The sequence below is a fragment of the Calliopsis andreniformis genome, unplaced genomic scaffold (assembly GCF_051401765.1).
Source record: "Calliopsis andreniformis isolate RMS-2024a unplaced genomic scaffold, iyCalAndr_principal scaffold0086, whole genome shotgun sequence".
NCBI classification, from domain to species: domain Eukaryota; kingdom Metazoa; phylum Arthropoda; class Insecta; order Hymenoptera; family Andrenidae; genus Calliopsis; species Calliopsis andreniformis.
The window spans coordinates 668,389-740,477 of NW_027480495.1; positions in this window are offsets into that span (position 1 = coordinate 668,389).

Genomic DNA, 72,089 nt, shown 5'->3' on the forward strand with positions numbered 1-72,089 from the left:
AACCTCAATCCTGAATCCTCAATCCTGAATCCTCAACCTTCAGAAATCAGACCTCAACAATCAGTTGTCAATCCTCAATCCTCAATAGAATATCATCAATTCACACCTTTCAATACTCAAAACTCAACCTGCAATCTTCAAATCTCTATCCACAAACATCAATTGTCATCACTCAACCCTCAACACTCAGTCCCCAATCCTCAATCTTCAATCCTCAATCATCAATCCTCAATCCTCAATTCTCAATCTTTAATCCCCAATACTCAATCTTCAATCCTCAATCCTCAATCCTCAATCCTCAATCCTCAATCCTCAATCCTCAATCCTCAATCCTCAATCCTCAATCCTCAATCCTCAATCCTCAATTCTCAATCCTCAATCCTCAGCCCTCAGTCCTCAAACCTCAATCCTCAACCCTCAGCCCTCATCCTCAATCTTCAATCCTCAATCCTCAATCCTCAATCCCCAATCCTCAATCTTCAATCCTCAATACTCTTTCTTCGATCCTCAATCCTCAATCCTCAATCCTCTATCCTCATTCTTCAATCCTCAATACCCAATCCTCAATCTTCAGTCCTCAATCCTCAATCCTCAATTCTCAATCCTCAATCCTCAATCCACAGACCTCAAACATCAATACTCAGCCCTCAGTCCTCGTCCTCAATCCACAACCCTCAATCCTCAATCCTCAATCTTCAATCATCAATATTCAATCTTCAATCCTCAATCCTCAATCCTCAATCATCAGTCGTCAAATTTCAATCCTCAATCCTCAATCCTCAATCCTCAATCTTCAATCTTCAATCCTCAATCCTGAATCCTCAATCGTCAGTCTTCAATCCTCAATACTCAATCTTCAATCTTCAATCCTCAATCCTCAATCGTCAACCCTCAATTCTCAATCCTCGATCCTTAGTCTTCAGTCCTCAAACCTCAATCCTCAACCCTCAGCCCTCATCCTCAATCCTCAATCCTCAATCTTCAATCCTCAGTCCTCAATCCTCAATCCTCAATCCTCAATCCTCAATCCTCAGTCCTCAAACCTCAATCCTGAACCTCAATCCTGAATCCTCAATCTTCAGACCTCAGACATCAACAATCAGTTGTCAATCCTCAATCCTCAACAGAATATCATCAGTTCACACCTTTCAATACACAAAACTCAACCTGCAATCTTCAAATCTCTATCCACAAACATCAATTCTCATCACTCAACCCTGAACACTCAGTCCACAATGCTCAATCTTCAATCCTCAATCATCAACCCTCAATCCTCAATCCTCAATCCTCAATCCTCAATCCGCAATCCTCAGTCCTCAATTCTCAATCCTCAATCCTCAGCCCTCAGTCCTCCAACCTCAATCCTCAACCCTCAGCCCTCATCCTCAATCCTCAATCCTCAATCCTCAATCCTCAACCCTCAGACCTCATCGTCAATCCTCAATCCTCAATCCTCAATCCTCAATCTTCAATCCTCAATACTGAATCCTAAATCTTCAATCCTCAATCCTCAATCCTCAATTCTCAATCCTCATTCCTCAGCCCTCAGTCCTCAAACCTCAATCCTCAACCCTCAGCCCTCGTCCTCAAACTTCAATCCTCAATCCTCAATCCTCAATCCTCAATATTCAATCCTCGATACTCAATCTTCAATCCTCAGTCCTCAATCCTCAATCCTCAATCCTCAATCCTCAATCCTCAGTCCTCAAACCTCAATCCTGAATCCTTAATCCTGAATCCCCAATCTTCAGAAATCAGACCTCAACAATCAGTTGTCAGTCCTCAATCCTCAATAGAATATCATCAATTCACACCTTTCAATACTCAAAACTCAACCTGCAATCTTCAAATCTCTATCCACAAACATCAATTCTCATCACTCAACCCTCAACACTCAGTCCCCAATCCTCAACCTTCAATCCTCAATCATCAATCCTCAATCCTCAATTCTCAATCTTTAATCCCCAATTCTCAATCTTCAATCCTCAATCCTCAATCCTCAATCCTCAATCCTCAATCCTCAATCCTCAATCCTCAATCCTCAATCCTCAATCCTCAATCCTCAATTCTCAATCCTCAATCCTCAGCCCTCAGTCCTCAAACCTCAATCCTCAACCCTCAGCCCTCATCCTCAATCTTCAATCCTCAATCCTCAATCCTCAATCCCCAATCCTCATTCTTCAATACTCAATACTCTTTCTTCGATCCTCAATCCTCAATCCTCAATCCTCTATCCTCATTCTTCAATCCTCAATACTCAATCCTCAATCTTCAATCCTCAATCCTCAATCCTCAATTCTCAATCCTCAATCCTCAATGTTCAATCCTCAATACCCAATCCTCAATCTTCAATCCTCAATCTTCAATCCTCAATCCTCAATCCTCAATCCTCAATCCTCAATCCTCAATCCTCAACCTTCATTCCTCAATCCACAATCCTCACTCCTCAATCCTCATTCCTCAATCCTCAATACCCAATCCTCAATCTTCAATCCTCAATCCTCAATCCTCAATTCTCAATCCTCAATCCTCAATCTTCAATCCACAATACACAATCCTCAATCTTCAATCCTCAATCCTCAATCCTCAATTCTCAATCCTCAATCCTCAGCCCTCAGTCCTCAAGCCTCAATCCTCAACCCTCAGCCCTCATCCTCAAACTTCAATCCTCAATCCTCAATCCTCAATCCTCAATCCTCATTCTTCAATCCGCAATACCCAATCCTCAATCTTCAATCCTCAATCCTCAATCCGCAATTCTCAATCCTCAATCCTCAATCCTCAGACCTCAAACATCAATACTCAGCCCTCAGTCCTCGTCCTCAATCCACAACCCTCAATGCTCAATCCTCAATCTTCAATCATCAATATTCAATCTTCAATCCTCAGTCCTCAATCCTCAATCCTCAATCCTCAATACTCAATCCTCAATGTTCAATCCTCAATACCCAATCCTCAATCTTCAATCCTCAATCCTCAATCCTCAATTCTCAATCCTCAATCCTCAGTCCTCAGTCCTCAAACCTCAATCCTCAACCCTCAGCCCTCATCCTCAATCCTCAATCCTCAATCCTCAATCCTCAATCTTCAATCCTCAATACTCAATCCTCAATCTTCAATCCTCAATCCTCAATCCTCAATTCTCAATCCTCAATCCTCAGCCCTCAGCCCTCAAACGTCAATCCTCAACCCTCAGCCCTCATCCTCAAACTTCAATCCTCAATCCTCAATCCTCAAACCTCAATCCTCAATCTTCATTCCTCAATACTCAATCTTCAATCCTCAATCCTCAATTCTCAATCCTCAATCCTCAATCCTAAATCGTCAGTCTACAATCCTCAATACTCAATCTTCAATCCTCAATCCTCAATCCTCAATCGTCAATCCTCAATTCTCAATCCTCGATCCTCAGTCTTCAGTCCTCAAACCTCAATCCTCAACCCTCAGCCCTCATCCTCAATCCTCAATCCTCAATCTTCAATCCTCAGTCCTCAATCCTCAATCCTCAATCCTCAATCCTCAATCCTCAGTCCTCAAACCTCAATCCTGAATCCTCAATCCTGAATCCTCAATCTTCAGACCTCAGACATCAACAATCAGTTGTCAATCCTCAATCCTCAACAGAATATCATCAATTCACACCTTTCAATACTCAAAACTCAACCTGCAATCTTCAAATCTCTATCCACAAACATCAATTCTCATCACTCAACCCTCAACACAAAGTCCCCAATACTCAATCTTCAATCCTCAATCATCAATCCTCAATCCTCAATTCTCAATCTTTAATCCCCAATACTCAATCTTCAATTCTCAATCCTCAATCCTCAATCCTCAATCCTCAATCCTCAATCCTCAATCCTCAATCCTCAGTCCTCAATTCTCAATCCTCAATCCTCAGCCCTCAGTCCTCAAACCTCAATCCTCAACCCTCAGCCCTCATCCTCAATCTTGAATCCTCAATCCTCAATCCTCAATCCCCAATCCTCAATCTTCAATCCTCAATACTCTTTCTTCCATCCTCAATCCTCAATCCTCAATCCTCAATCTTCATTCTTCAATCCTCAATACCCAATCCTCAATCTTCAATCCTCAATCCTCAATCCTCAATTCTCAATCCTCAATCCTCAATCCTCAGACCTCAAACATCAATACTCAGCCCTCAGTCCTCGTCCTCAATCCCCAACCCTCAATGCTCAATCCTCAATCTTCAATCATCAATATTCAATCTTCAATCCTCAATCCTCAATCCTCAATCCTCAATCCTCAATCCTCAATGTTCAATCCTCAATCCCCAATCCTCAATCTTCAATCCACAATACTCTTTCTTCCATCCTCAATCCTCAATCCTCAATCATCAATCCTCATTCTTCAATCCTCAATACCCAATCTTCAATCTTCAGTCCTCAATCCTCAATCCTCAATTCTCAATCCTCAATCCTCAATCCACAGACCTCAAACATCAATACTCAGCCCTCAGTCCTCGTCCTCAATCCACAACCATCAATCCTCAATCCTCAATCTTCAATCATCAATTTTCAATCTTCAATCCTCAATCCTCAATCCTCAATCCTCAATCCTCAATCGTCAATGTTCAATCGTCAATACCCAAGCCTCAATCTTCAATCCTCAATCCTCAATCCTCTATTCTCAATGCTCAATCCTCAGTCCTCAAACCACAATCCTGAATCCTCAATCCTGAACCCTCAATCTTCAGCACTCAGTCCTCAACAATCAGTTGTCAATCCTCAATCCTCAATAGAATATCCTCAGTTCAGAGTTTTCAATACGCAATACTCAGTCTTCAACCTTCAAATCTCTATCCACAAACATCAATTCTCATCACTCAACCCTCAACACTCAGTCCCCAATCCTCAATCTTCAATCCTCAATCCTCAATCCTCAATCCCCAATCGTCAATCCTCAATACTCAATCTTCAATCCTCAATTCTCAATCCTCAATCCTCAATCTTCATTCCTCAATTCTCAATCCCCAATCCTCAATACTAAATCCTCAATTCTCAATCCTCAATCCTCAATCCTCAGTCCTCAAACCTCAATCCTGAATCCTCAATCCTCAATCCTCAACCTTCAGACCTCAGTCCTCAAACCTCAATCCTCAACCCTCAGCCCTCATCCTCAATCTTCAATCCTCAATCCTCAATCCTCAATACCCAATCCTCAATCTTCAATCCTCAATACTCTTTCTTCAATCCTCAATTCTCAATCCTCAATCCTCAATCCTCATTCTTCAATCCTCAATACCCAATCCTCAATCTTCAGTCCTCAATCCTCAATCCTCAATTCTCAATCCTCAATCCACAATCCTCAGACCTCAAACATCAATACTCAGCCCTCAGTCCTCGTCCTCATTCCTCAACCCTCAGTCCTCAATCCTCAATCGTCAATCCTCAAATCTCAATCCTCGATCCTCAGGCTTCAGTCCTCAAACCTCAATCCTCAACCCTCAGCCCTCATCCTCAAACTTGAATCCTCAATCCTCAATCCTCATTCCTCGAACCTCAATCTTCAATCCTCAATCCTCAATCCTCAGTCCTCAAACCTCAATCCTGAATCCTTAATCCTGAATCCTCAATCTTCAGAAATCAGACCTCAACAATCAGTTGTCAATCCTCAATCCTCAATAGAATATCATCAATTCTCACCTTTCAATACTCAAAACTCAACCTGCAATCTTCAAATCTCTATCCACAAACATCAATTCTCATCACTCAACCCTCAACACTCAGTCCCCAATCCTCAATCTTCAATCCTCAATCATCAATCCTCAATCCTCAATTCTCAATCTTTAATCCCCAATTCTCAATCTTCAATCCTCAATCCTCAATCCTCAATCCTCAATCCTCAATCCTCAATCCTCAATCCTCAATCCTCAATCCTCAATCCTCAATTCTCAATCCTCAAGGCTCAGCCCTCAGTCCTCAAACCTCAATCCTCAACCCTCAGCCCTCATCCTCAAACTTCAATCCTCAATCCTCAATCCTCAATCTTCGAACCTCAATCTTCAATCCTCAATACTCAATCTTCAATCCTCAATACTCAATCCTCAATCCTCAATCCTCAATCCTCAATCCTCGATCCTCAATCCTCAATCCTCAATCTTCAATCCTCAATACTCAGTCTTCAATCCTCTATCCTCATTCCTCGAACCTCAATTCTGAATCCGCATTCCTGAATACTCAATCTTCAGCCCTAAGTCATCAACAAGCAGTTGTCAATCCTCAATCCTCAATAGAATATCCTCAATTCACAGTTTTCAATACCCAATACTCAATCTGCAATCTTCAAGCCTGTATACACAATCATCAATTCTCATCACTCACCACTCAACACTCAGTTCTCAATGCTCAATCCTCAATCCTCAATTCTCAATCTTCAATCCTCAATACTGAATTTTCAATCCTCAATCCTCAATACACAATACTCAATCCTCAATCCTCAATCCTCAATTCTCAGTCCTCAATCCTCAGCCCTCAGCCCTCAAACCTCAATCCTCAACCCTCAGCCCTCATCCTCAATCTTCAATCCTCAATCCTCAATCCTCAATCCCCAATCCTCAATCTTCAATCCTCAATACTCTTTCTTCAATCCTCAATCCTCAATCCTCAATCCTCAATCCTCATTCTTCAATCCGCAATACCCAATCCTCAATCTTCAATCCTCAATCCTCAATCCGCAATTCTCAATCCTCAATCCTCAATCCTCAGACCTCAAACATCAATACTCAGCCCTCAGTCCTCGTCCTCAATCCACAACCCTCAATGCTCAATCCTCAATCTTCAATCATCAATATTCAATCTTCAATCCTCAATCCTCAATCCTCAATCCTCAATCCTCAATACTCAATCCTCAATGTTCAATCCTCAATACCCAATCCTCAATCTTCAATCCTCAATCCTCAATCCTCAATTCTCAATCCTCAATCCTCAGTCCTCAGTCCTCAAACCTCAATCCTCAACCCTCAGCCCTCATCCTCAATCCTCAATCCTCAATCCTCAATCCTCAATCTTCAATCCTCAATACTCAATCCTCAATCTTCAATCCTCAATCCTCAATCCTCAATTCTCAATCCTCAATCCTCAGCCCTCAGCCCTCAAACGTCAATCCTCAACCCTCAGCCCTCATCCTCAAACTTCAATCCTCAATCCTCAATCCTCAAACCTCAATCCTCAATCTTCATTCCTCAATACTCAATCTTCAATCCTCAATCCTCAATTCTCAATCCTCAATCCTCAATCCTAAATCGTCAGTCTACAATCCTCAATACTCAATCTTCAATCCTCAATCCTCAATCCTCAATCGTCAATCCTCAATTCTCAATCCTCGATCCTCAGTCTTCAGTCCTCAAACCTCAATCCTCAACCCTCAGCCCTCATCCTCAATCCTCAATCCTCAATCTTCAATCCTCAGTCCTCAATCCTCAATCCTCAATCCTCAATCCTCAATCCTCAGTCCTCAAACCTCAATCCTGAATCCTCAATCCTGAATCCTCAATCTTCAGACCTCAGACATCAACAATCAGTTGTCAATCCTCAATCCTCAACAGAATATCATCAATTCACACCTTTCAATACTCAAAACTCAACCTGCAATCTTCAAATCTCTATCCACAAACATCAATTCTCATCACTCAACCCTCAACACAAAGTCCCCAATACTCAATCTTCAATCCTCAATCATCAATCCTCAATCCTCAATTCTCAATCTTTAATCCCCAATACTCAATCTTCAATTCTCAATCCTCAATCCTCAATCCTCAATCCTCAATCCTCAATCCTCAATCCTCAATCCTCAGTCCTCAATTCTCAATCCTCAATCCTCAGCCCTCAGTCCTCAAACCTCAATCCTCAACCCTCAGCCCTCATCCTCAATCTTGAATCCTCAATCCTCAATCCTCAATCCCCAATCCTCAATCTTCAATCCTCAATACTCTTTCTTCCATCCTCAATCCTCAATCCTCAATCCTCAATCTTCATTCTTCAATCCTCAATACCCAATCCTCAATCTTCAATCCTCAATCCTCAATCCTCAATTCTCAATCCTCAATCCTCAATCCTCAGACCTCAAACATCAATACTCAGCCCTCAGTCCTCGTCCTCAATCCCCAACCCTCAATGCTCAATCCTCAATCTTCAATCATCAATATTCAATCTTCAATCCTCAATCCTCAATCCTCAATCCTCAATCCTCAATCCTCAATGTTCAATCCTCAATCCCCAATCCTCAATCTTCAATCCACAATACTCTTTCTTCCATCCTCAATCCTCAATCCTCAATCATCAATCCTCATTCTTCAATCCTCAATACCCAATCTTCAATCTTCAGTCCTCAATCCTCAATCCTCAATTCTCAATCCTCAATCCTCAATCCACAGACCTCAAACATCAATACTCAGCCCTCAGTCCTCGTCCTCAATCCACAACCATCAATCCTCAATCCTCAATCTTCAATCATCAATTTTCAATCTTCAATCCTCAATCCTCAATCCTCAATCCTCAATCCTCAATCGTCAATGTTCAATCGTCAATACCCAAGCCTCAATCTTCAATCCTCAATCCTCAATCCTCTATTCTCAATGCTCAATCCTCAGTCCTCAAACCACAATCCTGAATCCTCAATCCTGAACCCTCAATCTTCAGCACTCAGTCCTCAACAATCAGTTGTCAATCCTCAATCCTCAATAGAATATCCTCAGTTCAGAGTTTTCAATACGCAATACTCAGTCTTCAACCTTCAAATCTCTATCCACAAACATCAATTCTCATCACTCAACCCTCAACACTCAGTCCCCAATCCTCAATCTTCAATCCTCAATCCTCAATCCTCAATCCCCAATCGTCAATCCTCAATACTCAATCTTCAATCCTCAATTCTCAATCCTCAATCCTCAATCTTCATTCCTCAATTCTCAATCCCCAATCCTCAATACTAAATCCTCAATTCTCAATCCTCAATCCTCAATCCTCAGTCCTCAAACCTCAATCCTGAATCCTCAATCCTCAATCCTCAACCTTCAGACCTCAGTCCTCAAACCTCAATCCTCAACCCTCAGCCCTCATCCTCAATCTTCAATCCTCAATCCTCAATCCTCAATACCCAATCCTCAATCTTCAATCCTCAATACTCTTTCTTCAATCCTCAATTCTCAATCCTCAATCCTCAATCCTCATTCTTCAATCCTCAATACCCAATCCTCAATCTTCAGTCCTCAATCCTCAATCCTCAATTCTCAATCCTCAATCCACAATCCTCAGACCTCAAACATCAATACTCAGCCCTCAGTCCTCGTCCTCATTCCTCAACCCTCAATCCTCAATCCTCAATCTTCAATCATCAATATTCAATCTTCAATCCTCAATCCTCAGTCCTCAATCCTCGACCCTCAATCGTCAATGGTCAATCCTCAATACCCAATCCTCAATCTTCAATCCTCAGTCCTCAATCCTCAATCGTCAATCCTCAAATCTCAATCCTCAACCCTCAGCCCTCATCCTCAAACTTGAATCCTCAATCCTCAATCCTCATTCCTCGAACCTCAATCTTCAATCCTCAATCCTCAATCCTCAGTCCTCAAACCTCAATCCTGAATCCTTAATCCTGAATCCTCAATCTTCAGAAATCAGACCTCAACAATCAGTTGTCAATCCTCAATCCTCAATAGAATATCATCAATTCTCACCTTTCAATACTCAAAACTCAACCTGCAATCTTCAAATCTCTATCCACAAACATCAATTCTCATCACTCAACCCTCAACACTCAGTCCCCAATCCTCAATCTTCAATCCTCAATCATCAATCCTCAATCCTCAATTCTCAATCTTTAATCCCCAATTCTCAATCTTCAATCCTCAATCCTCAATCCTCAATCCTCAATCCTCAATCCTCAATCCTCAATCCTCAATCCTCAATCCTCAATCCTCAATTCTCAATCCTCAAGGCTCAGCCCTCAGTCCTCAAACCTCAATCCTCAACCCTCAGCCCTCATCCTCAATCTTCAATCCTCAATCCTCAATCCTCAATCCCCAATCTTCAATCCTCAATCCTCAATCCTCAATCCTCAATCCTCAATCCTCAATCGTCAGTCTTCAATCCTCAATACTCAATCTTCAATCCTCAATCCTCAATCCTCAATCGTCAATCCTCAATTCTCAACCCTCGATCCTCAGTCTTCAGACCTCAAACCTCGATCCTCAACCCTCAGCCCTCATCCTCAATCCTCAATCCTCAATCTTCAATCCTCAGTCCTCAATCCTCAATCCTCAATCCTCAATCCTCAATCCTCAGTCCTCAAACCTCGATCCTGAATCCTCAATCCTGAATCCTCAATCTTCAGAAATCAGACCTCAACAATCAGTTGTCAATCCTCAATCCTCAATAGAATATCATCAATTCACACATTTCAATACTCAAAACTCAACCTGCAATCTTCAAATCTCTATCCACAAACATCAATTCTCATCACTCAACCCTCAACACTCAGTCCCCAATCCTCAATCTTCAATCCTCAATCATCAATCCTCAATCCTCAATTCTCAATCTTTAATCCCCAATTCTCAATCTTCAATCCTCAATCCTCAATCCTCAATCCTCAATCCTCAATCCTCAATCCTCAATCCTCAATCCTCAATCCTCAATCCTCAATCCTCAATCCTCAATTCTCAATCCTCAAGGCTCAGCCCTCAGTCCTCAAACCTCAATCCTCAACCCTCAGCCCTCATCCTCAATCTTCAATCCTCAATCCTCAATCCCCAATCCCCAATCCTCAATCCTCAATCCTCAATCGTCAGTCTTCAATCCTCAATACTCAATCTTCAATCCTCTATCCTCAATCCTCAATCATCAATCCTCAATTCTCAATCCTCGATCCTCAGTCTTCAGTCTTCAAACTTCAATCCTCAACCCTCAGCCCTCATCCTCAATCCTCAATCCTGAATTTTCAATCCTCAGTCCTCCATCCTCAATCCTCAATCCTCAATCCTCAATCCTCAGTCCTCAAACCTCAATCCTGAATCCTCAATCCTGCATCCTCAATCTTCAGACCTCAGTCATCAACAATCAGTTGTCAATCCTCAATCCTCAATAGAATATCCTCAATTCACAGTTTTCAATACTCAATACTCAATCTGCAATCTTCAAATCTCTACCCACAAACATCAATTCTCATCACTCAACCCTGAAAACTCAGTCCCCAATCCTCAATCTTCAATCCTCAATCATCAATCCTCAATCCTCCATCCTCAATCCTCAATCCTCAATCCTCAATAGAATATCATCAATTCACAGCTTTCAATACTCAAAACTCAACCTATAATCAACAAATCTCTATCCACAAACATCAATTCTGATCACTCAACCCTGAACACTCGGTCCACAATGCTCAATCTTCAATCCTCAATCATCAATCCTCAATCCTCAATCCTCAATCCTCAATCCTCAATCCGCAATCCTCAGTCCTCAATTCTCAATCCTCAATCCTCAGCCCTCAGTCCTCCAACCTCAATCCTCAACCCTCAGCCCTCATCCTCAATCCTCAATCCTCAATCCTCAATCCTCAACCCTCAGACCTCATCGTCAATCCTCAATCCTCAATCCTCAATCCTCAATCTTCAATCCTCAATACTGAATCCTCAATCTTCAATCCTCAATCCTCAATCCTCAATTCTCAATCCTCAATCCTCAGCCCTCAGTCCTCAAACCTCAATCCTCAACCCTCAGCCCTCGTCCTCAAACTTCAATCCTCAATCCTCAATCCTCAATCCTCAATCCTCAATATTCAATCCTCGATACTCAATCTTCAATCCTCAGTCCTCAATCCTCAATCCTCAATCCTCAATCCTCAATCCTCAGTCCTCAAACCTCAATCCTGAATCCTTAATCCTGAATCCTCAATCTTCAGAAATCAGACCTCAACAATCAGTTGTCAATCCTCAATCCTCAATAGAATATCATCAATTCACACCTTTCAATACTCAAAACTCAACCTGCAATCTTCAAGTCTCTATCCACAAACATCAATTCTCATCACTCAACCCTCAACACTCAGTCCCCAATCCTCAATCTTCAATCCTCAATCATCAATCCTCAATCCTCAATTCTCAATCTTTAATCCCCAATTCTCAATCTTCAATCCTCAATCCTCAATCCTCAATCCTCAATCCTCAGTCCTCAATCCCCAATCCTCAATCCTCAATCCTCAATCCTCAATTCTCAATCCTCAAGGCTCAGCCCTCAGTCCTCAAACCTCAATCCTCTACCCTCAGCCCTCATCCTCAATCTTCAATCCTCAATCCTCAATCCTCAATCCCCAATCTTCAATCCTCAATCCTCAATCCTCAATCCTCAATCCTCAATCCTCAATCGTCAGTCTTCAATCCTCAATACTCAATCTTCAATCCTCAATCCTCAATCCTCAATCGTCAATCCTCAATTCTCAACCCTCGATCCTCAGTCTTCAGACCTCAAACCTCGATCCTCAACCCTCAGCCCTCATCCTCAATCCTCAATCCTCAATCTTCAATCCTCAGTCCTCAATCCTCAATCCTCAATCCTCAATCCTCAATCCTCAGTCCTCAAACCTCAATCCTGAATCCTCAATCCTGAATCCTCAATCTTCAGAAATCAGACCTCAACAATCAGTTGTCAATCCTCAATCCTCAATAGAATATCATCAATTCACACATTTCAATACTCAAAACTCAACCTGCAATCTTCAAATCTCTATCCACAAACATCAATTCTCATCACTCAACCCTCAACACTCAGTCCCCAATCCTCAATCTTCAATCCTCAATCATCAATCCTCAATCCTCAATTCTCAATCTTTAATCCCCAATTCTCAATCTTCAATCCTCAATCCTCAATCCTCAATCCTCAATCCTCAATCCTCAATCCTCAATCCTCAATCCTCAATCCTCAATCCTCAATCCTCAATCCTCAATCCTCAATCCGCAATTCTCAATCCTCAAGGCTCAGCCCTCAGTCCTCAAACCTCAATCCTCAACCCTCAGCCCTCATCCTCAATCTTCAATCCTCAATCCTCAATCCCCAATCCCCAATCCTCAATCCTCAATCCTCAATCGTCAGTCTTCAACCCTCAATACTCAATCTTCAATCCTCTATCCTCAATCCTCAATCGTCAATCCTCAATTCTCAATCCTCGATCCTCAGTCTTCAGTCTTCAAACTTCAATCCTCAACCCTCAGCCCTCATCCTCAATCCTCAATCCTCAATTTTCAATCCTCAGTCCTCCATCCTCAATCCTCAATCCTCAATCCTCAATCCTCAGTCCTCAAACCTCAATCCTGAATCCTCAATCCTGCATCCTCAATCTTCAGACCTCAGTCATCAACAATCAGTTGTCAATCCTCAATCCTCAATAGAATATCCTCAATTCACAGTTTTCAGTACTCAATACTCAATCTGCAATCTTCAAATCTCTACCCACAAACATCAATTCTCATCACTCAACCCTGAACACTCAGTCCCCAATCCTCAATCTTCAATCCTCAATCATCAATCCTCAATCCTCCATCCTCAATCCTCAATCCTCAATCCTCAATAGAATATCATCAATTCACAGCTTTCAATACTCAAAACTCAACCTACAATCAACAAATCTCTATCCACAAACATCAATTCTGATCACTCAACCCTGAACACTCGGTCCACAATGCTCAATCTTCAATCCTCAATCATCATCAATCCTCAATCCTCAATCCTCAATCCTCAATCCTCAATCCGCAATCCTCAGTCCTCAATTCTCAATCCTCAATCCTCAGCCCTCAGTCCTCCAACCTCAATCCTCAACCCTCAGCCCTCATCCTCAATCCTCAATCCTCAATCCTCAATCCTCAACCCTCAGACCTCATCGTCAATCCTCAATCCTCAATCCTCAATCCTCAATCTTCAATCCTCAATACTGAATCCTCAATCTTCAATCCTCAATCCTCAATCCTCAATTCTCAATCCTCAATCCTCAGCCCTCAGTCCTCAAACCTCAATCCTCAACCCTCAGCCCTCGTCCTCAAACTTCAATCCTCAATCCTCAATCCTCAATCCTCAATCCTCAATATTCAATCCTCGATACTCAATCTTCAATCCTCAGTCCTCAATCCTCAATCCTCAATCCTCAATCCTCAATCCTCAGTCCTCAAACCTCAATCCTGAATCCTTAATCCTGAATCCTCAATCTTCAGATATCAGACCTCAACAATCAGTTGTCAATCCTCAATCCTCAATAGAATATCATCAATTCACACCTTTCAATACTCAAAACTCAACCTGCAATCTTCAAATCTCTATCCACAAACATCAATTCTCATCACTCAACCCTCAACACTCAGTCCCCAATCCTCAATCTTCAATCCTCAATCATCAATCCTCAATCCTCAATTCTCAATCTTTAATCCCCAATTCTCAATCTTCAATCCTCAATCCTCAATCCTCAATCCTCAATCCTCAGTCCTCAATCCTCAATCCTCAATCCTCAATCCTCAATCCTCGATTCTCAATCCTCAAGGCTCAGCCCTCAGTCCTCGAACCTCAATCCTCTACCCTCAGCCCTCATCCTCAATCTTCAATCCTCAATCCTCAATCCTCAATCCCCAATCTTCAATCCTCAATCCTCAATCCTCAATCCTCAATCCTCAATCCTCAATCGTCAGTCTTCAATCCTCAATACTCAATCTTCAATCCTCAATCCTCAATCCTCAATCGTCAATCCTCAATTCTCAATCCTCGATCCTCAGCCTTCAGACCTCAAACCTCGATCCTCAACCCTCAGCCCTCATCCTCAATCCTCAATCCTCAATCTTCAATCCTCAGTCCTCAATCCTCAATCCTCAATCCTCAATCCTCAATCCTCAATCCTCAATTCTCAATCCTCAAGGCTCAGCCCTCAGTCCTCAAACCTCAATCCTCAACCCTCAGCCCTCATCCTCAATCTTCAATCCTCAATCCTCTATCCCCAATCCCCAATCCTCAATACTCAATCCTCAATCGTCAGTCTTCAATCCTCAATACTCAAACTTCAATCCTCAATCCTCAATCCTCAATCGTCAATCCTCAATTCTCAATCCTCGATCCTCAGTCTTCAGACCTCAAACCTCGATCCTCAAACCTCAGCCCTCATCCTCAATCCTCAATCCTCAATCTTCAATCCTCAGTCCTCAATCCTCAATCCTCAATCCTCAATCCTCAATCCTCAGTCCTCAAACCTCAATCCTGAATCCTCAATCCTGAATCCTCAATCTTCATAAATCAGACCTCAACAATCAGTTGTCAATCCTCAATCCTCAATAGAATATCATCAATTCACACAGTTCAATACTCAAAACTCAACCTGCAATCTTCAAATCTCTATCCACAAACATCAATTCTCATCACTCAACCCTCAACACTCAGTCCCCAATCCTCAATCTTCAATCCTCAATCATCAATCCTCAATCCTCAATTCTCAATCTTTAATCCCCAATTCTCAATCTTCAATCCTCAATCCTCAATCCTCAATCCTCAATCCTCAATCCTCAATCCTCAATCCTCAATCCTCAATCCTCAATCCTCAATCCTCAATTCTCAATCCTCAAGGCTCAGCCCTCGGTCCTCAAACCTCAATCCTCAACCCTCAGCCCTCATCCTCAATCTTCAATCCTCAATCCTCAATCCCCAATCCCCAATCCTCAATCCTCAATCCTCAATCGTCAGTCTTCAATCCTCAATACTCAATCTTCAATCCTCTATCCTCAATCCTCAATCGTCAATCCTCAATTCTCAATCCTCGATCCTCAGTCTTCAGTCCTCAAACTTCAATCCTCAACCCTCAGCCCTCATCCTCAATCCTCAATCCTCAATTTTCAATCCTCAGTCCTCCATCCTCAATCCTCAATCCTCAATCCTCAATCCTCAGTCCTCAAACCTCAATCCTGAATCCTCAATCCTGAATCCTCAATCTTCAGACCTCAGACATCAACAATCAGTTGTCAATCCTCAATCCTCAATAGAATATCATCAATTCACACATTTCAATACTCAAAACTCAACCTGCAATCTTCAAATCTCTATCCACAAACATCAATTCTCATCACTCAACCCTCAACACTCAGTCCCCAATCCTCAGCCCTCATCCTCAATCTTCAATCCTCAATCCTCAATTCCCAATCCCCAATCCTCAATCCTCAATCCTCAATCGTCAGTCTTCAATCCTCAATACTCAATCTTCAATCCTCTATCCTCAATCCTCAATCGTCAATCCTCAATTCTCAATCCTCGATCCTCAGTCTTCAGTCTTCAAACTTCAATCCTCAACCCTCAGCCCTCATCCTCAATCCTCAATCCTCAATTTTCAATCCTCAGTCCTCCATCCTCAATCCTCAATCCTCAATCCTCAATCCTCAGTCCTCAAACCTCAATCCTGAATCCTCAATCCTGCATCCTCAATCTTCAGACCTCAGACATCAACAATCAGTTGTCAATCCTCAATCCTCAATAGAGTATCACCAATTCACAGCTTTCAATACTCAAAACTCAACCTGCAATCTTCAAATCTCTATCCACAAACATCAATTCTCATCACTCAACCCTGAACACTCAGTCCCCAATCCTCAAACTTCAATCCTCAATCATCAATCCTCAATCCTCAATCCTCAATCCTCAATCATCAATCCTCAATCCTCAGTCCTCAATTCTCAATCCTCAATCCTCAGCCCTCAGTCCTCAATCCTCAATCCTCAACCCTCAGCCCTCATCCTCAATCCTCAATCCTCAATCCTCAATCCTCAATCCTCAACCATCAGACCTCATCGTCAATCCTCAATCCTCAATCCTCAGTCCTCAATCTTCAATCCTCAATACTGAATCCTCAATCTTCAATCCTCAATCCTCAATCCTCAACTCTCAATCCTCAATCCTCAGCCCTCAGTCCTCAAACCTCAATCCTCAACCCTCAGCCCTCGTCCTCAAATTTCAATCCTCAATCCTCAATCCTCAATCCTCAATCCTCAACCTTCAATCCTCGATACTCAATCTTCAATCCTCAATCCTCAATCCTCAATCCTCAATCCTCAATCCTCAATCCTCAATCGTCAATCTTCCATCCTCAATCATCAATCCTCAATCCTCAATTCTCAATCTTTAATCCCCAATACTCAATCTTCAATCCACAATCCTCAATTCTCAACCCTCAATCCTCAATCCTCAATCGTCAGTTTTCAATCCTCAATCTTCAACCCTCAATCCTCAGTCCTCGAACCTTAATTCTGAATCCTCATTCCTGAATCCTCAATCTTCAGCCCTCAGTCATCAACAATCAGTTGTCAATCCTCAATCCTCAATAGAATATCCTCAATTCACAGTTTTCAATACTCAATACTCAATCTGCAATCTTCAAATCTCTACCCACAAACATCAATTCTCATCACTCAACCCTGAACACTCAGTCCCCAATCCTCAATCTTCAATCCTCAATCATCAATCCTCAATCCTCCATCCTCAATCCTCAATCCTCAATCCTCAATAGAATATCATCAATTCACAGCTTTCAATACTCAAAACTCAACCTATAATCAACAAATCTCTATCCACAAACATCAATTCTGATCACTCAACCCTGAACACTCGGTCCACAATGCTCAATCTTCAATCCTCAATCATCAATCCTCAATCCTCAATCCTCAATCCTCAATCCTCAATCCGCAATCCTCAGTCCTCAATTCTCAATCCTCAATCCTCAGCCCTCAGTCCTCCAACCTCAATCCTCAACCCTCAGCCCTCATCCTCAATCCTCAATCCTCAATCCTCAATCCTCAACCCTCAGACCTCATCGTCAATCCTCAATCCTCAATCCTCAATCCTCAATCTTCAATCCTCAATACTGAATCCTCAATCTTCAATCCTCAATCCTCAATCCTCAATTCTCAATCCTCAATCCTCAGCCCTCAGTCCTCAAACCTCAATCCTCAACCCTCAGCCCTCGTCCTCAAACTTCAATCCTCAATCCTCAATCCTCAATCCTCAATCCTCAATATTCAATCCTCGATACTCAATCTTCAATCCTCAGTCCTCAATCCTCAATCCTCAATCCTCAATCCTCAATCCTCAGTCCTCAAACCTCAATCCTGAATCCTTAATCCTGAATCCTCAATCTTCAGAAATCAGACCTCAACAATCAGTTGTCAATCCTCAATCCTCAATAGAATATCATCAATTCACACCTTTCAATACTCAAAACTCAACCTGCAATCTTCAAATCTCTATCCACAAACATCAATTCTCATCACTCAACCCTCAGCACTCAGTCCCCAATCCTCAATCTTCAATCCTCAATCATCAATCCTCAATCCTCAATTCTCAATCTTTAATCCCCAATTCTCAATCTTCAATCCTCAATCCTCAATCCTCAATCCTCAATCCTCAGTCCTCAATCCTCAATCCTCAATCCTCAATCCTCAATCCTCAATTCTCAATCCTCAAGCCTCAGCCCTCAGTCCTCAAACCTCAATCCTCTACCCTCAGCCCTCATCCTCAATCTTCAATCCTCAATCCTCAATCCTCAATCCCCAATCTTCAATCCTCAATCCTCAATCCTCAATCCTCAATCCTCAATCCTCAATCGTCAGTCTTCAATCCTCAATACTCAATCTTCAATCCTCAATCCTCAATCCTCAATCGTCAATCCTCAATTCTCAATCCTCGATCCTCAGCCTTCAGACCTCAAACCTCGATCCTCAACCCTCAGCCCTCATCCTCAATCCTCAATCCTCAATCTTCAATCCTCAGTCCTCAATCCTCAATCCTCAATCCTCAATCCTCAATCCTCAATCCTCAATTCTCAATCCTCAAGGCTCAGCCCTCAGTCCTCAAACCTCAATCCTCAACCCTCAGCCCTCATCCTCAATCTTCAATCCTCAATCCTCTATCCCCAATCCCCAATCCTCAATCCTCAATCCTCAATCGTCAGTCTTCAATCCTCAATACTCAAACATCAATCCTCAATCCTCAATCCTCAATCGTCAATCCTCAATTCTCAATCCTCGATCCTCAGTCTTCAGACCTCAAACCTCGATCCTCAAACCTCAGCCCTCATCCTCAATCCTCAATCCTCAATCTTCAATCCTCAGTCCTCAATCCTCAATCCTCAATCCTCAATCCTCAATCCTCAGTCCTCAAACCTCAATCCTGAATCCTCAATCCTGAATCCTCAATCTTCAGAAATCAGACCTCAACAATCAGTTGTCAATCCTCAATCCTCAATAGAATATCATCAATTCACACATTTCAATACTCAAAACTCAACCTGCAATCTTCAAATCTCTATCCACAAACATCAATTCTCATCACTCAACCCTCAACACTCAGTCCCCAATCCTCAATCTTCAATCCTCAATCATCAATCCTCAATCCTCAATTCTCAATCTTTAATCCCCAATTCTCAATCTTCAATCCTCAATCCTCAATCCTCAATCCTCAATCCTCAATCCTCAATTCTCAATCCTCAAGGCTCAGCCCTCAGTCCTCAAACCTCAATCCTCAACCCTCAGCCCTCATCCTCAGTCTTCAATCCTCAATCCTCTATCCCCAATCCCCAATCCTCAATCCTCAATCCTCAATCGTCAGTCTTCAATCCTCAATACTCAAACTTCAATCCTCAATCCTCAATCCTCAATCGTCAATCCTCAATTCTCAATCCTCGATCCTCAGTCTTCAGACCTCAAACCTCGATCCTCAAACCTCAGCCCTCATCCTCAATCCTCAATCCTCAATCTTCAATCCTCAGTCCTCAATCCTCAATCCTCAATCCTCAATCCTCAGTCCTCAAACCTCAATCCTGAATCCTCAATCCTGAATCCTCAATCTTCAGAAATCAGACCTCAACAATCAGTTGTCAATCCTCAATCCTCAATAGAATATCATCAATTCACACATTTCAATACTCAAAACTCAACCTGCAATCTTCAAATCTCTATCCACAAACATCAATTCTCATCACTCAACCCTCAGCACTCAGTCCCCAATCCTCAATCTTCAATCCTCAATCATCAATCCTCAATCCTCAATTCTCAATCTTTAATCCCCAATTCTCAATCTTCAATCCTCAATTCTCAATCCTCAATCCTCAATCCTCAGTCCTCAATCCTCAATCCTCAATCCTCAATCCTCAATCCTCAATTCTCAATCCTCAAGCCTCAGCCCTCAGTCCTCAAACCTCAATCCTCTACCCTCAGCCCTCATCCTCAATCTTCAATCCTCAATCCTCAATCCTCAATCCCCAATCTTCAATCCTCAATCCTCAATCCTCAATCCTCAATCGTCAGTCTTCAATCCTCAATACTCAATCTTCAATCCTCAATCCTCAATCCTCAATCGTCAATCCTCAATTCTCAATCCTCGATCCTCAGCCTTCAGACCTCAAACCTCGATCCTCAACCCTCAGCCCTCATCCTCAATCCTCAATCCTCAATCTTCAATCCTCAGTCCTCAATCCTCAATCCTCAATCCTCAATCCTCAATCCTCAATCCTCAATTCTCAATCCTCAAGGCTCAGCCCTCAGTCCTCAAACCTCAATCCTCAACCCTCAGCCCTCATCCTCAATCTTCAATCCTCAATCCTCTATCCCCAATCCCCAATCCTCAATCCTCAATCCTCAATCGTCAGTCTTCAATCCTCAATACTCAAACTTCAATCCTCAATCCTCAATCCTCAATCGTCAATCCTCAATTCTCAATCCTCGATCCTCAGTCTTCAGACCTCAAACCTCGATCCTCAAACCTCAGCCCTCATCCTCAATCCTCAATCCTCAATCTTCAATCCTCAGTCCTCAATCCTCAATCCTCAATCCTCAATCCTCAATCCTCAGTCCTCAAACCTCAATCCTGAATCCTCAATCCTGAATCCTCAATCTTCAGAAATCAGACCTCAACAATCAGTTGTCAATCCTCAATCCTCAATAGAATATCATCAATTCACACATTTCAATACTCAAAACTCAACCTGCAATCTTCAAATCTCTATCCACAAACATCAATTCTCATCACTCAACCCTCAACACTCAGTCCCCAATCCTCAATCTTCAATCCTCAATCATCAATCCTCAATCCTCAATTCTCAATCTTTAATCCCCAATTCTCAATCTTCAATCCTCAATCCTCAATCCTCAATCCTCAATCCTCAATCCTCAATTCTCAATCCTCAAGGCTCAGCCCTCAGTCCTCAAACCTCAATCCTCAACCCTCAGCCCTCATCCTCAATCTTCAATCCTCAATCCTCTATCCCCAATCCCCAATCCTCAATCCTCAATCCTCAATCGTCAGTCTTCAATCCTCAATACTCAAACTTCAATCCTCAATCCTCAATCCTCAATCGTCAATCCTCAATTCTCAATCCTCGATCCTCAGTCTTCAGACCTCAAACCTCGATCCTCAAACCTCAGCCCTCATCCTCAATCCTCAATCCTCAATCTTCAATCCTCAGTCCTCAATCCTCAATCCTCAATCCTCAATCCTCAATCCTCAGTCCTCAAACCTCAATCCTGAATCCTCAATCCTGAATCCTCAATCTTCAGAAATCAGACCTCAACAATCAGTTGTCAATCCTCAATCCTCAATAGAATATCATCAATTCACACATTTCAATACTCAAAACTCAACCTGCAATCTTCAAATCTCTATCCACAAACATCAATTCGCATCACTCAACCCTCAACACTCAGTCCCCAATCCTCAATCTTCAATCCTCAATCATCAATCCTCAATCCTCAATTCTCAATCTTTAATCCCCAATTCTCAATCTTCAATCCTCAATCCTCAATCCTCAATCCTCAATCCTCAATCCTCAATTCTCAATCCTCAAGGCTCAGCCCTCAGTCCTCAAACCTCAATCCTCAACCCTCAGCCCTCATCCTCAGTCTTCAATCCTCAATCCTCTATCCCCAATCCCCAATCCTCAATCCTCAATCCTCAATCGTCAGTCTTCAATCCTCAATACTCAAACTTCAATCCTCAATCCTCAATCCTCAATCGTCAATCCTCAATTCTCAATCCTCGATCCTCAGTCTTCAGACCTCAAACCTCGATCCTCAAACCTCAGCCCTCATCCTCAATCCTCAATCCTCAATCTTCAATCCTCAGTCCTCAATCCTCAATCCTCAATCCTCAATCCTCAGTCCTCAAACCTCAATCCTGAATCCTCAATCCTGAATCCTCAATCTTCAGAAATCAGACCTCAACAATCAGTTGTCAATCCTCAATCCTCAATAGAATATCATCAATTCACACATTTCAATACTCAAAACTCAACCTGCAATCTTCAAATCTCTATCCACAAACATCAATTCTCATCACTCAACCCTCAACACTCAGTCCCCAATCCTCAATCTTCAATCCTCAATCATCAATCCTCAATCCTCAATTCTCAATCTTTAATCCCCAATTCTCAATCTTCAATCCTCAATCCTCAATCCTCAATCCTCAATCCTCAATCCTCAATCCTCAATCCTCAATCCTCAATCCTCAATCCTCAATCCTCAATCCTCAATCCTCAATCCGCAATTCTCAATCCTCAAGGCTCAGCCCTCAGTCCTCAAACCTCAATCCTCAACCCTCAGCCCTCATCCTCAATCTTCAATCCTCAATCCTCAATCCCCAATCCCCAATCCTCAATCCTCAATCCTCAATCGTCAGTCTTCAACCCTCAATACTCAATCTTCAATCCTCTATCCTCAATCCTCAATCGTCAATCCTCAATTCTCAATCCTCGATCCTCAGTCTTCAGTCTTCAAACTTCAATCCTCAACCCTCAGCCCTCATCCTCAATCCTCAATCCTCAATTTTCAATCCTCAGTCCTCCATCCTCAATCCTCAATCCTCAATCCTCAATCCTCAGTCCTCAAACCTCAATCCTGAATCCTCAATCCTGCATCCTCAATCTTCAGACCTCAGTCATCAACAATCAGTTGTCAATCCTCAATCCTCAATAGAATATCCTCAATTCACAGTTTTCAGTACTCAATACTCAATCTGCAATCTTCAAATCTCTACCCACAAACATCAATTCTCATCACTCAACCCTGAACACTCAGTCCCCAATCCTCAATCTTCAATCCTCAATCATCAATCCTCAATCCTCCATCCTCAATCCTCAATCCTCAATCCTCAATAGAATATCATCAATTCACAGCTTTCAATACTCAAAACTCAACCTACAATCAACAAATCTCTATCCACAAACATCAATTCTGATCACTCAACCCTGAACACTCGGTCCACAATGCTCAATCTTCAATCCTCAATCATCAATCCTCAATCCTCAATCCTCAATCCTCAATCCTCAATCCGCAATCCTCAGTCCTCAATTCTCAATCCTCAATCCTCAGCCCTCAGTCCTCCAACCTCAATCCTCAACCCTCAGCCCTCATCCTCAATCCTCAATCCTCAATCCTCAATCCTCAACCCTCAGACCTCATCGTCAATCCTCAATCCTCAATCCTCAATCCTCAATCTTCAATCCTCAATACTGAATCCTCAATCTTCAATCCTCAATCCTCAATCCTCAATTCTCAATCCTCAATCCTCAGCCCTCAGTCCTCAAACCTCAATCCTCAACCCTCAGCCCTCGTCCTCAAACTTCAATCCTCAATCCTCAATCCTCAATCCTCAATCCTCAATATTCAATCCTCGATACTCAATCTTCAATCCTCAGTCCTCAATCCTCAATCCTCAATCCTCAATCCTCAATCCTCAGTCCTCAAACCTCAATCCTGAATCCTTAATCCTGAATCCTCAATCTTCAGATATCAGACCTCAACAATCAGTTGTCAATCCTCAATCCTCAATAGAATATCATCAATTCACACCTTTCAATACTCAAAACTCAACCTGCAATCTTCAAATCTCTATCCACAAACATCAATTCTCATCACTCAACCCTCAACACTCAGTCCCCAATCCTCAATCTTCAATCCTCAATCATCAATCCTCAATCCTCAATTCTCAATCTTTAATCCCCAATTCTCAATCTTCAATCCTCAATCCTCAATCCTCAATCCTCAATCCTCAGTCCTCAATCCTCAATCCTCAATCCTCAATCCTCAATCCTCGATTCTCAATCCTCAAGGCTCAGCCCTCAGTCCTCGAACCTCAATCCTCTACCCTCAGCCCTCATCCTCAATCTTCAATCCTCAATCCTCAATCCTCAATCCCCAATCTTCAATCCTCAATCCTCAATCCTCAATCCTCAATCCTCAATCCTCAATCGTCAGTCTTCAATCCTCAATACTCAATCTTCAATCCTCAATCCTCAATCCTCAATCGTCAATCCTCAATTCTCAATCCTCGATCCTCAGCCTTCAGACCTCAAACCTCGATCCTCAACCCTCAGCCCTCATCCTCAATCCTCAATCCTCAATCTTCAATCCTCAGTCCTCAATCCTCAATCCTCAATCCTCAATCCTCAATCCTCAATCCTCAATTCTCAATCCTCAAGGCTCAGCCCTCAGTCCTCAAACCTCAATCCTCAACCCTCAGCCCTCATCCTCAATCTTCAATCCTCAATCCTCTATCCCCAATCCCCAATCCTCAATACTCAATCCTCAATCGTCAGTCTTCAATCCTCAATACTCAAACTTCAATCCTCAATCCTCAATCCTCAATCGTCAATCCTCAATTCTCAATCCTCGATCCTCAGTCTTCAGACCTCAAACCTCGATCCTCAAACCTCAGCCCTCATCCTCAATCCTCAATCCTCAATCTTCAATCCTCAGTCCTCAATCCTCAATCCTCAATCCTCAATCCTCAATCCTCAGTCCTCAAACCTCAATCCTGAATCCTCAATCCTGAATCCTCAATCTTCATAAATCAGACCTCAACAATCAGTTGTCAATCCTCAATCCTCAATAGAATATCATCAATTCACACAGTTCAATACTCAAAACTCAACCTGCAATCTTCAAATCTCTATCCACAAACATCAATTCTCATCACTCAACCCTCAACACTCAGTCCCCAATCCTCAATCTTCAATCCTCAATCATCAATCCTCAATCCTCAATTCTCAATCTTTAATCCCCAATTCTCAATCTTCAATCCTCAATCCTCAATCCTCAATCCTCAATCCTCAATCCTCAATCCTCAATCCTCAATCCTCAATCCTCAATCCTCAATCCTCAATTCTCAATCCTCAAGGCTCAGCCCTCGGTCCTCAAACCTCAATCCTCAACCCTCAGCCCTCATCCTCAATCTTCAATCCTCAATCCTCAATCCCCAATCCCCAATCCTCAATCCTCAATCCTCAATCGTCAGTCTTCAATCCTCAATACTCAATCTTCAATCCTCTATCCTCAATCCTCAATCGTCAATCCTCAATTCTCAATCCTCGATCCTCAGTCTTCAGTCCTCAAACTTCAATCCTCAACCCTCAGCCCTCATCCTCAATCCTCAATCCTCAATTCTCAATCCTCAGTCCTCCATCCTCAATCCTCAATCCTCAATCCTCAATCCTCAGTCCTCAAACCTCAATCCTGAATCCTCAATCCTGAATCCTCAATCTTCAGACCTCAGACATCAACAATCAGTTGTCAATCCTCAATCCTCAACAGAATATCATCAATTCACACATTTCAATACTCAAAACTCAACCTGCAATCTTCAAATCTCTATCCACAAACATCAATTCTCATCACTCAACCCTCAACACTCAGTCCCCAATCCTCAGCCCTCATCCTCAATCTTCAATCCTCAATCCTCAATTCCCAATCCCCAATCCTCAATCCTCAATCCTCAATCGTCAGTCTTCAATCCTCAATACTCAATCTTCAATCCTCTATCCTCAATCCTCAATCGTCAATCCTCAATTCTCAATCCTCGATCCTCAGTCTTCAGTCTTCAAACTTCAATCCTCAACCCTCAGCCCTCATCCTCAATCCTCAATCCTCAATTTTCAATCCTCAGTCCTCCATCCTCAATCCTCAATCCTCAATCCTCAATCCTCAGTCCTCAAACCTCAATCCTGAATCCTCAATCCTGCATCCTCAATCTTCAGACCTCAGACATCAACAATCAGTTGTCAATCCTCAATCCTCAATAGAGTATCACCAATTCACAGCTTTCAATACTCAAAACTCAACCTGCAATCTTCAAATCTCTATCCACAAACATCAATTCTCATCACTCAACCCTGAACACTCAGTCCCCAATCCTCAAACTTCAATCCTCAATCATCAATCCTCAATCCTCAATCCTCAATCCTCAATCATCAATCCTCAATCCTCAGTCCTCAATTCTCAATCCTCAATCCTCAGCCCTCAGTCCTCAATCCTCAATCCTCAACCCTCAGCCCTCATCCTCAATCCTCAATCCTCAATCCTCAATCCTCAATCCTCAACCATCAGACCTCATCGTCAATCCTCAATCCTCAATCCTCAGTCCTCAATCTTCAATCCTCAATACTGAATCCTCAATCTTCAATCCTCAATCCTCAATCCTCAACTCTCAATCCTCAATCCTCAGCCCTCAGTCCTCAAACCTCAATCCTCAACCCTCAGCCCTCGTCCTCAAATTTCAATCCTCAATCCTCAATCCTCAATCCTCAATCCTCAACCTTCAATCCTCGATACTCAATCTTCAATCCTCAATCCTCAATCCTCAATCCTCAATCCTCAATCCTCAATCCTCAATCGTCAATCTTCCATCCTCAATCATCAATCCTCAATCCTCAATTCTCAATCTTTAATCCCCAATACTCAATCTTCAATCCACAATCCTCAATTCTCAACCCTCAATCCTCAATCCTCAATCGTCAGTTTTCAATCCTCAATCTTCAACCCTCAATCCTCAGTCCTCGAACCTTAATTCTGAATCCTCATTCCTGAATCCTCAATCTTCAGCCCTCAGTCATCAACAATCAGTTGTCAATCCTCAATCCTCAATAGAATATCCTCAATTCACAGTTTTCAATACTCAATACTCAATCTGCAATCTTCAAATCTCTACCCACAAACATCAATTCTCATCACTCAACCCTGAACACTCAGTCCCCAATCCTCAATCTTCAATCCTCAATCATCAATCCTCAATCCTCCATCCTCAATCCTCAATCCTCAATCCTCAATAGAATATCATCAATTCACAGCTTTCAATACTCAAAACTCAACCTATAATCAACAAATCTCTATCCACAAACATCAATTCTGATCACTCAACCCTGAACACTCGGTCCACAATGCTCAATCTTCAATCCTCAATCATCAATCCTCAATCCTCAATCCTCAATCCTCAATCCTCAATCCGCAATCCTCAGTCCTCAATTCTCAATCCTCAATCCTCAGCCCTCAGTCCTCCAACCTCAATCCTCAACCCTCAGCCCTCATCCTCAATCCTCAATCCTCAATCCTCAATCCTCAACCCTCAGACCTCATCGTCAATCCTCAATCCTCAATCCTCAATCCTCAATCTTCAATCCTCAATACTGAATCCTCAATCTTCAATCCTCAATCCTCAATCCTCAATTCTCAATCCTCAATCCTCAGCCCTCAGTCCTCAAACCTCAATCCTCAACCCTCAGCCCTCGTCCTCAAACTTCAATCCTCAATCCTCAATCCTCAATCCTCAATCCTCAATATTCAATCCTCGATACTCAATCTTCAATCCTCAGTCCTCAATCCTCAATCCTCAATCCTCAATCCTCAATCCTCAGTCCTCAAACCTCAATCCTGAATCCTTAATCCTGAATCCTCAATCTTCAGAAATCAGACCTCAACAATCAGTTGTCAATCCTCAATCCTCAATAGAATATCATCAATTCACACCTTTCAATACTCAAAACTCAACCTGCAATCTTCAAATCTCTATCCACAAACATCAATTCTCATCACTCAACCCTCAGCACTCAGTCCCCAATCCTCAGTCTTCAATCCTCAATCATCAATCCTCAATCCTCAATTCTCAATCTTTAATCCCCAATTCTCAATCTTCAATCCTCAATCCTCAATCCTCAATCCTCAATCCTCAGTCCTCAATCCTCAATCCTCAATCCTCAATCCTCAATCCTCAATTCTCAATCCTCAAGCCTCAGCCCTCAGTCCTCAAACCTCAATCCTCTACCCTCAGCCCTCATCCTCAATCTTCAATCCTCAATCCTCAATCCTCAATCCCCAATCTTCAATCCTCAATCCTCAATCCTCAATCCTCAATCCTCAATCCTCAATCGTCAGTCTTCAATCCTCAATACTCAATCTTCAATCCTCAATCCTCAATCCTCAATCGTCAATCCTCAATTCTCAATCCTCGATCCTCAGCCTTCAGACCTCAAACCTCGATCCTCAACCCTCAGCCCTCATCCTCAATCCTCAATCCTCAATCTTCAATCCTCAGTCCTCAATCCTCAATCCTCAATCCTCAATCCTCAATCCTCAATCCTCAATTCTCAATCCTCAAGGCTCAGCCCTCAGTCCTCAAACCTCAATCCTCAACCCTCAGCCCTCATCCTCAATCTTCAATCCTCAATCCTCTATCCCCAATCCCCAATCCTCAATCCTCAATCCTCAATCGTCAGTCTTCAATCCTCAATACTCAAACTTCAATCCTCAATCCTCAATCCTCAATCGTCAATCCTCAATTCTCAATCCTCGATCCTCAGTCTTCAGACCTCAAACCTCGATCCTCAAACCTCAGCCCTCATCCTCAATCCTCAATCCTCAATCTTCAATCCTCAGTCCTCAATCCTCAATCCTCAATCCTCAATCCTCAATCCTCAGTCCTCAAACCTCAATCCTGAATCCTCAATCCTGAATCCTCAATCTTCAGAAATCAGACCTCAACAATCAGTTGTCAATCCTCAATCCTCAATAGAATATCATCAATTCACACATTTCAATACTCAAAACTCAACCTGCAATCTTCAAATCTCTATCCACAAACATCAATTCGCATCACTCAACCCTCAACACTCAGTCCCCAATCCTCAATCTTCAATCCTCAATCATCAATCCTCAATCCTCAATTCTCAATCTTTAATCCCCAATTCTCAATCTTCAATCCTCAATCCTCAATCCTCAATCCTCAATCCTCAATCCTCAATTCTCAATCCTCAAGGCTCAGCCCTCAGTCCTCAAACCTCAATCCTCAACCCTCAGCCCTCATCCTCAGTCTTCAATCCTCAATCCTCTATCCCCAATCCCCAATCCTCAATCCTCAATCCTCAATCGTCAGTCTTCAATCCTCAATACTCAAACTTCAATCCTCAATCCTCAATCCTCAATCGTCAATCCTCAATTCTCAATCCTCGATCCTCAGTCTTCAGACCTCAAACCTCGATCCTCAAACCTCAGCCCTCATCCTCAATCCTCAATCCTCAATCTTCAATCCTCAGTCCTCAATCCTCAATCCTCAATCCTCAATCCTCAGTCCTCAAACCTCAATCCTGAATCCTCAATCCTGAATCCTCAATCTTCAGAAATCAGACCTCAACAATCAGTTGTCAATCCTCAATCCTCAATAGAATATCATCAATTCACACATTTCAATACTCAAAACTCAACCTGCAATCTTCAAATCTCTATCCACAAACATCAATTCTCATCACTCAACCCTCAGCACTCAGTCCCCAATCCTCAATCTTCAATCCTCAATCATCAATCCTCAATCCTCAATTCTCAATCTTTAATCCCCAATTCTCAATCTTCAATCCTCAATTCTCAATCCTCAATCCTCAATCCTCAGTCCTCAATCCTCAATCCTCAATCCTCAATCCTCAATCCTCAATTCTCAATCCTCAAGCCTCAGCCCTCAGTCCTCAAACCTCAATCCTCTACCCTCAGCCCTCATCCTCAATCTTCAATCCTCAATCCTCAATCCTCAATCCCCAATCTTCAATCCTCAATCCTCAATCCTCAATCCTCAATCGTCAGTCTTCAATCCTCAATACTCAATCTTCAATCCTCAATCCTCAATCCTCAATCGTCAATCCTCAATTCTCAATCCTCGATCCTCAGCCTTCAGACCTCAAACCTCGATCCTCAACCCTCAGCCCTCATCCTCAATCCTCAATCCTCAATCTTCAATCCTCAGTCCTCAATCCTCAATCCTCAATCCTCAATCCTCAATCCTCAATCCTCAATTCTCAATCCTCAAGGCTCAGCCCTCAGTCCTCAAACCTCAATCCTCAACCCTCAGCCCTCATCCTCAATCTTCAATCCTCAATCCTCTATCCCCAATCCCCAATCCTCAATCCTCAATCCTCAATCGTCAGTCTTCAATCCTCAATACTCAAACTTCAATCCTCAATCCTCAATCCTCAATCGTCAATCCTCAATTCTCAATCCTCGATCCTCAGTCTTCAGACCTCAAACCTCGATCCTCAAACCTCAGCCCTCATCCTCAATCCTCAATCCTCAATCTTCAATCCTCAGTCCTCAATCCTCAATCCTCAATCCTCAATCCTCAATCCTCAGTCCTCAAACCTCAATCCTGAATCCTCAATCCTGAATCCTCAATCTTCAGAAATCAGACCTCAACAATCAGTTGTCAATCCTCAATCCTCAATAGAATATCATCAATTCACACATTTCAATACTCAAAACTCAACCTGCAATCTTCAAATCTCTATCCACAAACATCAATTCTCATCACTCAACCCTCAACACTCAGTCCCCAATCCTCAATCTTCAATCCTCAATCATCAATCCTCAATCCTCAATTCTCAATCTTTAATCCCCAATTCTCAATCTTCAATCCTCAATCCTCAATCCTCAATCCTCAATCCTCAATCCTCAATTCTCAATCCTCAAGGCTCAGCCCTCAGTCCTCAAACCTCAATCCTCAACCCTCAGCCCTCATCCTCAATCTTCAATCCTCAATCCTCTATCCCCAATCCCCAATCCTCAATCCTCAATCCTCAATCGTCAGTCTTCAATCCTCAATACTCAAACTTCAATCCTCAATCCTCAATCCTCAATCGTCAATCCTCAATTCTCAATCCTCGATCCTCAGTCTTCAGACCTCAAACCTCGATCCTCAAACCTCAGCCCTCATCCTCAATCCTCAATCCTCAATCTTCAATCCTCAGTCCTCAATCCTCAATCCTCAATCCTCAATCCTCAATCCTCAGTCCTCAAACCTCAATCCTGAATCCTCAATCCTGAATCCTCAATCTTCAGAAATCAGACCTCAACAATCAGTTGTCAATCCTCAATCCTCAATAGAATATCATCAATTCACACATTTCAATACTCAAAACTCAACCTGCAATCTTCAAATCTCTATCCACAAACATCAATTCGCATCACTCAACCCTCAACACTCAGTCCCCAATCCTCAATCTTCAATCCTCAATCATCAATCCTCAATCCTCAATTCTCAATCTTTAATCCCCAATTCTCAATCTTCAATCCTCAATCCTCAATCCTCAATCCTCAATCCTCAATCCTCAATTCTCAATCCTCAAGGCTCAGCCCTCAGTCCTCAAACCTCAATCCTCAACCCTCAGCCCTCATCCTCAGTCTTCAATCCTCAATCCTCTATCCCCAATCCCCAATCCTCAATCCTCAATCCTCAATCGTCAGTCTTCAATCCTCAATACTCAAACTTCAATCCTCAATCCTCAATCCTCAATCGTCAATCCTCAATTCTCAATCCTCGATCCTCAGTCTTCAGACCTCAAACCTCGATCCTCAAACCTCAGCCCTCATCCTCAATCCTCAATCCTCAATCTTCAATCCTCAGTCCTCAATCCTCAATCCTCAATCCTCAATCCTCAGTCCTCAAACCTCAATCCTGAATCCTCAATCCTGAATCCTCAATCTTCAGAAATCAGACCTCAACAATCAGTTGTCAATCCTCAATCCTCAATAGAATATCATCAATTCACACATTTCAATACTCAAAACTCAACCTGCAATCTTCAAATCTCTATCCACAAACATCAATTCTCATCACTCAACCCTCAGCACTCAGTCCCCAATCCTCAATCTTCAATCCTCAATCATCAATCCTCAATCCTCAATTCTCAATCTTTAATCCCCAATTCTCAATCTTCAATCCTCAATTCTCAATCCTCAATCCTCAATCCTCAGTCCTCAATCCTCAATCCTCAATCCTCAATCCTCAATCCTCAATTCTCAATCCTCAAGCCTCAGCCCTCAGTCCTCAAACCTCAATCCTCTACCCTCAGCCCTCATCCTCAATCTTCAATCCTCAATCCTCAATCCTCAATCCCCAATCTTCAATCCTCAATCCTCAATCCTCAATCCTCAATCGTCAGTCTTCAATCCTCAATACTCAATCTTCAATCCTCAATCCTCAATCCTCAATCGTCAATCCTCAATTCTCAATCCTCGATCCTCAGCCTTCAGACCTCAAACCTCGATCCTCAACCCTCAGCCCTCATCCTCAATCCTCAATCCTCAATCTTCAATCCTCAGTCCTCAATCCTCAATCCTCAATCCTCAATCCTCAATCCTCAATCCTCAATTCTCAATCCTCAAGGCTCAGCCCTCAGTCCTCAAACCTCAATCCTCAACCCTCAGCCCTCATCCTCAATCTTCAATCCTCAATCCTCTATCCCCAATCCCCAATCCTCAATCCTCAATCCTCAATCGTCAGTCTTCAATCCTCAATACTCAAACTTCAATCCTCAATCCTCAATCCTCAATCGTCAATCCTCAATTCTCAATCCTCGATCCTCAGTCTTCAGACCTCAAACCTCGATCCTCAAACCTCAGCCCTCATCCTCAATCCTCAATCCTCAATCTTCAATCCTCAGTCCTCAATCCTCAATCCTCAATCCTCAATCCTCAATCCTCAGTCCTCAAACCTCAATCCTGAATCCTCAATCCTGAATCCTCAATCTTCAGAAATCAGACCTCAACAATCAGTTGTCAATCCTCAATCCTCAATAGAATATCATCAATTCACACATTTCAATACTCAAAACTCAACCTGCAATCTTCAAATCTCTATCCACAAACATCAATTCTCATCACTCAACCCTCAACACTCAGTCCCCAATCCTCAATCTTCAATCCTCAATCATCAATCCTCAATCCTCAATTCTCAATCTTTAATCCCCAATTCTCAATCTTCAATCCTCAATCCTCAATCCTCAATCCTCAATCCTCAATCCTCAATTCTCAATCCTCAAGGCTCAGCCCTCAGTCCTCAAACCTCAATCCTCAACCCTCAGCCCTCATCCTCAATCTTCAATCCTCAATCCTCTATCCCCAATCCCCAATCCTCAATCCTCAATCCTCAATCGTCAGTCTTCAATCCTCAATACTCAAACTTCAATCCTCAATCCTCAATCCTCAATCGTCAATCCTCAATTCTCAATCCTCGATCCTCAGTCTTCAGACCTCAAACCTCGATCCTCAAACCTCAGCCCTCATCCTCAATCCTCAATCCTCAATCTTCAATCCTCAGTCCTCAATCCTCAATCCTCAATCCTCAATCCTCAATCCTCAATCCTCAATCCTCAATCCTCAATTCTCAATCCTCAAGGCTCAGCCCTCAGTCCTCAAACCTCAATCCTCAACCCTCAGCCCTCATCCTCAATCTTCAATCCTCAATCCTCAATCCCCAATCCCCAATCCTCAATCCTCAATCCTCAATCGTCAGTCTTCAATCCTCAATACTCAATCTTCAATCCTCTACCCTCAATCCTCAATCGTCAATCCTCAATTCTCAATCCTCGATCCTCAGTCTTCAGTCCTCAAACTTCAATCCTCAACCCTCAGCCCTCATCCTCAATCCTCAATCCTCAATTTTCAATCCTCAGTCCTCCATCCTCAATCCTCAATCCTCAATCCTCAATCCTCAGTCCTCAAACCTCAATCCTGAATCCTCAATCCTGAATCCTCAATCTTCAGACCTCAGACATCAACAATCAGTTGTCAATCCTCAATCCTCAATAGAATATCATCAATTCACACATTTCAATACTCAAAACTCAACCTGCAATCTTCAAATCTCTATCCACAAACATCAATTCTCATCACTCAACCCTCAACACTCAGTCCCCAATCCTCAATCTTCAATCCTCAATCATCAATCCTCAATCCTCAATTCTCAATCTTTAATCCCCAATTCTCAATCTTCAATCCTCAATCCTCAATCCTCAATCCTCAATCCTCAATCCTCAATCCTCAATCCTCAATCCTCAATCCTCAATCCTCAATCCTCAATTCTCAATCCTCAAGGCTCAGCCCTCAGTCCTCAAACCTCAATCCTCAACCCTCAGCCCTCATCCTCAATCTTCAATCCTCAATCCTCAATCCCCAATCCCCAATCCTCAATCCTCAATCCTCAATCGTCAGTCTTCAATCCTCAATACTCAATCTTCAATCCTCTACCCTCAATCCTCAATCGTCAATCCTCAATTCTCAATCCTCGATCCTCAGTCTTCAGTTCTCAAACTTCAATCCTCAACCCTCAGCCCTCATCCTCAATCCTCAATCCTCAATTTTCAATCCTCAGTCCTCCATCCTCAATCCTCAATCCTCAATCCTCAATCCTCAGTCCTCAAACCTCAATCCTGAATCCTCAATCCTGAATCCTCAATCTTCAGACCTCAGACATCAACAATCTGTTGTCAATCCTCAATCCTCAAGAGAGTATCATCAAATCACAGCTTTCAATACTCAAAACTCGACCTGCAATCTTCAAATCTCTATCCACAAACATCAATTCTCATCACTCAACCCTGAACACTCAGTCCCCAATCCTCAAACTTCAATCCTCAATCATCAATCCTCAATCCTCAATTCTCAATTTTTAATCCCCAATACTCAATCTTCAATTCTCAATTCTCAATCCTCAATCCTCAATCCTCAATCCTCAATCCTCAATCCTCAATCCTCAGTCCTCAATTCTCAATCCTCAATCCTCAGCCCTCAGTCCTCAAACCTCAATCCTCAACCCTCAGCCCTCATCCTCAATGCTCAATCCTCAATCCTCAATCCTCAACCATCAGACCTCATCGTCAATCCTCAGTCCTCAATCCTCAATCCTCAATCTTCAATCCTCAATACTGAATCCTCAATCTTCAATCCTCAATCCTCAATCCTCAACTCTCAATCCTCTATCCTCAGCCCTCAGTCCTCAAACCTCAATCCTCAACCCTCAGCCCTCGTCCTCAAACTTCAATCCTCAATCCTCAATCCTCAATCCTCAATCCTCAATCTTCAATCCTCGATACTCAATCTTCAATCCTCAATCCTCAATCCTCAATCCTCAATCCTCAATCCTCAATCGTCAATCTTCCATCCTCAATCATCAATCCTCAATCCTCAATTCTCAATCTTTAATCTCCAATACTCAATCTTCAATCCACAATCCTCAATTCTCAACCCTCAATCCTCAATCCTCAATCGTCAGTTTTCAATCCTCAATCTTCAACCCTCAATCCTCAGTCCTCGAACCTCAATTCTGAATCCACATTCCTGAATCCTCAATCTTCAGCCCTCAGTCATCAACAATCAGTTGTCAATCCTCAATCCTCAATAGAATATCCTCAATTCCCAGTTTTCAATACTCAATACTCAATCTGCAATCTTCAAATCTCTATCCACAAACATCAATTCTCATCACTCAAACCTCAACACTCAGTCCCCAATCCTCAATCTTCAATCCTCAATCCTCAATACTCAATCCTCAATCCTCAATCCTCAATTGTCAATACTCAGTACCCAATCCTCAATCTTCAATCCTCAATCGTCAATCCTCAATCCTCAATCCTCAATCCTCAATCCTCAATCTTCAATCCTCAATCCTCAATTCTCAATCCTCAATCCTCAGCCCTCAGTCCTCAAACGTCAATCCTCAACCCTCAGCCCTCATCCTCAAACTTCAATCCTCAATCCTCAATCCTCAATCCTCAGCCCTCAGTCCTCAAACCTCAATCCTCAATTCTCAATCCTCGATCCTCAGCCCTCAGTCCTCAAACCTCAATCCTCAACCCTCAGCCCTCATCCTCAATCCTCAATCCTCAATCCTCAATCCTCAACCATCAGACCTCATCGTCAATCCTCAATCCTCAATCCTCAATCCTCAATCTTCAATCCTCAATACTGAATCCTCAATCTTCAATCCTCAATCCTCAATCCTCAACTCTCAATCCTCAATCCTCAGCCCTCAGTCCTCAAACCTCAATCCTCAATTCTCAATCCTCGATCCTCAGTCTTCAGTCCTCAAACTTCAATCCTCAACCCTCAGCCCTCATCCTCAATACTCAATCCTCAATTTTCAATCCTCAGTCCTCCATCCTCAATCCTCAATCCTCAATCCTCAATCCTCAGTCCTCAAACCTCAATCCTGAATCCTCAATCCTGAATCCTCAATCTTCAGACCTCAGACATCAACAATCAGTTGTCAATCCTCAATCCTCAATAGAGTATCATCTATTCACAGCTTTCAGTACTCAAAACTCAACCTGCAATCTTCAAATCTCTATACACAAACATCAATTCTCATCACTCAACCCTGAACACTCAGTCCCCAATCCTCAAACTTCAATCCTCAATCATCAATCCTCAATCCTCAATTCTCAATTTTTAATCCCCAATACTCAATCTTCAGTTCTCAATCCTCAATCCTCAATCCTCAATCCTCAATCTTCAATCCTCAATCCTCAATCCTCAGTCCTCAATTCTCAATCCTCAATCCTCAGCCCTCAGTCCTCAAACCTCAATCCTCAACCCTCAGCCCTCATCCTCAATCCTCAATCCTCAATCCTCAATCCTCAACCATCAGACCTCATCGTCAATCCTCAATCCTCAATCCTCAATCCTCAATCTTCAATCCTCAATACTGAATCCTCAATCTTCAATCCTCAATCCTCAATCCTCAACTCTCAATCCTCAATCCTCAGCCCTCAGTCCTCAAACCTCAATCCTCAACCCTCAGCCCTCGTCCTCAAACTTCAATCCTCAATCCTCAATCCTCAATCCTCAATCCTCAATCTTCAATCCTCGATACTCAATCTTCAATCCTCAATCCTCAATCCTCAATCCTCAATCCTCAATCCTCAATCGTCAATCTTCCATCCTCAATCATCAATCCTCAATCCTCAATTCTCAATCTTTAATCTCCAATACTCAATCTTCAATCCACAATCCTCAATTCTCAACCCTCAATCCTCAATCCTCAATCGTCAGTTTTCAATCCTCAATCTTCAACCCTCAATCCTCAGTCCTCGAACCTCAATTCTGAATCCTCATTCCTGAATCCTCAATCTTCAGCCCTCAGTCATCAGCAAACAGTTGTCAATCCTCAATCCTCAATAGGATATCCTCAATTCACAGTTTTCAATACTCAATACTCAATCTGTAATCATCAAATCTCTATCCACAAACATCAATTCTCATCACTCAACCCTCAACACTCAGTCCCCAATCCTCAATCTTCAATCCTCAATCATCAATCCTCAATCCTCAATTCTCAATCTTTAATACCCAATTCTCAATCTTCAATCCTCAATCCTCAATCCTCAATCCTCAATCCTCAATCCTCAATCCTCAATCCTCAATCCTCAATCCTCAATCCTCAATTCTCAATCCTCAAGGCTCAGCCCTCAGTCCTCAAACCTCAATCCTCAACCCTCAGCCCTCATCCTCAATCTTCAATCCTCAATCCTCAATCCTCAATCCCCAATCCTCAATCTTCAATCCTCAATACTCTTTCTTCAATCCTCAATCCTCAATCCTCAATCCTCGATTCTCATTCTTCAATCCTCAATACCCAATCCTCAATCTTCAGTCCTCAATCCTCAATCCTCAATTCTCAATCCTCAATCCTCAATCCACAGACCTCAAACATCAATACTCAGCACTCAGTCCTCGTCCTCAATCCACAACCCTCAATCCTCAATCCTCAATCTTCAATCATCAATATTCAATCTTCAATCCTCAATCCTCAATCCTCAATCCTCAATCCTCAATCGTCAATGTTCAATCCTCAATACCCAAGCCTCAATCTTCAATCCTCAATCCTCAATCCTCAATTCTCAATCCTCAATCCTCAGCCCTCAGTCCTCAAACCTCAATCCTCAATCCTCAATCTTCAATCCTCAGTCCTCCATCCTCAATCCTCAATCCTCAATCCTCAGTCCTCAAACCTCAATCCTGAATCCTCAATCCTGAATCCTCAATCTTCAGACCTCAGACATCAACAATCAGTTGTCAATCCTCAATCCTCAATAGAATATCATCAATTCACAGCTTTCAATACTCAAAACTCAACCTGCAATCTTCAAATCTCTATCCACAAACATCAATTCTCATCACTCAACCCTGAACACTCAGTCCCCAATCCTCAATCTTCAATCCTCAATCATCAATCCTCAATCCTCCATCCTCAATCCTCAATCCTCAATCCTCAATCCTCAGTCCTCAAACCTCAATCCTGAATCCTCAATCCTGAATCCTCAATCTTCAGACCTCAGACATCAACAATCAGTTGTCAATCCTCAATCCTCAATAGAATATCACCAATTCACAGCTTTCAATACTCAAAACTCAACCTATAATCTTCAAATCTCTATCCACAAACATCAATTCTCATCACTCAACCGTGAACACTCAGTCCCCAATCCTCAATCTTCAATCCTCAATCATCAATCCTCAATGCTCAATCCTCAATCTTCAATCCTCAATCCTCAATCCTCAATCCCCAATCCTCAATCTTCAATCCTCAATACTCTTTCTTCAATCCTCAATCCTCAATCCTCAATCCTCGATCCTCATTCTTCAATCCTCAATACCCAATCCTCAATCTTCAGTCTTCAATCCTCAATCCTCAATTCTCAATCCTCAATCCTCAATCCACAGACCTCGAACATCAATACTCAGCACTCAGTCCTCGTCCTCAATCCACAACCCTCAATCCTCAATCCTCAATCTTCAATCATCAATATTCAATCTTCAATCCTCAATCCTCAATCCTCAATCCTCAATCCTCAATCCTCAATCCCCAATCCTCAATCTTCAATCCTCAATACTCTTTCTTCAATCCTCAATCCTCAATCCTCAATCCTCGATCCTCATTCTTCAATCCTCAATACCCAATCCTCAATCTTCAGTCCTCAATCCTCAATCCTCAATTCTCAATCCTCAATCCTCAATCCACAGACCTCAAACATCAATACTCAGCACTCAGTCCTCGTCCTCAATCCACAACCCTCAATCCTCAATCCTCAATCTTCAATCATCAATATTCAATCTTCAATCCTCAATCCTCAATCCTCAATCCTCAATCCTCAATCGTCAATGTTCAATCCTCAATACCCAAGCCTCAATCTTCAATCCTCAATCCTCAATCCTCAATTCTCAATCCTCAATCCTCAGCCCTCAGTCCTCAAACCTCAATCCTCAATCCTCAATCTTCAATCCTCAGTCCTCCATCCTCAATCCTCAATCCTCAATCCTGAGTCCTCAAACCTCAATCCTGAATCCTCAATCCTGAATCCTCAATCTTCAGACCTCAGACATCAACAATCAGTTGTCAATCCTCAATCCTCAATAGAATATCATCAATTCACAGCTTTCAATACTCAAAACTCAACCTGCAATCTTCAAATCTCTATCCACAAACATCAATTCTCATCACTCAACCCTGAACACTCAGTCCCCAATCCTCAATCTTCAATCCTCAATCATCAATCCTCAATCCTCCATCCTCAATCCTCAATCCTCAATCCTCAATCCTCAATCCTCAATCCCCAATCCTCAATCTTCAATCCTCAATACTCTTTCTTCAATCCTCAATCCTCAATCCTCAATCCTCGATCCTCATTCTTCAATCCTCAATACCCAATCCTCAATCTTCAGTCCTCAATCCTCAATCCTCAATTCTCAATCCTCAATCCTCAATCCACAGACCTCAAACATCAATACTCAGCCCTCAGTCCTCGTCCTCAATCCACAAACCTCAATCCTCAATCCTCAATCTTCAATCATCAATATTCAATCTTCAATCCTCAATCCTCAATCCTCAATCCTCAATCCTCAATCCTCAATCGTCAATGTTCAATCCTCAATACCCAAGCCTCAATCTTCAATCCTCAATCCTCAATCCTCAATTCTCAATCCTCAGTCCTCAGCCCTCAGTCCTCAAACCTCAGCCCTCAATCCTCAATCTTCAATCCTCAGTCCTCCATCCTCAATCCTCAATTCTCAATCCTCAATCCTCAGTCCTCAAACCTCAATCCTGAATCCTCAATCCTGAATCCTCAATCTTCAGACCTCAGATATCAACAATCAGTTGTCAATCCTCAATCCTCAATAGAATATCATCAATTCACAGCTTTCAATACTCAAAACTCAACCTGCAATCTTCAAATCTCTACCCACAAACATCAATTCTCATCACTCAACCCTGAACACTCAGTCCCCAATCCTCAATCTTCAATCCTCAATCATCAATCCTCAATCCTCCATCCTCAATCCTCAATCCTCAATCCTCAATCCTCAGTCCTCAAACCTCAATCCTGAATCCTCAATCCGGAATCCTCAATCTTCAGAAATCAGACCTCAACAATCAGTTGTCAATCCTCAATCCTCAATAGAATATCATCAATTCACACATTTCAATACTCAAAACTCAACCTGCAATCTTCAAATCTCTATCCACAAACATCAATTCTCATCACTCAACCCTCAACACTCAGTCCCCAATCCTCAATCTTCAATCCTCAATCATCAATCCTCAATCCTCAATTCTCAATCTTTAATACCCAATTCTCAATCTTCAATCCTCAATCCTCACTCCTCAATCCTCAATCCTCAATCCTCAATCCTCAATCCTCAATCCTCAATCCTCAATCCTCAATTCTCAATCCTCAAGGCTCAGCCCTCTGTCCTCAAACCTCAATCCTCAACCCTCAGCCCTCATCCTCAATCTTCAATCCTCAATCCTCAATCCTCAATCCCCAATCCTCAATCTTCAATCCTCAATACTCTTTCTTCAATCCTCAATCCTCAATCCTCAATCCTCGATCCTCATTCTTCAATCCTCAATACCCAATCCTCAATCTTCAGTCCTCAATCCTCAATCCTCAATTCTCAATCCTCAATCCTCAATCCACAGACCTCAAACATCAATACTCAGCACTCAGTCCTCGTCCTCAATCCACAACCCTCAATCCTCAATCCTCAATCTTCAATCATCAATATTCAATCTTCAATCCTCAATCCTCAATCCTCAATCCTCAATCCTCAATCGTCAATGTTCAATCCTCAATACCCAAGCCTCAATCTTCAATCCTCAATCCTCAATCCTCAATTCTCAATCCTCAATCCTCAGCCCTCAGTCCTCAAACCTCAATCCTCAATCCTCAATCTTCAATCCTCAGTCCTCCATCCTCAATCCTCAATCCTCAATCCTCAGTCCTCAAACCTCAATCCTGAATCCTCAATCCTGAATCCTCAATCTTCAGACCTCAGACATCAACAATCAGTTGTCAATCCTCAATCCTCAATAGAATATCATCAATTCACAGCTTTCAATACTCAAAACTCAACCTGCAATCTTCAAATCTCTATCCACAAACATCAATTCTCATCACTCAACCCTGAACACTCAGTCCCCAATCCTCAATCTTCAATCCTGAATCATCAATCCTCAATCCTCCATCCTCAATCCTCAATCCTCAATCCTCAATCCTCAGTCCTCAAACCTCAATCCTGAATCCTCAATCCTGAATCCTCAATCTTCAGACCTCAGACATCAACAATCAGTTGTCAATCCTCAATCCTCAATAGAATATCACCAATTCACAGCTTTCAATACTCAAAACTCAACCTATAATCTTCAAATCTCTATCCACAAACATCAATTCTCATCACTCAACCCTGAACACTCAGTCCCCAATCCTCAATCTTCAATCCTCAATCATCAATCCTCAATCCTCAATCCTCAATCTTCAATCCTCAATCCTCAATCCTCAATCCCCAATCCTCAATCTTCAATCCTCAATACTCTTTCTTCAATCCTCAATCCTCAATCCTCAATCCTCGATCCTCATTCTTCAATCCTCAATACCCAATCCTCAATCTTCAGTCCTCAATCGTCAATCCTCAATTCTCAATCCTCAATCCTCAATCCACAGACCTCAAACATCAACACTCAGCACTCAGTCCTCGTCCTCAATCCACAACCCTCAATCCTCAATCCTCAATCTTCAATCATCAATATTCAATCTTCAATCCTCAATCCTCAATCCTCAATCCTCAATCCTCAATCGTCAATGTTCAATCCTCAATACCCAAGCCTCAATCTTCAATCCTCAATCCTCAATCCTCAATTCTCAATCCTCAATCCTCAGCCCTCAGTCCTCAAACCTCAATCCTCAATCCTCAATCTTCAATCCTCAGTCCTCCATCCTCAATCCTCAATCCTCAATCCTCAGTCCTCAAACCACAATCCTGAATCCTCAATCCTGAATCCTCAATCTTCAGACCTCAGACATCAACAATCAGTTGTCAATCCTCAATCCTCAATAGAATATCATCAATTCACAGCTTTCAATACTCAAAACTCAACCTGCAATCTTCAAATCTCTATCCACAAACATCAATTCTCATCACTCAACCCTGAACACTCAGTCCCCAATCCTCAATCTTCAATCCTCAATCATCAATCCTCAATCCTCCATCCTCAATCCTCAATCCTCAATCCTCAATCCTCAGTACTCAAACCTCAATCCTGAATCCTCAATCCTGCATCCTCAATCTTCAGACCTCAGACATCAACAATCAGTTGTCAATCCTCAATCCTCAATAGAATATCACCAATTCACAGCTTTCGATACTCAAAACTCAACCTATAATCTTCAAATCTCTATCCACAAACATCAATTCTCATCACTCAACCCTGAACACTCAGTCCCCAATCCTCAATCTTCAATCCTCAATCATCAATCCTCAATCCTCAATCCTCAATCCTCAATCCTCAATCCTCAATCCTCAGTCCTCAATTCTCAATCCTCAATCCTCAGCCCTCAGTCCTCCAACCTCAATCCTCAACCCTCAGCCCTCATCCTCAATCCTCAATCCTCAATCCTCAATCCTCAACCCTCAGACCTCATCGTCAATCCTCAATCATCAATCCTCAATCCTCAATCTTCAATCCTCAATACTGAATCCTCAATCTTCAATCCTCAATCCTCAATCCTCAATTCTCAATCCTCAATCCTCAGCCCTCAGTCCTCAAACCTCAATCCTCAACCCTCAGCGCTCGTCCTCAAACTTCAATCCTCAATCCTCAATCCTCAATCCTCAATCCTCAATCTTCAATCCTCGATACTCAATCTTCAATCCTCAATCCTCAATCCTCAATCTTCAATCCTCAATCCTCAATCGTCAATCTTCCATCATCAATCATCAATCCTCAATCCTCAATTCTCAATCTTTAATCCCCAATACTCAATCTTCAATCCACAATCCTCAATCCTCAATCCTCAATCCTCAATCGTCTGTTTTCAATCCTCAATCATCAACCCTCAATCTTCAGTCCTCGAACCTCAATTCTGAATCCTCATTCCTGAATCCTCAATCTTCAGCCCTCAGTCATCAACAATCAGTTGTCAATCCTCAATCCTCAATAGAATATCCTCAATTCACAGTTTTCAATACTCAATACTCAATCTGCAATCTTCAAATCTCTATCCACAAACATCAATTCTCATCACTCAAACCTCAACACTCAGTCCCCAATCCTCAATCTTCAATCCTCAATCCTCAATACTCAATCCTCAACCCTCAATCCTCATTCTTCAATCCTAAATACCCAATCCTCAATCTTCAATCCTCAATCCTCAATCCTCAATTCTCAATCCTCAATCCTCAGTCCTCAGTCCTCAAACCTCAATCCTCAACCCTCAGCCCTCGTCCTCAATCCTCAATCCTCAATCCTCAATCCTCAATCTTCAATCATCAATATTCAATCTTCAATCCTCAATCCTCAATCCTCAATCCTCAATCCTCAATCCTCAATTTTCAATCCTCAGTACGCAATCCTCAATCTTCAATCCTCAATCGTCAATCCTCAATCCTCAATCCTCAATCCTCAATCCTCAATTCTCAATCCTCAATCCTCAATTCTCAATCCTCAATCCTCAGTCCTCAGTCCTCAAACCTCAATCCTCAACCCTCAGCCCTCATCCTCAATCCTCAATCCTCAATCCTCAATCCTCAATCTTCAATCATCAATATTCAATCTTCAATCCTCAATCCTCAATCCTCAATCTTCAATCCTCAATACTCTTTCTTCAATCCTCAATCCTCAATCCTCAATCCTCAATCCTCATTCTTCAATCCTCAATACCCAATCCTCAATCTTCAGTCCTCAATCCTCAATCCTCAATCCTCAATTTTCAATCCTCAGTACCCAATCCTCAATCTTCAATCCTCAATCGTCAATCCTCAATCCTCAATCCTCAATCCTCAATCCTCAATTCTCAATCCTCAATCCTCAATTCTCAATCCTCAATCTTCAACCCTCAATCCTCAGTTCTCGAACCTCAATTCTGAATCCTCATTCCTGAATCCTCAATCTTCAGCCCTCAGTCATCAACAATCAGCTGTCAATCCTCAATCCTCAATAGAATATGCTCAATTCACAGTTTTCAATACTCAATACTCAATCTGCAATCTTCAAATCTCTATCCACAAACATCAATTTTCATCACTCAAACCTCAACACTCAGTCCCCAATCCTCAATCTTCAATCCTCAATCCTCAATCCTCAATCCTCGATCCTCAATCCTCAATCCTCAATCCTCAATTCTCAATCCTCAAGGCTCAGCCCTCAGTCCTCAAACCTCGTTCCTCAACCCTCAGCCCTCATCCTCAATCTTCAATCCTCAATCCTCAATCCTCAATTCTCAATCCTCAATCCTCAGCCCTCAGTCCTCAAACCTCAACCCTCAACCCTCAGCCCTCGTCCTCAAACTTCAATCCTCAATCCTCAATCCTCAATCCTCAATCCTCAATCTTCAATCCACGATACTCAATCTTCAATCCTCAATCTTCAATCCTCAATCCACAATCCTCAATTCTCAATCCTCAATCCTCAGTCCTCAGTCCTCAAACCTCAATCCTCAGCCCTCAGCCCTCATCCTCAATCCTCAATCCTCAATCCTCAATCCTCAATCTTCAATCATCAATATTCAATCTTCAATCCTCAATTCTCAATCCTCAATCCTCAATCCTCGATCCTCATTCTTCAATCCTCAATACCCAATCCTCAATCTTCAGTCCTCAATCCTCAACCCTCAATTCTCAATCCTCAATCCTGAATCCACAGACCTCAAACATCAATACTCAGCACTCAGTCCTCGTCCTCAATCCACAACCCTCAATCCTCAATCCTCAATCTTCAATCATCAATATTCAATCTTCAATCCTCAATCCTCAATCCTCAATCCTCAATCCTCAATCCTCAATCGTCAATGTTCAATCCTCAATACCCAAGCCTCAATCTTCAATCCTCAATCCTCAATCCAAAATTCTCAATCCTCAATCCTCAGCCCTCAGTCCTCAAACCTCAATCCTCAATCCTCAATCTTCAATCCTCAGTCCTCCATCCTCAATCCTCAATCCTCAATCCTCAGTTCTCAAACCTCAATCCTGAATCCTCAATCCTGAATCCTCAATCTTCAGACCTCAGACATCAACAATCAGTTGTCAATCCTCAATCCTCAATAGAATATCATCAATTCACAGCTTTCAATACTCAAAACTCAACCTGCAATCTTCAAATCTCTATCCACAAACATCAATTCTCATCACTCAACCCTGAACACTCAGTCCCCAATCCTCAATCTTCAATCCTCAATCATCAATCCTCAATCCTCCATCCTCAATCCTCAATACTCAATCCTCAATCCTCAGTCCTCAAACCTCAATCCTGAATCCTCAATCCTGAATCCTCAATCTTCAGACCTCAGACATCAACAATCAGTTGTCAATCCTCAATCCTCAATAGAATATCTCCAATTCACAGCTTTCAATACTCAAAACTCAACCTATAATCTTCAAATCTCTATCCACAAACATCAATTCTCATCATTAACCCTGAACACTCAGTCCCCAATCCTCAATCTTCAATCCTCAATCATCAATCCTCAATCCTCAATCCTCAATCCTCAATCCTCAATCCTCAATCCTCAGTCCTCAATTCTCAATCCTCAATCCTCAGCCCTCAGTCCTCCAACCTCAATCCTCAACCCTCAGCCCTCATCCTCAATCCTCAATCCTCAATCCTGAATCCTCAACCCTCAGACCTCATCGTCAATACTCAATCCTCAATCCTCAATCCTCAATCTTCAATCCTCAATACTGAATCCTCAATCTTCAATCCTCAATCCTCAATCCTCAATTCTCAATCCTCAATCCTCAGCCCTCAGTCCTCAAACCTCAACCCTCAACCCTCAGCCCTCGTCCTCAAACTTCAATCCTCAATCCTCAATCCTCAATCCTCAATCCTCAATCTTCAATCCACGATACTCAATCTTCAATCCTCAATCCTCAATCCTCAATCTTCAATCCTCAATCCTCAATCGTCAATCTTCCATCCTCAATCATCAATCATCAATCCTCAATCCTCAATTCTCAGTCTTTAATCCCCAATACTCAATCTTCAATCCACAATCCTCAATCCTCAATCCTCAATCCTCAATCCTCAATCGTCAGTTTTCAATCCTCAATCTTCAACCCTCAATCTTCAGTCCTCGAACCTCAATTCTGAATCCTCATTCCTGAATCCTCAATCTTCAGCCCTCGGTCATCAACAATCAGTTGTCAATGCTCAATCCTCAATAGAATATCCTCAATTCACAGTTTTCAATACTCAATACTCAATCTGCAATCTTCAAATCTCTATCCACAAACATCAATTCTCATCACTCAAACCTCAACACTCAGTCCCCAATCCTCAATCTTCAATCCTCAATCCTCAATACTCAATCCTCAATCCTCAATCCTCATTCTTCAATCCTAAATACACAATCCTCAATCTTCAATCCTCAATCCTCAATCCTCAATCCTCAATCCTCAATCCTCAATCCTCAATCCTCAATTCTCAATCCTCAAGGCTCAGCCCTCAGTCCTCAAACCTCGTTAAACAACCCTCAGCCCTCATCCTCAATCTTCAATCCTCAATCCTCAATCCTCAATCCCCAATCCTCAATCTTCAATCCTCAATACTCAATCTTCAATCCTCAATCCTCAATCCTCAGTCCTCAATGCTCAATCCTCAATCGTCAGTCTTCAATCCTCAACACTCAATCTTCAATCCTCTATCCTCAATCCTCAATCGTCAATTCTCAATTCTCAATCCTCGATCCTCAGTCTTCAGTCCTCAAACCTCAATCCTCAACCCTCAGACCTCATCCTCAATCCTCAATCCTCAATCTTCAATACTCAGTCCTCCGTCCTCAATCCTCAATCCTCAATCCTCAATCCTCAGTCCTCAAACCTCAATCCTGAATCCTCAATCCTCAATTCTCAATCCTCAATCCTCAGACCTCAGTCCTCAAACCTCAATCCTCAATCCTCAGCCCTCAGTCCTCAAACCTCAATCCTCAACCCTCAGCCGTCATCCTCAATCTTCAATCCTCAATCCTCAGTCCTCAGTCCCCAATCCTCAATCTTCAGTCCTCAATACTCTTTCTTCAATCCTCAATCCCCAATCCTCAATCCTCAATCCTCATTCTTCAATCCTCAATACCCAATCCTCAATCTTCAGTCCTCATTCTTCAATCCTCAATACCAAATCCTCAATCTTCAGTTCTCAATCATCAATCCTCAATCCTCAATCCTCAATCCTCAATCCTCAGTCCTCAAACCACAATCCTGAATCCTCAATCCTGAATCCTCAATCTTCAGCACTCAGTCCTCAACAATCAGTTGTCAATCCTCAATCCTCAATAGAATATCATCAATTCACACCTTTCAATACTAAAAACTCAACCTGCAATCTTCAAATCTCTATCCACAAACATCAATTCTCATCACTCAAACCTCAACACTCAGTCCCCAATCCTCAATCTTCAATCCTCAGTCCTCAATGCTCAATCCTCAATCGTCAGTCTTCGATCCTCAACACTCAATCTTCAATCCTCTATCCTCAATCCTCAATCGTCAATCCTCAATTCTCAATCCTCGATCCTCAGGCTTCAGTCCTCAAACCTCAATCCTCAACCCTCAGCCCTCATCCTCAATCCTCAATCCTCAATCTTCAATCCTCAGTCCTCCGTCCTCAATCCTCAATCCTCAATCCTCAATCCTCAATCCTCAATCCTCATTCTTCAATCCTCAATACCCAATCCTCAATCTTCAATCCTCAATCCTCAATCCTCAATCTTGAATCCTCAATACTCTTTCTTCAATCCTCAATCATCAATCCTCAATCCTCAATCCTCAATCCTCAATCCTCAATCCTCAATCCTCAATCCTCATTCTTCAATCCTCAATACCCAATCCTCAATCTTCAATCCTCAATCCTCAATCCTCAATTCTCAATCCTCAATCCTCAGTCCTCAGTCCTCAAACCTCAATCCTCTGCCCTCAGCCCTCATCGTCAATCCTCAATCCTCAATCCTCAATCCTCAATCTTCAATCATCAATATTCAATCTTCAATCCTCAATCCTCAATCCTCAATCCTCAATCCTCAATCCTCAATTTTCAATCCTCAGTACCCAATCCTCAATCTTCAATCCTCAATCGTCAATCCTCAATCCTCAATCCTCAATCCTCAATCCTCAATTATCAATCCTCAATCCTCAGCCCTCAGTCCTCAAACCTCAATCCTCAACCCTCAGCCGTCATCCTCAATCTTCAATACTCAATCCTCAATCCTCAATCCCCAATCCTCAATCTTGAATCCTCAATACTCTTTCTTCAATCCTCAATCCTCAATCCTCAATCCTCAATCCTCATTCTTCAATCCTCAATACCCAATCCTCAATCTTCAGCCCTCATTCTTCAATCCTCAATACCCAATCCTCAATCCTCAGACCTCAATCCTCAATCCTCAATCCTCAATCCTCAATCCTCAATCCTCAGTCCTCAAACCACAATCCTCAACCCTCAGCCCTCATCCTCAATCCTCAATCCTCAATCTTCAATCCTCAGTCCTCCATCCACAATCCTCAATCCTCAATCCTCAATCCTCAGTCCTCAAACCTCAATCCTGAATCCTCAATCCTGAATCCTCAATCTTCAGACCTCAGACGTCAACAATCAGTTGTCAATCCTCAATCCTCAATAGAATATCATCAATTCACACCTTTCAATACCCAAAACTCAACCTGCAATCTTCAAATCTCTATCCACAAACATCAATTCTCATCACTCAACCCTCAACACTCAGTCCCCAATCCTCAATCTTCAATCCTCAATCATCAATCCTCAATCCTCAATTCTCAATCTTTAATCCCCAATACTCAATCTTCAATCCTCAATCCTCAATCCTCAATCCTCAATCCTCAATCCTCAATCCTCAATCCTCAATCCTCAATCCTCAATCCTCAATCCTCAATCCTCAATCCTCAATTCTCAATCCTCAGTCCTCAATTCTCAATCCTCAATCCTCAGCCCTCAGTCCTCAAACCTCAATCCACAACCCTCAGCCATCATCCTCAATCCTCAATCCTCAATCCTCAATCCTCAACCCTCAGACCTCATCGTCAATCCTCAATCCTCAATCCTCAATCCTCAATCTTCAATCCTCAATACTGAATCCTCAATCTTCAATCCTCAATCCTCAATCCTCAATTCTCAATCCTCAATGCTCAGCCCTCAGTCCTCAGACCTCAATCCTCAACCCTCAGCCCTCGTCCTCAAACTTCAATCCTCAATCCTCAATCCTCAATCCTCAATCCTCAATCTTCAATCCTCAATCCTCAATCCTCAACCCTCAGACCTCAATCCTCAATCCTCAATCCTCAATCCTCAATCCTCAATTCTCAATCCTCAAGGCTCAGCCCTCTGTCCTCAAACCTCAATCCTCAACCCTCAGCCCTCATCCTCAATCTTCAATCCTCAAACCTCAATCCTCAATCCCCAATCCTCAATCTTCAATCCTCAATACTCTTTCTTCAATCCTCAATCCTCAATCCTCAATCCTCGATCCTCATTCTTCAATCCTCAATACCCAATCCTCAATCTTCAGTCCTCAATCCTCAATCCTCAATTCTCAATCCTCAATCCTCAATCCACAGACCTCAAACATCAATACTCAGCACTCAGTCCTCGTCCTCAATCCACAACCCTCAATCCTCAATCCTCAATCTTCAATCATCAATATTCAATCTTCAATCCTCAATCCTCAATCCTCAATCCTCAATCCTCAATCGTCAATGTTCAATCCTCAATACCCAAGCCTCAATCTTCAATCCTCAATCCTCAATCCTCAATTCTCAATCCTCAATCCTCAGCCCTCAGTCCTCAAACCTCAATCCTCAATCCTCAATCTTCAATCCTCAGTCCTCCATCCTCAATCCTCAATCCTCAATCCTCAGTCCTCAAACCTCAATCCTGAATCCTCAATCCTGAATCCTCAATCTTCAGACCTCAGACATCAACAATCAGTTGTCAATCCTCAACCCTCAATAGAATATCATCAATTCACAGCTTTCAATACTCAAAACTCAACCTGCAATCTTCAAATCTCTATCCACAAACATCAATTCTCATCACTCAACCCTGAACACTCAGTCCCCAATCCTCAATCTTCAATCCTGAATCATCAATCCTCAATCCTCCATCCTCAATCCTCAATCCTCAATCCTCAATCCTCAGTCCTCAAACCTCAATCCTGAATCCTCAATCCTGAATCCTCAATCTTCAGACCTCAGACATCAACAATCAGTTGTCAATCCTCAATCCTCAATAGAATATCACCAATTCACAGCTTTCAATACTCAAAACTCAACCTATAATCTTCAAATCTCTATCCACAAACATCAATTCTCATCACTCAACCCTGAACACTCAGTCCCCAATCCTCAATCTTCAATCCTCAATCATCAATCCTCAATCCTCAATCCTCAATCTTCAATCCTCAATCCTCAATCCTCAATCCCCAATCCTCAATCTTCAATCCTCAATACTCTTTCTTCAATCCTCAATTCTCAATCCTCAATCCTCGATCCTCATTCTTCAATCCTCAATACCCAATCCTCAATCTTCAGTCCTCAATCGTCAATCCTCAATTCTCAATCCTCAATCCTCAATCCACAGACCTCAAACATCAACACTCAGCACTCAGTCCTCGTCCTCAATCCACAACCCTCAATCCTCAATCCTCAATCTTCAATCATCAATATTCAATCTTCAATCCTCAATCCTCAATCCTCAATCCTCAATCCTCAATCGTCAATGTTCAATCCTCAATACCCAAGCCTCAATCTTCAATCCTCAATCCTCAATCCTCAATTCTCAATCCTCAATCCTCAGCCCTCAGTCCTCAAACCTCAATCCTCAATCCTCAATCTTCAATCCTCAGTCCTCCATCCTCAATCCTCAATCCTCAATCCTCAGTCCTCAAACCACAATCCTGAATCCTCAATCCTGAATCCTCAATCTTCAGACCTCAGACATCAACAATCAGTTGTCAATCCTCAATCCTCAATAGAATATCATCAATTCACAGCTTTCAATACTCAAAACTCAACCTGCAATCTTCAAATCTCTATCCACAAACATCAATTCTCATCACTCAACCCTGAACACTCAGTCCCCAATCCTCAATCTTCAATCCTCAATCATCAATCCTCAATCCTCCATCCTCAATCCTCAATCCTCAATCCTCAATCCTCAGTACTCAAACCTCAATCCTGAATCCTCAATCCTGAATCCTCAATCTTCAGACCTCAGACATCAACAATCAGTTGTCAATCCTCAATCCTCAATAGAATATCACCAATTCACAGCTTTCGATACTCAAAACTCAACCTATAATCTTCAAATCTCTATCCACAAACATCAATTCTCATCACTCAACCCTGAACACTCAGTCCCCAATCCTCAATCTTCAATCCTCAATCATCAATCCTCAATCCTCAATCCTCAATCCTCAATCCTCAATCCTCAATCCTCAGTCCTCAATTCTCAATCCTCAATCCTCAGCCCTCAGTCCTCCAACCTCAATCCTCAACCCTCAGCCCTCATCCTCAATCCTCAATCCTCAGTCCTCAATCCTCAACCCTCAGACCTCATCGTCAATCCTCAATCCTCAATCCTCAATCCTCAATCTTCAATCCTCAATACTGAATCCTTAATCTTCAATCCTCAATCCTCAATCCTCAATTCTCAATCCTCAATCCTCAGCCCTCAGTCCTCAAACCTCAATCCTCAACCCTCAGCGCTCGTCCTCAAACTTCAATCCTCAATCCTCAATCCTCAATCCTCAATCCTCAATCTTCAATCCTCGATACTCAATCTTCAATCCTCAATCCTCAATCCTCAATCTTCAATCCTCAATCCTCAATCGTCAATCTTCCATCATCAATCATCAATCCTCAATCCTCAATTCTCAATCTTTAATCCCCAATACTCAATCTTCAATCCACAATCCTCAATCCTCAATCCTCAATCCTCAATCGTCTGTTTTCAATCCTCAATCATCAACCCTCAATCTTCAGTCCTCGAACCTCAATTCTGAATCCTCATTCCTGAATCCTCAATCTTCAGCCCTCAGTCATCAACAATCAGTTGTCAATCCTCAATCCTCAATAGAATATCCTCAATTCACAGTTTTCAATACTCAATACTCAATCTGCAATCTTCAAATCTCTATCCACAAACATCAATTCTCATCACTCAAACCTCAACACTCAGTCCCCAATCCTCAATCTTCAATCCTCAATCCTCAATACTCAATCCTCAATCCTCAATCCTCATTCTTCAATCCTAAATACCCAATCCTCAATCTTCAATCCTCAATCCTCAATCCTCAATTCTCAATCCTCAATCCTCAGTCCTCAGTCCTCAAACCTCAATCCTCAACCCTCAGCCCTCATCCTCAATCCTCAATCCTCAATCCTCAATCCTCAATCTTCAATCATCAATATTCAATCTTCAATCCTCAATCCTCAATCCTCAATCCTCAATCCTCAATCCTCAATTTTCAATCCTCAGTACGCAATCCTCAATCTTCAATCCTCAATCGTCAATCCTCAATCCTCAATCCTCAATCCTCAATCCTCAATTCTCAATCCTCAATCCTCAATTCTCAATCCTCAATCCTCAGTCCTCAGTCCTCAAACCTCAATCCTCAACCCTCAGCCCTCATCCTCAATCCTCAATCCTCAATCCTCAATCCTCAATCTTCAATCATCAATATTCAATCTTCAATCCTCAATCCTCAATCCTCAATCTTCAATCCTCAATACTCTTTCTTCAATCCTCAATCCTCAATCCTCAATCCTCAATCCTCATTCTTCAATCCTCAATACCCAATCCTCAATCTTCAGTCCTCAATCCTCAATCCTCAATCCTCAATTTTCAATCCTCAGTACCCAATCCTCAATCTTCAATCCTCAATCGTCAATCCTCAATCCTCAATCCTCAATCCTCAATCCTCAATTCTCAATCCTCAATCCTCAATTCTCAATCCTCCTTTCCTCAGTCCTCAGTCCTCAAACCTCAATCCTCAACCCTCAGCCCTCATCCTCAATCCTCAGTCCTCAATCCTCAATCCTCAATCTTCAATCATCAATATTCAATCTTCAATCCTCAATCCTCAATCCTGAATCCTCAATCCTGAATCCTCAATCTTCAGCCCTCAGTCATCAACAATCTGTTGTCAATCCTCAATCGATAATAGAATATCCTCAATTCACAGTTTTCAATACTCAATACTCAATCTGCAATCTTCAAACCTGTATACACAATCATCAATTCTCATCACTCACCACTCAACGCTCAGTCCTCAATGCTCAATCCTCAATCCTCAATTCTCAATCTTCAATCCTCAATACTGAATCTTCAATCCTCAATCCTCATTCCTCAATCCTCAATCCTCAATCCTCAATCCTCAATCGTCAGTTTTCAATCCTCAATCTTCAACCCTCAATCCTCAGTCCTCGAACCTCAATTCTGAATCCTCATTCCTGAATCCTCAATCTTCAGCCCTCAGTCATCAACAATCAGCAGTCAATCCTCAATCCTCAATAGAATATGCTCAATTCACAGTTTTCAATACTCAATACTCAATCTGCAATCTTCAAATCTCTATCCACAAACATCAATTTTCATCACTCAAACCTCAACACTCAGTCCCCAATCCTCAATCTTCAATCCTCAATCCTCAATCCTCAATCCTCGATCCTCAATCCTCAATCCTCAATCCTCAATTCTCAATCCTCAAGGCTCAGTCCTCAGTCCTCAAACCTCGTTCCTCAACCCTCAGCCCTCATCCTCAATCTTCAATCCTCAATCCTCAATCCTCAATCCCCAATCCTCAATCTTCAATCCTCAATACTCTTTCTTCAATCCTCAATCCTCAATCCTCAATCCTCAATCCTCATTCTTCAATCCTCAATACCCAATCCTCAATCTTCAGTCCTCAATCCTCAATCCTCAATTCTCAATCCTCAATCCTCAATCCACAGACCTCAAACATCAATACTCAGCCCTCAGTCCTCGTCCTCAATCCTCAATCCTCAATCCTCAATCCTCAATCGTCAATGTTCAATCCTCAATACCCAAGCCTCAATCTTCAATCCTCAATCCTCAATCCTCAATTCTCAATCCTCAATCCTCAGCCCTCAGTCCTCAAACCTCAATCCTCAACCCTCAGCCCTCATCCCCAAACTTCAATCCTCAATCCTCAATCCTCAATCCTCAATCCTCAATCTTCAATCCTCAATACTCAATCTTCAATCCTCAATCCTCAATCCTCAGTCCTCAATGCTCAATCCTCAATCGTCAGTCTTCAATCCTCAACACTCAATCTTCAATCCTCTATCCTCAATCCTCAATCCTCAATCCTCAATCGTCAATGTTCAATCATCAATACCCAAGCCTCAATCTTCAATCCTCAATCTTCAATCCTCAGTCCTCCATCCACAATCCTCAATCCTCAATCCTCAATCCTCAGTCCTCAAACCTCAATCCTGAATCCTCAATCCTGAATCCTCAATCTTCAGACATCAGACATCAACAATCAGTTGTCAATCCTCAATCCTCAATAGAATATCATCAATTCACACCTTTCAATACCCAAAACTCAACCTGCAATCTTCAAATCTCTATCCACAAACATCAATTCTCATCACTCAACCCTCAACACTCAGTCCCCAATCCTCAATCTTCAATCCTCAATCATCAATCCTCAATCCTCAATTCTCAATCTTTAATCCCCAATACTCAATCTTCAATCCTCAATCCTCAATCCTCAATCCTCAATCCTCAATCCTCAATCCTCAAACCTCAATCCTCAATCCTCAATCCTCAATCCTCAATCCTCAATTCTCAATCCTCAGTCCTCAATTCTCAATCCTCAATCCTCAGCCCTCAGTCCTCAAACCTCAATCCACAACCCTCAGCCATCATCCTCAATCCTCAATCCTCAATCCTCAATCCTCAACCCTCAGACCTCATCGTCAATCCTCAATCCTCAATCCTCAATCCTCAATCTTCAATCCTCAATACTGAATCCTCAATCTTCAATCCTCAATCCTCAATCCTCAATTCTCAATCCTCAATCCTCAGCCCTCAGTCCTCAGACCTCAATCCTCAACCCTCAGCCCTCGTCCTCAAACTTCAATCCTCAATCCTCAATCCTCAATCCTCAATCCTCAATCTTCAATCCTCAATCCTCAATCCTCAACCCTCAGACATCAATCCTCAATCCTCAATCCTCAATCCTCAATCCTCAATTCTCAATCCTCAAGGCTCAGCCCTCTGTCCTCAAACCTCAATCCTCAACCCTCAGCCCTCATCCTCAATCTTCAATCCTCAATCCTCAATCCTCAATCCCCAATCCTCAATCTTCAATCCTCAATACTCTTTCTTCAATCCTCAATCCTCAATCCTCAATCCTCGATCCTCATTCTTCAATCCTCAATACCCAATCCTCAATCTTCAGTCCTCAATCCTCAATCCTCAATTCTCAATCCTCAATCCTCAATCCACAGACCTCAAACATCAATACTCAGCACTCAGTCCTCGTCCTCAATCCACAACCCTCAATCCTCAATCCTCAATCTTCAATCATCAATATTCAATCTTCAATCCTCAATCCTCAATCCTCAATCCTCAATCCTCAATCGTCAATGTTCAATCCTCAATACCCAAGCCTCAATCTTCAATCCTCAATCCTCAATCCTCAATTCTCAATCCTCAATCCTCAGCCCTCAGTCCTCAAACCTCAATCCTCAATCCTCAATCTTCAATCCTCAGTCCTCCATCCTCAATCCTCAATCCTCAATCCTCAGTCCTCAAACCTCAATCCTGAATCCTCAATCCTGAATCCTCAATCTTCAGACCTCAGACATCAACAATCAGTTGTCAATCCTCAACCCTCAATAGAATATCATCAATTCACAGCTTTCAATACTCAAAACTCAACCTGCAATCTTCAAATCTTTATCCACAAACATCAATTCTCATCACTCAACCCTGAACACTCAGTCCCCAATCCTCAATCTTCAATCCTGAATCATCAATCCTCAATCCTCCATCCTCAATCGTCAATCCTCAATCCTCAATCCTCAGTCCTCAAACCTCAATCCTGAATCCTCAATCCTGAATCCTCAATCTTCAGACCTCAGACATCAACAATCAGTTGTCAATCCTCAATCCTCAATAGAATATCACCAATTCACAGCTTTCAATACTCAAAACTCAACCTATAATCTTCAAATCTCTATCCACAAACATCAATTCTCATCACTCAACCCTGAACACTCAGTCCCCAATCCTCAATCTTCAATCCTCAATCATCAATCCTCAATCCTCAATCCTCAATCTTCAATCCTCAATCCTCAATCCTCAATCCCCAATCCTCAATCTTCAATCCTCAATACTCTTTCTTCAATCCTCAATTCTCAATCCTCAATCCTCGATCCTCATTCTTCAATCCTCAATACCCAATCCTCAATCTTCAGTCCTCAATCGTCAATCCTCAATTCTCAATCCTCAATCCTCAATCCACAGACCTCAAACATCAACACTCAGCACTCAGTCCTCGTCCTCAATCCACAACCCTCAATCCTCAATCCTCAATCTTCAATCATCAATATTCAATCTTCAATCCTCAATCCTCAATCCTCAATCCTCAATCCTCAATCGTCAATGTTCAATCCTCAATACCCAAGCCTCAATCTTCAATCCTCAATCCTCAATCCTCAATTCTCAATCCTCAATCCTCAGCCCTCAGTCCTCAAACCTCAATCCTCAATCCTCAATCTTCAATCCTCAGTCCTCCATCCTCAATCCTCAATCCTCAATCCTCAGTCCTCAAACCACAATCCTGAATCCTCAATCCTGAATCCTCAATCTTCAGACCTCAGACATCAACAATCAGTTGTCAATCCTCAATCCTCAATAGAATATCATCAATTCACAGCTTTCAATACTCAAAACTCAACCTGCAATCTTCAAATCTCTATCCACAAACATCAATTCTCATCACTCAACCCTGAACACTCAGTCCCCAATCCTCAATCTTCAATCCTCAATCATCAATCCTCAATCCTCCATCCTCAATCCTCAATCCTCAATCCTCAATCCTCGGTACTCAAACCTCAATCCTGAATCCTCAATCCTGAATCCTCAATCTTCAGACCTCAGACATCAACAATCAGTTGTCAATCCTCAATCCTCAATAGAATATCACCAATTCACAGCTTTCGATACTCAAAACTCAACCTATAATCTTCAAATCTCTATCCACAAACATCAATTCTCATCACTCAACCCTGAACACTCAGTCCCCAATCCTCAATCTTCAATCCTCAATCATCAATCCTCAATCCTCAATCCTCAATCCTCAATCCTCAATCCTCAATCCTCAGTCCTCAATTCTCAATCCTCAATCCTCAGCCCTCAGTCCTCCAACCTCAATCCTCAACCCTCAGCCCTCATCCTCAATCCTCAATCCTCAATCCTCAATCCTCAACCCTCAGACCTCATCGTCAATCCTCAATCCTCAATCCTCAATCCTCAATCTTCAATCCTCAATACTGAATCCTCAATCTTCAATCCTCAATCCTCAATCCTCAATTCTCAATCCTCAATCCTCAGCCCTCAGTCCTCAAACCTCAATCCTCAACCCTCAGCGCTCGTCCTCAAACTTCAATCCTCAATCCTCAATCCTCAATCCTCAATCCTCAATCTTCAATCCTCGATACTCAATCTTCAATCCTCAATCCTCAATCCTCAATCTTCAATCCTCAATCCTCAATCGTCAATCTTCCATCGTCAATCATCAATCCTCAATCCTCAATTCTCAATCTTTAATCCCCAATACTCAATCTTCAATCCACAATCCTCAATCCTCAATCCTCAATCCTCAATCGTCTGTTTTCAATCCTCAATCATCAACCCTCAATCTTCAGTCCTCGAACCTCAATTCTGAATCCTCATTCCTGAATCCTCAATCTTCAGCCCTCAGTCATCAACAATCAGTTGTCAATCCTCAATCCTCAATAGAATATCCTCAATTCACAGTTTTCAATACTCAATACTCAATCTGCAATCTTCAAATCTCTATCCACAAACATCAATTCTCATCACTCAAACCTCAACACTCAGTCCCCAATCCTCAATCTTCAATCCTCAATCCTCAATACTCAATCCTCAATCCTCAATCCTCATTCTTCAATCCTAAATACCCAATCCTCAATCTTCAATCCTCAATCCTCAATCCTCAATTCTCAATCCTCAATCCTCAGCCCTCAGTCCTCAAACCTCAATCCTCAACCCTCAGCCCTCATCCTCAAACTTCAATCCTCAATCCTCAATCCTCAATCCTCAATCCTCAATCTTCAATCCTCAATACTCAATCTTCAATCCTCAATCCTCAATCCTCAGTCCTCAATGCTCAATCCTCAATCGTCAGTCTTCAATCCTCAACACTCAATCTTCAATCCTCTATCCTCAATCCTCAATCGTCAATCCTCAATTCTCAATCCTCGATCCTCAGTCTTCAGTCCTCAAACCTCAATCCTCAACCCTCAGCCCTCATCCTCAATCCTCAATCCTCAATCTTCAATACTCAGTCCTCCGTCCTCAATCCTCAATCCTCAATCCTCAATCCTCAGTCCTCAAACCTCAATCCTGAATCCTCAATTCTCAATTCTCAATCCTCAATCCTCAGACCTCAGTCCTCAAACCTCAATCCTCAATCCTCAGCCCTCAGTCCTGAAACCTCAATCCTCAACCCTCAGCCGTCATCCTCAATCTTCAATCCCCAATCCTCAATCTTCAATCCTCAATACTCTTTCGTCAATCCTCAATCCCCAATCCTCAATCCTCAATCCTCATTCTTCAATCCTCAATACCCAATCCTCAATCTTCAGTCCTCATTCTTCAATCCTCAATACCAAATCCTCAATCTTCAGTCCTCAATCATCAATCCTCAATACCAAATCCTCAATCTTCAGTCCTCAATCATCAATCCTCAATCCTCAATCCTCAATCCTCAATCCTCAGTCCTCAAACCACAGTCCTGAATCCTCAATCCTGAATCCTCAATCTTCAGCACTCAGTCCTCAACAATCAGTTGTCAATCCTCAATCCTCAATAGAATATCATCAATTCACACCTTTCAATACTCAAAACTCAACCTGCAATCTTCAAATCTCTATCCACAAACATCAATTCTCATCACTCAAACCTCAACACTCAGTCCCCAATCCTCAATCTTCAATCCTCAGTCCTCAATGCTGAATCCTCAATCGTCAGTCTTCGATCCTCAACACTCAATCTTCAATCCTCTATCCTCAATCCTCAATCGTCAATCCTCAATTCTCAATCCTCGATCCTCAGTCTTCAGTCCTCAAACCTCAATCCTCAACCCTCAGCCCTCATCCTCAATCCTCAATCCTCAATCTTCAATCCTCAGTCCTCCGTCCTCAATCCTCAATCCTCAATCCTCAATCCTCAATCCTCAATCCTCATTCTTCAATCCTCAATACCCAATCCTCAATCTTCAATCCTCAATTCTCAATCCTCAATCTTGAATCCTCAATACTCTTTCTTCAATCCTCAATCCTCAATCCTCAATCCTCAATCCTCAATCCTCAATCCTCAATTCTCAATCCTCAATCCTCATTCTTCAATCCTCAATACCCAATCCTCAATCTTCAATCCTCAATCCACAATCCTCAATTCTCAATCCTCAATCCTCAGTCCTCAGTCCTCAAACCTCAATCCTCAGCCCTTAGCCCTCATCCTCAATCCTCAATCCTCAATCCTCAATCCTCAATCTTCAATCATCAATATTCAATCTTCAATCCTCAATTCTCAATCCTCAATCCTCAAACCTCGATCCTCATTCTTCAATCCTCAATACCCAATCCTCAATCTTCAGTCCTCAATCCTCAACCCTCAATTCTCAATCCTCAATCCTCAATCCACAGACCTCAAACATCAATACTCAGCACTCAGTCCTCGTCCTCAATCCACAACCCTCAATCCTCAATCCTCAATCTTCAATCATCAATATTCAATCTTCAATCCTCAATCCTCAATCCTCAATCCTCAATCCTCAATCGTCAATGTTCAATCCTCAATACCCAAGCCTCAATCTTCAATCCTCAATCCTCAATCCAAAATTCTCAATCCTCAATCCTCAGCCCTCAGTCCTCAAACCTCAATCCTCAATCCTCAATCTTCAATCCTCAGTCCTCCATCCTCAATCCTCAATCCTCAATCCTCAGTTCTCAAACCTCAATCCTGAATCCTCAATCCTGAATCCTCAATCTTCAGACCTCAGACATCAACAATCAGTTGTCAATCCTCAATCCTCAATAGAATATCATCAATTCACAGCTTTCAATACTCAAAACTCAACCTGCAATCTTCAAATCTCTATCCACAAACATCAATTCTCATCACTCAACCCTGAACACTCAGTCCCCAATCCTCAATCTTCAATCCTCAATCATCAATCCTCAATCCTCCATCCTCAATCCTCAATACTCAATCCTCAATCCTCAGTCCTCAAACCTCAATCCTGAATCCTCAATCCTGAATCCTCAATCTTCAGACCTCAGACATCAACAATCAGTTGTCAATCCTCAATCCTCAATAGAATATCTCCAATTCACAGCTTTCAATACTCAAAACTCAACCTATAATCTTCAAATCTCTATCCACAAACATCAATTCTCATCACTCAACCCTGAACACTCAGTCCCCAATCCTCAATCTTCAATCCTCAATCATCAATCCTCAATCCTCAATCCTCAATCCTCAATCCTCAATCCTCAATCCTCAGTCCTCAATTCTCAATCCTCAATCCTCAGCCCTCAGTCCTCCAACCTCAATCCTCAACCCTCAGCCCTCATCCTCAATCCTCAATCCTCAATCCTCAATCCTCAACCCTCAGACCTCATCGTCAATACTCAATCCTCAATCCTCAATCCTCAATCTTCAATCCTCAATACTGAATCCTCAATCTTCAATCCTCAATCCTCAATCCTCAATTCTCAATCCTCAATCCTCAGCCCTCAGTCCTCAAACCTCAACCCTCAACCCTCAGCCCTCGTCCTCAAACTTCAATCCTCAATCCTCAATCCTCAATCCTCAATCCTCAATCTTCAATCCACGATACTCAATCTTCAATCCTCAATCCTCAATCCTCAATCTTCAATCCTCAATCCTCAATCGTCAATCTTCCATCCTCAATCATCAATCATCAATCCTCAATCCTCAATTCTCAGTCTTTAATCCCCAATACTCAATCTTCAATCCACAATCCTCAATCCTCAATCCTCAATCCTCAATCCTCAATCGTCAGTTTTCAATCCTCAATCTTCAACCCTCAATCTTCAGTCCTCGAACCTCAATTCTGAATCCTCATTCCTGAATCCTCAATCTTCAGCCCTCGGTCATCAACAATCAGTTGTCAATGCTCAATCCTCAATAGAATATCCTCAATTCACAGTTTTCAATACTCAATACTCAATCTGCAATCTTCAAATCTCTATCCACAAACATCAATTCTCATCACTCAAACCTCAACACTCAGTCCCCAATCCTCAATCTTCAATCCTCAATCCTCAATACTCAATCCTCAATCCTCAATCCTCATTCTTCAATCCTAAATACACAATCCTCAATCTTCAATCCTCAATCCTCAATCCTCAATCCTCAATCTTCAATCATCAATATTCAATCTTCAATCCTCAATCCTCAATCCTCAATCTTCAATCCTCAATACTCTTTCTTCAATCCTCAATCCTCAATCCTCAATCCTCAATCCTCAATCCTCAATCCTCAATCCTCAATCCTCAATCCTCAATCCTCAATCCTCAATCCTCAATCCTCAATCCTCAATTCTCAATCCTCAGTCCTCAATTCTCAATCCTCAATCCTCAGCCCTCAGTCCTCAAACCTCAATCCACAACCCTCAGCCATCATCCTCAATCCTCAATCCTCAATCCTCAATCCTCAACCCTCAGACCTCATCGTCAATCCTCAATCCTCAATCCTCAATCCTCAATCTTCAATCCTCAATACTGAATCCTCAATCTTCAATCCTCAATCCTCAATCCTCAATTCTCAATCCTCAATCCTCAGCCCTCAGTCCTCAGACCTCAATCCTCAACCCTCAGCCCTCGTCCTCAAACTTCAATCCTCAATCCTCAATCCTCAATCCTCAATCCTCAATCTTCAATCCTCAATACTCAATCTTCAATCCTCAATCCTCAATCCTCAATCCTCAATCCTCAATCCTCAATCGTCAATCTTACATCCTCAATCATCAATCCTCAATCCTCAATTCAACAATCTTTAATCCCCAATACTCAATCTTCAATCCTCAATCCTCAATTCTCAATCCTCAATCCTCAATCCTCAATCGTCAGTTTTCAATCCTCAATCTTCAACCCGCAATCCTCAGTCCTGGAACCTCAATTCTGAATCCTCATTCCTGAATCCTCAATCTTCAGCCCTCAGTCATCAACAATCAGTTGTCAATCCTCAATCCTCAATAGAATATCCTCAATTAACAGCTTTCAATCCTCAATACTCAATCTGCAATCTTCAAATCTCTATCCACAAACATCAATTCTCATCACTCAAACCTCAACACTCAGTCCCCAATCCTCAATCTTCAATCCTCAATCCTCAATTCTCAATCCGCAATCCTCAATCCTCATTCTTCAATCCTCAATACCCAATCCTCAATCTTCAATCCTCAATCCTCAATCCTCAATTCTCAATCCTCAATCCTCAGTCCTCAGTCCTCAAACCTCAATCCTCAACCCTCAGCCCTCAACCTCAATCCTCAATCCTCAATTCTCAATCCTCAATCCTCAATCTTCAATCCTCAATACTCAATCCTCAATCTTCAATCCTCAATCCTCAATCCTCAATTCTCAATCCTCAGCCCTCAGTCCTCAAACGTCAATCCTCAACCCTCAGCCCTCATCCTCAAACTTCAATCCTCAATCCTCAATCCTCAATCCCCAATCCTCAATCTTCAATCCTCAATACTCAATCTTCAATCCTCAATCCTCAATCCTCAATCCTCAATCCTCAATCCTCAATCGTCAGTCTTCAATCCTCAATACTCAATCTTCAATCCTCAATCCTCAATCCTCAATCGCCAATCCTCAATTCTCAATCCTCGATCCTCAGTCTTCAGACCTCAAACCTCGATCCTCAACCCTCAGCCCTCATCCTCAATCCTCAATCCTCAATCTTCAATCCTCAGTCCTCAATCCTCAATCCTCAATCCTCAATCCTCATTCTTCAATCCTAAATACCCAATCCTCAATCTTCAATCCTCAATCCTCAATCCTCAATTCTCAATCCTCAATCCTCAGTCCTCAGTCCTCAAACCTCAATCCTCAACCCTCAGCCCTCATCCTCAATCCTCAATCCTCAATCCTCAATCCTCAATCTTCAATCATCAATATTCAATCTTCAATCCTCAATCCTCAATCCTCAATCCTCAATCCTCAATCCTCAATTTTCAATCCTCAGTACGCAATCCTCAATCTTCAATCCTCAATCGTCAATCCTCAATCCTCAATCCTCAATCCTCAATCCTCAATTCTCAATCCTCAATCCTCAATTCTCAATCCTCAATCCTCAGTCCTCAGTCCTCAAACCTCAATCCTCAACCCTCAGCCCTCATCCTCAATCCTCAATCCTCAATCCTCAATCCTCAATCTTCAATCATCAATATTCAATCTTCAATCCTCAATCCTCAATCCTCAATCTTCAATCCTCAATACTCTTTCTTCAATCCTCAATCCTCAATCCTCAATCCTCAATCCTCATTCTTCAATCCTCAATACCCAATCCTCAATCTTCAGTCCTCAATCCTCAATCCTCAATCCTCAATTTTCAATCCTCAGTACCCAATCCTCAATCTTCAATCCTCAATCGTCAATCCTCAATCCTCAATCCTCAATCCTCAATCCTCAATTCTCAATCCTCAATCCTCAATTCTCAATCCTCAATCCTCAGTCCTCAGTCCTCAAACCTCAATCCTCAACCCTCAGCCCTCATCCTCAATCCTCAATCCTCAATCCTCAATCCTCAATCTTCAATCATCAATATTCAATCTTCAATCCTCAATCCTCAATCCTGAATCCTCAATCCTGAATCCTCAATCTTCAGCCCTCAGTCATCAACAATCTGTTGTCAATCCTCAATCGATAATAGAATATCCTCAATTCACAGTTTTCAATACTCAATACTCAATCTGCAATCTTCAAACCTGTATACACAATCATCAATTCTCATCACTCACCACTCAACGCTCAGTCCTCAATGCTCAATCCTCAATCCTCAATTCTCAATCTTCAATCCTCAATACTGAATCTTCAATCCTCAATCCTCATTCCTCAATCCTCAATCCTCAATCCTCAATCCTCAATCGTCAGTTTTCAATCCTCAATCTTCAACCCTCAATCCTCAGTCCTCGAACCTCAATTCTGAATCCTCATTCCTGAATCCTCAAACTTCAGCCCTCAGTCATCAACAATCAGCTGTCAATCCTCAATCCTCAATAGAATATGCTCAATTCACAGTTTTCAATACTCAATACTCAATCTGCAATCTTCAAATCTCTATCCACAAACATCAATTTTCATCACTCAAACCTCAACACTCAGTCCCCAATCCTCAATCTTCAATCCTCAATCCTCAATCCTCAATCCTCGATCCTCAATCCTCAATCCTCAATCCTCAATTCTCAATCCTCAAGGCTCAGCCCTCAGTCCTCAAACCTCGTTCCTCAACCCTCAGCCCTCATCCTCAATCTTCAATCCTCAATCCTCAATCCTCAATCCCCAATCCTCAATCTTCAATCCTCAATACTCTTTCTTCAATCCTCAATCCTCAATCCTCAATCCTCAATCCTCATTCTTCAATCCTCAATACCCAATCCTCAATCTTCAGTCCTCAATCCTCAATCCTCAATTCTCAATCCTCAATCCTCAATCCACAGACCTCAAACATCAATACTCAGCCCTCAGTCCTCGTCCTCAATCCTCAATCCTCAATCCTCAATCCTCAATCGTCAATGTTCAATCCTCAATACCCAAGCCTCAATCTTCAATCCTCAATCCTCAATCCTCAATTCTCAATCCTCAATCCTCAGCCCTCAGTCCTCAAACCTCAATCCTCAACCCTCAGCCCTCATCCTCAAACTTCAATCCTCAATCCTCAATCCTCAATCCTCAATCCTCAATCTTCAATCCTCAATACTCAATCTTCAATCCTCAATCCTCAATCCTCAGTCCTCAATGCTCAATCCTCAATCGTCAGTCTTCAATCCTCAACACTCAATCTTCAATCCTCTATCCTCAATCCTCAATCGTCAATCCTCAATTCTCAATCCTCGATCCTCAGTCTTCAGTCCTCAAACCTCAATCCTCAACCCTCAGCCCTCATCCTCAATCCTCAATCCTCAATCTTCAATACTCAGTCCTCCGTCCTCAATCCTCAATCCTCAATCCTCAATCCTCAGTCCTCAAACCTCAATCCTGAATCCTCAATTCTCAATTCTCAATCCTCAATCCTCAGACCTCAGTCCTCAAACCTCAATCCTCAATCCTCAGCCCTCAGTCCTGAAACCTCAATCCTCAACCCTCAGCCGTCATCCTCAATCTTCAATCCTCAATCCTCAATCCTCAGTCCCCAATCCTCAATCTTCAATCCTCAATACTCTTTCGTCAATCCTCAATCCCCAATCCTCAATCCTCAATCCTCATTCTTCAATCCTCAATACCCAATCCTCAATCTTCAGTCCTCATTCTTCAATCCTCAATACCAAATCCTCAATCTTCAGTCCTCAATCATCAATCCTCAATACCAAATCCTCAATCTTCAGTCCTCAATCATCAATCCTCAATCCTCAATCCTCAATCCTCAATCCTCAGTCCTCAAACCACAGTCCTGAATCCTCAATCCTGAATCCTCAATCTTCAGCACTCAGTCCTCAACAATCAGTTGTCAATCCTCAATCCTCAATAGAATATCATCAATTCACACCTTTCAATACTCAAAACTCAACCTGCAATCTTCAAATCTCTATCCACAAACATCAATTCTCATCACTCAAACCTCAACACTCAGTCCCCAATCCTCAATCTTCAATCCTCAGTCCTCAATGCTGAATCCTCAATCGTCAGTCTTCGATCCTCAACACTCAATCTTCAATCCTCTATCCTCAATCCTCAATCGTCAATCCTCAATTCTCAATCCTCGATCCTCAGTCTTCAGTCCTCAAACCTCAATCCTCAACCCTCAGCCCTCATCCTCAATCCTCAATCCTCAATCTTCAATCCTCAGTCCTCCGTCCTCAATCCTCAATCCTCAATCCTCAATCCTCAATCCTCAATCCTCATTCTTCAATCCTCAATACCCAATCCTCAATCTTCAATCCTCAATCCTCAATCCTCAATCTTGAATCCTCAATACTCTTTCTTCAATCCTCAATCCTCAATCCTCAATCCTCAATCCTCAATCCTCAATCCTCAATCCTCAATCCTCAATCCTCAATCCTCATTCTTCAATCCTCAATACCCAATCCTCAATCTTCAATCCTCAATCCACAATCCTCAATTCTCAATCCTCAATCCTCAGTCCTCAGTCCTCAAACCTCAATCCTCAGCCCTCAGCCCTCATCCTCAATCCTCAATCCTCAATCCTCAATCCTCAATCTTCAATCATCAATATTCAATCTTCAATCCTCAATTCTCAATCCTCAATCCTCAATCCTCGATCCTCATTCTTCAATCCTCAATACCCAATCCTCAATCTTCAGTCCTCAATCCTCAACCCTCAATTCTCAATCCTCAATCCTCAATCCACAGACCTCAAACATCAATACTCAGCACTCAGTCCTCGTCCTCAATCCACAACCCTCAATCCTCAATCCTCAATCTTCAATCATCAATATTCAATCTTCAATCCTCAATCCTCAATCCTCAATCCTCAATCCTCAATCGTCAATGTTCAATCCTCAATACCCAAGCCTCAATCTTCAATCCTCAATCCTCAATCCAAAATTCTCAATCCTCAATCCTCAGCCCTCAGTCCTCAAACCTCAATCCTCAATCCTCAATCTTCAATCCTCAGTCCTCCATCCTCAATCCTCAATCCTCAATCCTCAGTTCTCAAACCTCAATCCTGAATCCTCAATCCTGAATCCTCAATCTTCAGACCTCAGACATCAACAATCAGTTGTCAATCCTCAATCCTCAATAGAATATCCTCAATTCACAGTTTTCAATACTCAATACTCAATCTGCAATCTTCAAATCTCTACCCACAAACATCAATTCTCATCACTCAACCCTGAACACTCAGTCCCCAATCCTCAATCTTCAATCCTCAATCATCAATCCTCAATCCTCCATCCTCAATCCTCAATCCTCAATCCTCAATAGAATATCATCAATTCACAGCTTTCAATACTCAAAACTCAACCTATAATCAACAAATCTCTATCCACAAACATCAATTCTGATCACTCAACCCTGAACACTCGGTCCACAATGCTCAATCTTCAATCCTCAATCATCAATCCTCAATCCTCAATCCTCAATCCTCAATCCTCAATCCGCAATCCTCAGTCCTCAATTCTCAATCCTCAATCCTCAGCCCTCAGTCCTCCAACCTCAATCCTCAACCCTCAGCCCTCATCCTCAATCCTCAATCCTCAATCCTCAATCCTCAACCCTCAGACCTCATCGTCAATCCTCAATCCTCAATCCTCAATCCTCAATCTTCAATCCTCAATACTGAATCCTCAATCTTCAATCCTCAATCCTCAATCCTCAATTCTCAATCCTCAATCCTCAGCCCTCAGTCCTCAAACCTCAATCCTCAACCCTCAGCCCTCGTCCTCAAACTTCAATCCTCAATCCTCAATCCTCAATCCTCAATCCTCAATATTCAATCCACGATACTCAATCTTCAATCCTCAGTCCTCAATCCTCAATCCTCAATCCTCAATCCTCAATCCTCAGTCCTCAAACCTCAATCCTGAATCCTTAATCCTGAATCCTCAATCTTCAGAAATCAGACCTCAACAATCAGTTGTCAATCCTCAATCCTCAATAGAATATCATCAATTCACACCTTTCAATACTCAAAACTCAACCTGCAATCTTCAAATCTCTATCCACAAACATCAATTCTCATCACTCAACCCTCAGCACTCAGTCCCCAATCCTCAATCTTCAATCCTCAATCATCAATCCTCAATCCTCAATTCTCAATCTTTAATCCCCAATTCTCAATCTTCAATCCTCAATCCTCAATCCTCAATCCTCAATCCTCAGTCCTCAATCCTCAATCCTCAATCCTCAATCCTCAATCCTCAATTCTCAATCCTCAAGCCTCAGCCCTCAGTCCTCAAACCTCAATCCTCTACCCTCAGCCCTCATCCTCAATCTTCAATCCTCAATCCTCAATCCTCAATCCCCAATCTTCAATCCTCAATCCTCAATCCTCAATCCTCAATCCTCAATCCTCAATCGTCAGTCTTCAATCCTCAATACTCAATCTTCAATCCTCAATCCTCAATCCTCAATCGTCAATCCTCAATTCTCAATCCTCGATCCTCAGCCTTCAGACCTCAAACCTCGATCCTCAACCCTCAGCCCTCATCCTCAATCCTCAATCCTCAATCTTCAATCCTCAGTCCTCAATCCTCAATCCTCAATCCTCAATCCTCAATCCTCAATCCTCAATTCTCAATCCTCAAGGCTCAGCCCTCAGTCCTCAAACCTCAATCCTCAACCCTCAGCCCTCATCCTCAATCTTCAATCCTCAATCCTCTATCCCCAATCCCCAATCCTCAATCCTCAATCCTCAATCGTCAGTCTTCAATCCTCAATACTCAAACATCAATCCTCAATCCTCAATCCTCAATCGTCAATCCTCAATTCTCAATCCTCGATCCTCAGTCTTCAGACCTCAAACCTCGATCCTCAAACCTCAGCCCTCATCCTCAATCCTCAATCCTCAATCTTCAATCCTCAGTCCTCAATCCTCAATCCTCAATCCTCAATCCTCAATCCTCAGTCCTCAAACCTCAATCCTGAATCCTCAATCCTGAATCCTCAATCTTCAGAAATCAGACCTCAACAATCAGTTGTCAATCCTCAATCCTCAATAGAATATCATCAATTCACACATTTCAATACTCAAAACTCAACCTGCAATCTTCAAATCTCTATCCACAAACATCAATTCTCATCACTCAACCCTCAACACTCAGTCCCCAATCCTCAATCTTCAATCCTCAATCATCAATCCTCAATCCTCAATTCTCAATCTTTAATCCCCAATTCTCAATCTTCAATCCTCAATCCTCAATCCTCAATCCTCAATCCTCAATCCTCAATTCTCAATCCTCAAGGCTCAGCCCTCAGTCCTCAAACCTCAATCCTCAACCCTCAGCCCTCATCCTCAATCTTCAATCCTCAATCCTCTATCCCCAATCCCCAATCCTCAATCCTCAATCCTCAATCGTCAGTCTTCAATCCTCAATACTCAAACTTCAATCCTCAATCCTCAATCCTCAATCGTCAATCCTCAATTCTCAATCCTCGATCCTCAGTCTTCAGACCTCAAACCTCGATCCTCAAACCTCAGCCCTCATCCTCAATCCTCAATCCTCAATCTTCAATCCTCAGTCCTCAATCCTCAATCCTCAATCCTCAATCCTCAGTCCTCAAACCTCAATCCTGAATCCTCAATCCTGAATCCTCAATCTTCAGAAATCAGACCTCAACAATCAGTTGTCAATCCTCAATCCTCAATAGAATATCATCAATTCACACATTTCAATACTCAAAACTCAACCTGCAATCTTCAAATCTCTATCCACAAACATCAATTCTCATCACTCAACCCTCAGCACTCAGTCCCCAATCCTCAATCTTCAATCCTCAATCATCAATCCTCAATCCTCAATTCTCAATCTTTAATCCCCAATTCTCAATCTTCAATCCTCAATCCTCAATCCTCAATCCTCAATCCTCAGTCCTCAATCCTCAATCCTCAATCCTCAATCCTCAATCCTCAATTCTCAATCCTCAAGCCTCAGCCCTCAGTCCTCAAACCTCAATCCTCTACCCTCAGCCCTCATCCTCAATCTTCAATCCTCAATCCTCAATCCTCAATCCCCAATCTTCAATCCTCAATCCTCAATCCTCAATCCTCAATCGTCAGTCTTCAATCCTCAATACTCAATCTTCAATCCTCAATCCTCAATCCTCAATCGTCAATCCTCAATTCTCAATCCTCGATCCTCAGCCTTCAGACCTCAAACCTCGATCCTCAACCCTCAGCCCTCATCCTCAATCCTCAATCCTCAATCTTCAATCCTCAGTCCTCAATCCTCAATCCTCAATCCTCAATCCTCAATCCTCAATCCTCAATTCTCAATCCTCAAGGCTCAGCCCTCAGTCCTCAAACCTCAATCCTCAACCCTCAGCCCTCATCCTCAATCTTCAATCCTCAATCCTCTATCCCCAATCCCCAATCCTCAATCCTCAATCCTCAATCGTCAGTCTTCAATCCTCAATACTCAAACTTCAATCCTCAATCCTCAATCCTCAATCCTCAATCCTCAATAGAATATCATCAATTCACAGCTTTCAATACTCAAAACTCAACCTATAATCAACAAATCTCTATCCACAAACATCAATTCTGATCACTCAACCCTGAACACTCGGTCCACAATGCTCAATCTTCAATCCTCAATCATCAATCCTCAATCCTCAATCCTCAATCCTCAATCCTCAATCCGCAATCCTCAGTCCTCAATTCTCAATCCTCAATCCTCAGCCCTCAGTCCTCCAACCTCAATCCTCAACCCTCAGCCCTCATCCTCAATCCTCAATCCTCAATCCTCAATCCTCAACCCTCAGACCTCATCGTCAATCCTCAATCCTCAATCCTCAATCCTCAATCTTCAATCCTCAATACTGAATCCTCAATCTTCAATCCTCAATCCTCAATCCTCAATTCTCAATCCTCAATCCTCAGCCCTCAGTCCTCAAACCTCAATCCTCAACCCTCAGCCCTCGTCCTCAAACTTCAATCCTCAATCCTCAATCCTCAATCCTCAATCCTCAATATTCAATCCACGATACTCAATCTTCAATCCTCAGTCCTCAATCCTCAATCCTCAATCCTCAATCCTCAATCCTCAGTCCTCAAACCTCAATCCTGAATCCTTAATCCTGACTCCTCAATCTTCAGAAATCAGACCTCAACAATCAGTTGTCAATCCTCAATCCTCAATAGAATATCATCAATTCACACCTTTCAATACTCAAAACTCAACCTGCAATCTTCAAATCTCTATCCACAAACATCAATTCTCATCACTCAACCCTCAGCACTCAGTCCCCAATCCTCAATCTTCAATCCTCA